At 48.6% G+C, this 71,177-nt stretch overlaps 1 protein-coding gene across 2 annotated transcripts; it reads left to right on the top strand.

Moving 5' to 3' along the window:
- Positions 1 to 16,285: 16,285 nt before the first annotated feature.
- Positions 16,286 to 45,886, top strand: PLEKHF2 (pleckstrin homology and FYVE domain containing 2). Of its 2 annotated transcripts, none has more exons than XM_055303389.1 (2): positions 16,286 to 16,608; positions 43,249 to 45,886. In XM_055303389.1, exon 2 carries the CDS (start codon positions 43,263 to 43,265, stop codon positions 44,010 to 44,012), a length of 750 nt encoding a protein of 249 aa, XP_055159364.1. In that variant the 5' UTR covers positions 16,286 to 16,608; positions 43,249 to 43,262; the 3' UTR covers positions 44,013 to 45,886. The 2 variants fall into 2 exon arrangements, with proteins under 2 accessions (XP_055159364.1, XP_055159365.1); XM_055303390.1 differs by lacking the exon at positions 16,286 to 16,608 and adding an exon at positions 20,020 to 20,838.
- The last annotated feature ends 25,291 nt before the right edge of the window (positions 45,887 to 71,177 follow it).

Raw genomic sequence — 71,177 nt, 5'->3', positions numbered from 1 at the left:
AAGATTACCCTGGAATATCGGAGGGGGCTCGATGTCATCATACGCATCCTTATAAAAGTGAAGCAGAAGGGCCAGGGTCAGAGGAGGAAGATGTGAACCAAGGTGGCCCCTAGAAGCTGGAAAAATTCAAAGGAGCCAGAGGAGAATGGTGCAAAGGAACGTTTCCGAGTAAGCGCCCACGTTCCCACATTATCCTCTCTGATGGCGTAGAACCACAGGCTTCTGGAAATCATCAAGCACAATGTAGACACGAATCAGCCACAGTATTTATTAAGTACCCTCTGTGTGCCAAGGCCTCTACTTTATATATATATATATATATATATATATATATATATATATATATATATATATTTTAGCGAGAGAGAGAGAGGAGAGAGAGGAGGGGCAAAGGGAGAGAAACTCTAAGCCAGCTCTGCGCTGAGCACGTGGAGCCCACGTGGGGCTCAACCTCACAGCCCTTAAGATCCCCACCTGAACCAAACCCGAGCGGGATGCCTTGCCAACCACGCCCCCAGGCACCTCTACCCGCAGGTGTGATCCAAGTAGGTTGACTAGCGGTGCCCCCCAAATATGTTCAGACTGAGTCCCCCCCAACCTGTGACTATGACCTTATTTTGAAAAAAAAAAAAGGTTCCTTGCAGACATGATTACACCTAGGACCTCATGATAAGATGGTCCCGGACTCGGGTTGCCCTACCTCCTACCAGAGGCAGCCATCTAAGAGAAAGGCGGGAGGTCCTCCGGGGCCAGGGACACGGGGGCAGGCCCGGGAAGACGGGGCAGAGCCTGGAGCTGCATCGCCCCCGCCGCGCCGGCCGGGGCTGCTGGAAGCTGGAGGGGCCAAGGAAGGACCGTCTCCCCGAGTCTCCAGGCGGAGCCCAGACCCCTGGCCTGCGGGACCGGGGAGAGGGCATGTCTGCTGTCTTGAAGCCCCGTTGGTGGCCAGTGCTCAGGGCAGCCTGGCTCCAGGGGACTCCTTGCCGGCTGCCCCCCGAGGGGACTCGGAGCACCCTGTCTGCGGGGACCTGGCTGTCCATCCATACCCGCAGGGCGCCCAACGCGAGGATGGACAATGCTCGGCAGCCAGGTCCCCGCAGTCGGGGCAGGGAGCAAGGCCCAGAGGCCCCTGCCGGGCCAGGCGCCCCCTGGGGCCGGTCACGGTGCCAGGTGCGGGCCAGGGTCCCTGTGGGAGCTGTCACTGGGCCCCGGGAGCGAGGCTCCTTGAAGCCCCACCAAACTCGATGGCCGAAGGGATGGGGGCTAGAGAGAGCTCAGCGGCCACAGAGGGGCGGGCAGGGGGCCGGGTGGGCCCGAGGCCGGCCGCGGGGCTCGGGGCGCAGGGGCCCGCTCCTTCCTCCCTGGAGAAGGCGATGCTTGGAAAGGGGGGGTGTCACCTGGCCTGGGGCCCTGGGACACACCACGTGTTCACTGCAGGAGAGCAGCATCCCGGGCATCCTGGTAGCACATTGTCCATCCCAGACAGAGCCACAGGCCCAGGGTGATGGAGGCGGGCCCCACGCTCGTGATACAGTCCGGGCAGGGAGCTCAGCGCCCACGGACGGGGCCAGGGCCCCAGGATGAGACCTGTAAGACCTCCTGAGGCCTGAGGCTTCCCCACGCTTGCTTTTCCTCCCCCGCCCCCCTTCCCTGAGCTGCTTCTGTGAAACCCCAGGGTAGAGACTTCCCACGGACTCGTGTGATTAACGGGTTGGGCCCCGGGAAGGCAAGCCAACCTGTACGTCCTGCCTCCAAGTTGGGAAGCGAACCCACAGATAACAAGGGTGCCATTGCCTTGAGAGAGGGAAGGGCCCTCAGCAGCCTGGGGCCTGCAGGAGAGAAAAAGGAGCACCAGGGGGGCCTACCTCAGCCTGGGCCACAGGCAGCCTCTGGGGTTTGACCACAGACAGGTGCAGGGAAAGTGAGGGGGCCCTGCTTCAAGCCAGGGCATCTGGTACCATGGAATTTGCCGGAGCGTGACCTCCTTGCCCGCGCTCCCCGGCCCCACGTGTGCTAATAGCTTTGGCGGGTGGAAGTCGGTGGCCTCTTCTAGAACCACATCTGTAGGTGTGCTTCACAGGAACCTTTAAACAAATCTTAGTCCCAAGTGATTCATTATTCTGTGACATGGGTTGGCTGTTGGCAGGTCTGTGACACCATATACAAAAGCTGAGCTATTTCGGGGCTTGCACTTCTGAGTCATCTTGCCAACCTGCTGTATGTATTTTCTACCGCCGTTCTGTAATCACATTCTTTCATTCAGTGAAAACAGGTGATAATTATGTTTTTACCTTCTCTGCCCTTCTTTTTTTTTTTTCATTTCCAAGATCAAAAGAACAACAACCGAAAAGGCAGGCACGGCTTGCTTTAATATCCCGTGGAGACTTCTAAAACCAACCTTGACGCTAGCGTCCCACCTTAGTTTGGAAATTGCAAATAAGCTACTATAAATGTTCTTCTGAGATGTGCGATAAGCAGAAGTGTCTATCCAGAGAGCCTGGCAGCTGTAGGGCGCATCTACTCATGTGCTCATCTTACCGGATGACCAAGTCTTCAAAAATCCTTTTCTATGTTCCACAGATGTGCTTTGCCGACACATCATTGCTACTGAAGTCTAGAAAGTTCGTCTTAAGCACCTCGGTATGGGTCAACACCAAGCGGGCTGAAGGAGAGAGGGGAAACTACATAGGGACTCAAGAAAAGATGGATTTATATGGCGGAGAAGAGCACAAAACGTGCGTTTCACTTACTACGCTATTTCGGGAAGGTATCTCTTGACAACTTTTAAGTGTTCCATCATCATTTCTCGGGGGTGGGGGGTGGGGGGGCGTGGGCTTCTTAGCTGTTTGAATGCGGTGACAAGATGAGAGAATTAGGATATGAAGGGTAAGAGATAGTCTGACTCCTCTGATTGAAAAATGTTTCTCCATTTCCCCCTTTTATGCCACCTTGAAACCCTCTCTACTTGACTGCGTCGCACTGGCTGGAGCTGCATTGCACACACTCCCAGGGATGCACGCTTCCCCATTCATGTGACCACATCAGGAAGTTAGAAGCATAACTTTGACTCAACAGGAATTTTTCTGTCCACGTGTTTTCCGTATACGAGCCTTCGGGCCTCGGATGAGGGTCTGTAATCGGTGCCAAGTTTATTCTCAGGGGCATCTAACCCAACTGTTGTTTTTGGTTTTGTTGTTACTGTTTGCTGTTTTTAAAAGTGAACTCTAAAAAAAAAAAAAATTAAATAAAAAAATAAATAAACTCTATACCCAATGGGGGGCTCAAACTCACCACCCGGAGATCAAGAGTTGCACGCTCTTACCAACTGAACCAGCCAGGTGCCCCCCAACAGAGAGTTTTGCAAGAAACTTGGACCTCAGAGATCTTTCCATGGTCATTTATTTATCTAAGCAAATGCCTTAAGATTACTGAGGGCTGCAAGTCAACACTTAAAGAACGGCACACCCCAACAGCTGAAAGTCTGGAATGTTCTCAATTTTTAAAATGTTTCCTAGATGCTGCACATGGTAATTTCGTTCTTCAGCTGTGACGACAGGGGTCCAGACCATGCTTTTTGTGGAGATATTTTCTCAATACATTTTAGGCTCAAGTTAACTCTATACTGAAGTGAAAATATATGTATTTTAGGGAACTGAAAGCAACTTAAGATGGCTGGACCACAGTGTTGGTATTAATTAATAACAATTAGTCTTTTTTTTTTTGTTGAAATCAACAGAGAATCCAATTTACACTGATTTAATGAAAGAATTTAATTGTCTCACCTAAAACGTATGCGGTTGTTCAAGCCAGGGCTCATTCAGGCTATGGGTAAGGCTTGATGGGCTAAGGCTCTCATTTCTTTTCCTCTCTCTGTTCTGGCTTCCACTTCGAGGGCTGTATCCTCAAGCAGACTTCCTTCACGGTCCCAAGGTGAAGGCCAACAGTCCTGGGGTCGTAGGATTCCTTGTTCACGTCAGGAGCAGAGAGCTCATCCTTTTCTTCAGCTGTTGACTACACTTCCTGGGTTTCATTCCAGGAATGGGACAAACTCCTGGGTCCGGGAGTCTGGGGCAGCGGTCTGGGCAAAAGCCAGCTCACCCTTGGCTCCGAGGATGCCAAGGGTGAGTTGATCCCACCTAAACCATTTTGCTAAGAATGGGGTATAAAAATGTTTACGCAAAAGAAAACTGGAATAATGTTTTACCAAAAGAAGAGTACGTGGATACAAGAAGGGAAAAGTAGCCAACATCCCCTATTAAGTGTGTTGGGGGGGAACCTTGACCTATGCAGAAAGGGAGGCTGAGGAGTCGTAGTGAAGGCCGTTGTTAAGGAGTCTGAGCTTGCCATCCTCTAATGGGTCGTAATCCGCAGTTACCACCCAACATCCACAGAGAGCTCTCCCGAGGCATTTAGTACCCAGCGCAGAAGTAACGTACAGGCGTAGGAAGCATCACCGGAGCTTACCAACACACCAGCTTTTTTTTTCTCCTTCTCACATACCCAAGAAAAGGCCTATGCAAATATTCACTTCTGCCCCCTCTTGAGGGTGACAGTGATGGCCAGATGTTGAGGTGGTTGGGCCCCAAGAGCAAAGAGGCCTGCATCCCTCAGTAGTCCCTGCAAGGATGTCAGCTGCCTTGGAAAGTGGCCGCGTATTCTGGTTATTGATTTCCGTGTGTCAGGTCACTCCAGAGCTTGTTGGCTTTAAAGCGATAATTGTCTCTGATCTCTCGTGGTTCCGGGTGCGCTGAGTGGGCCTAGACAGTTCTCACTAAGGGTGTCTCATACCGTTGCACAGCTGTTGACTGGAGCTGCAGTCCTCTGACCGCTCGCCTGAGCTCGATGTCCAAAACAGCCAGAATTGGTGCAATGGACTGAGTGCTCTAGAGCTCTCAGCCACCGAACCTATGTGTCTTGGGCTTCTTACCGCCCGGGTCCTGGGTTCTGAGAAGAACGCATCCCGAGCTCAATGTTTCAAGAGACCCAGGAGGAAAGAGAAGGCCTCTTCGGCCTTATCCTTGGGTATCCCATACCTTCACTGCTGCCATATTCTGTTGGTCAAGGCAAGCCCCCAAGGCCAGTCCAGGCCCAAAGTGAGGGAAATCAGACTCCTACACTTCGTCCAGGGAGGAAGATATGGTACAGGAGGGGAAAGCATCGACAGTGGCCATCTTTTATTATCTACTATATCCGATCTACAGTGGCCTTTGGATGAGCAAGGAATGATTTTATGTGCTAAGCCATTGACATTTGGGGGTTGGTTTGTTCCCTTAGAATAAGCCTCCCTTAAGCTATCAAACAGAATGGAATTCTGAAAATATGAAATTGCAGAAAATATGAAAAAGTCCAAAGAGAAAGAATGACTATGATTAACCTTTCGCATGTTTCCTTATCTTTTATGCACAGTTTTATATAGTTATCACGCCATATAGATGAGTTTAGTGTTTTCCTCCCACTTGGAATTTTAATATGAATATATCCCTTTCCTACCCAGAAGTCGTAGTAAAGAAATTACTGAACAATATTTCATTGACAAAGTGCTCAACTGCTTCCAAATAGACATTGAGTGTTTCCCCCCTTCGTTTAGCGCCATGTATGATACCGCCATAAATATCTTTGTGCATCAAGTGTTCCTTCTTTTAGATAAATTACACTCATTCATCTTTAGATCTCTGATTTTGAAAGGTTTTATCCTGATAAATTTCTTGAGATCAGCCCTAACTGTAACCTCGATGGACAACACAACACCCCAATTTATAGTTCCAGTCCAGACCTCTCTGCTTACTCTAGACTTGACATCACTCACTCCTCAAACCAGCTCCTTTCCCAGGCGTCTTAATCTCAGTAAAGGAGCCACAATCTGCTCAACTGCTCAAGCCTGAAAGTGGGAGTCGCTCTTCATTCCTCCCATCCTCTTGCCTTCTTGCAGTCACTTAGCAAGTCCTACCTGTTTTATCTCCAAAACACACTTCATTTCTCCATTTCTTTCTTCCCAAAGCTGCCTGCCTGGCCCAATCTAGCATTGTCTTCCCCTGAGCTACTGCAATGTTTTGCTAAGAGGTCTTCCTGTTTCCATTTTTGTCTTCAATTCTGAGTAAAATACGTTAAAACTATAAATAATATAGTGTCACTCTCCTGCTCATAACCCTTTAGTTCAACGCCCTTCCGGTTCGGGCCAGAACCCTTCTGGCCTCTACCCACCTCACTTAGCTCTTAACACCTGATCCTCCCTGGCCATCCTGAGCTTTCTAGTCAGAGTCCCCTATAAACTCTTTCTGTCTCAGGCCCTTTGCCTATGTTCCTTATTGTCCCAGAACACTTTCCCCTAGCTCTTCCAGGAGTTGCCTCTTTCTCATCTTTCAATTGTCATCTTCTTAGAGAAGTCGTATGGACTATTCTAATTAAAATGTCCATTCACTTTCCATTAAATACCCTGTGAAGGCTCCGGAACTTTTTTTTTCTTTTTCTTTTTTTCTTTTTTCTTTTCTTTTTCCTAATGCTGATGGGGGCTCCAGAACTTTTATAGAAGAATTAGTTTAGGGGCAATAATCTGGTTGAGAGTGTGTGATGGATGGTGGGAGGGGCCGGTGGCAACGTTCAGCTAGGATACTTGTCTTGAAGATGCATTTGCAGAACAACTTATGTGAGACCGAGAGACTATCAACTGTCTCCTCAAAGACCGGTTAATAGTGGTGGTGGGGTTGATGGATATTATGGGGATAAAACACCTCCCACCCTCAACAGTCCTGGGTGATGTCACAGTGCTTGCCAAGTCTGTTCCCTTCACTGCACTCATCATTGTCTCTAATTACCTCATTATCTGTGTTTCCTCCCCTTGCTAGGAGGTAGGGTCCTTAGAAACATGGCCTGGTCTGTCTTCCTTACATGCCCCACACCACCCCCTACTTTAAGAACAATACCTACTCATAGCAGTCAACTGCTATGTCAATGGATTTAAAAAATCCATAGCAGGATTTTTTAAATTAATTAATGAATTACTTTATAAATAAATAGGACTGATTTACTCTATCTTGTATTTCCAATCCTGACTCTATCCCCAAGTAGATTTCCATGGATTATTTTGGTCCTCAAATCCATGGTGTATATATATATATATATATATATATATATATATATATATATATCACCCTATATTGGGGAAATGTTCTCCTGCCTCAAGCAGGAAGGCAGAGGCTAAGAGAAAATAAAGTGAAGATATGATGGAGATAATATGAAAGAAAAATGATGGGAAAAGGGTTCTGTTCTTGGAGAACATGAGAAGAAAGTGCTTGTGTAGCAGAAGAGGCCATTCATACCTTTGCTCTATCATTAAAAAGCTATTCAGTGTTTTCCAGATCAAAATGTTCTTTCCGGCCTTTAGGAGTTTTGACCCCTGCTTCGGGAATAGTCCTCTGCACCGCCTCCCACAGGCTCTGGCTGTGAGCCTGCGTCTCCCGACTGGGCTCCCTGTTTCTTGGCTGGGTTGCCTGCCTTGCCACTCGGTTTCATTTCCAAATTCGGGTTTCCTTATGTGTGAGTCAGCGCAGTGAACAGTGATCGTACGTGCTGGGCCTCAAGTGAGGAGAAGCAGGGCCACTGCTTACTCTATGGAGAGCTCTCCAGAGTGCTCTTCTCGGTTGGCCGCCCCGGCCCTCTTCTGGAACCAGAGGCCCTTTGTCCTCTGGGACAAAGCTGGGTGTTGGGGGCTGCTCCCAGAGCCAGAGGGAGCCTAGGTGAGGAGTGCGACTGCGTGGCTACAGGCTTGTTTTCATGGGTTTTGTTCCATTTGTGAGCACTCCTTGTTTGTTGTCAATCTAGAGTGTGGAAGGAGTCGCTAGTAGAGAGACACAACTATGGAGGAAGGACCTTTGCAAGAACTGGCCAGAGACCTATAAATCAGGCATGTCGAGGTTTAATATGACATTTCCTGCCTTTTCACCTAAGTGATGAAATTTATACTTTATTGATGATTTCAACGGCAACAACATTTACTCCTACAACGCGACCACCACATCCACTGTCTCCTGAGTGCCTACTGTTTTCCAGGCGCCTAGTGTTTGCTATGTGCTTGGCTTATATTATCCTCGATCTTTATGATCCTCGGGCAGAAGGGACTATTTTTCCATTTTTATGGATTTTACTGACAAGAAAATTGAGCAGATCAGAAGAGTTAACCCATTTATACAAAGTCATACAGTGGGCAGTCCCGGTGGCGCAGCGGTTTAGCACTGCCTGAGCCCGGGGTGTGATCCTGGAGACCCGGGATCAAGTCCCACATCAGGTTCCCTGCATGGACCCTGCTTCTCCCTCTGCCTGTGTCTCTGCCTCTCTCTCTGTGTGTGTCTCTATGAATAAATAAATAAAAATCTTTTAAAAAAAACACTTGACAGAAAACTTTAAAAAAAAAAAAGTCATACAGCTAATAATTTGCAGAATTGGAATTTGAACCCAGGCTCTAACTGGCTCCAAACTCTGAAAGTCTTTATTTTTATTTGAAATGAATTTTTAAATGAAATCATGCTTAAATCTCTTCTCTTTCCATAACAGTATGAATGACCTATTTATACTAGTACTCCAGGAAAGTATATTGCTTTTTAGAATAGATTCTCTTGATAATATTTGGATTTGAAGTTTTTTCTCAGTTTTATTTAATCTGGCACCAACTTTTAAAAACATGATACAGTATTCCAGCTTTGCAGGTCCTGCACTTATCTTAAGCTAGTCATATAGAAGGTAAACTTTTTCAATAACTGCTTGTTGACATTAATGTTTTGTCATTTATAAGAGTTAATGTAGAGGAAGAAGGCATTTGTTGTATAATTCCACTCTAGCGGCAGGAAAGGTAATGTGCAAATAATTTAGAAGTTTTCTACAGAAGAAAGCAGCCATTGTGCCTTTTTGTGCATGAGTACTTGAATATGACTTTTACTTCATTGAAAACTTATCCGTGATTGTGCCATGTGTTTTTTTAGATCAAATAATACATATTTATTACAGAAGATTGGTAAACACACACACACACACAGAAGGAAATCATGCATAATCCTACCAAAGATAAAAAATTAATATAGTCGTATGTATTACATATCTTTTTTATACAAAAGTTTATATCATTTACAAGTAATTGACTACACTACTGGAATGTATTTCACAACAGGGCATTAAAGCTTGTGTATCGGGATCCCTGGGTGGTGCAGCGGTTTGGCGCCTGCCTTTGGCCCAGGGCGCGATCCTGGAGACCCGGGATCGAATCCCACGTCAGGCTCCCGGTGTATGGAGCCTGCTTCTCCCTCTGCCTGTGTCTCTGCCTCTCTCTCTCATTCTGTGTGACTATCATAAATAAATAAAAATTAAAAAAAAAATTTAAAGCTTGTGTATCTGGTATGACAGAGATGAGCTTGGAACTAGTCCCTTAGTTTCTAAGATGACACGAGGTGTCCCTGTTGGAAATACATAAACTTGGTTTGGAGTGAAGCAAATCCCTCATCAATGTATACCCACTGTTGGGAAAATGCACAGGATTCTTGATGGATACTAGATTCCTCTGTTAAAGCTCCCAAGATCAATATCAAATTTCTGCCAAGATAATTTAATTCTTTAAAATATTAAAATATTAAAATTTCTTCCTTGTTCAAATCTACATGTCAGTTTTTGATGCTAAGGTAAGATAGCTTGACAGATGGCTGAAAGAGCAGTCGCCTGAGAAATTTACAATAAATATCAATTTACAATAAATCTTTCAAGAAATGAATTAAAGTTCCTTCCGAAAAGCTTCTCAGCTCCCCAAGCTTAAATTCCAAATTTTCCAAGAGACATACGTGATATTCTTTTGTTGTTTTTGCAGGGATTTTACTTTTTAGAGCAGTTTTATGTTCAGAGCAAAATTAAATGGAAAGTATAGTTCCAGAGAACGCCTACCCCCACACAAGCACACCTCCCCCACTATCAACATACTGCGCCAAAGCGGCACATTTATTAAAATCAATGAACCTACATCGACATGTCCTTATCACCCCAAGTCCATAGTTTATATCAAGGTTCACTCCTGGTATTAGGCATTCTATGACTTTTGACAAATACACACTGTATAGCATCACACAGTATAATTTCACTGCCCTAACAATCTTGTTTTCCCTCCCTTCCCCCAAACGCCTGGCAACCACTGATCATTTTACTGTCTTAAAATATTTTTTTAAAGATTTTATTTATTTAAGAGAGAGAGAGTGAGCATGAGTAGTGGGGAGGGGGAGAGGGAGCAGCAGACCCCGCTGAGCAGGGAGCTGGATGCGGGACTCGGCCTGAGCCAAAAGCAGCCGCTCAGCCACTGAGCCACCCCGGCGCCCCTGTCTTGCAATATTTTTTAGAGAACTTACTATGTCATTTAATCGGAAAACGTTTCTAAATGATCTTCTAAGTAAGAGCTGACTATCAGGCTCTCTAATAAAACAGCATGGAACTGTATTTCCACGAGTCAGTCACTGGGCCTTCCTGCTTCAAAGAAGAAAGTATGCAATGATGCAATTTGGGGATGTGGTTATAACTCAGATTATTCTCTTCACATAATGAAGTTTCATAAGGAATATAGTATCTGTTCCCACTTTCTGCAGCCCAGGATCTGCAGTAAATGTGACTGGGCCACGCTGGTCATAGGACACAAGTGGCCAGGAGAGCCACAAACATCCCATATTTAAATGTTTAGAAAGACCCTCTGTGTAGGATAGATTATTCCCCCATAGCCAGGGAGCATTTTTTTTCTCCTGCAGGAAGGATAAATTCCCTTTTTGTTCGCTGGGGAATTAGAAAAAAGCATAAAATACATTTATTTTTTAATCATGTGGCTGTCAGTCTGGACCTATTTTGAGACTGGATATTTAAGACATCTATCCTAACTTGCTTTCAATTATTCAGTATAGTTTCTTTAGTGCTTTATTCTATATATGTTTTAACTTTTTTGGGGGGGGGGATAATTTCAAACTTACAGTTTGCACAAATAGAAATTTTACCAAGAACACGCATACACTCGTTATCCAGATTCACTTACTAACATTTTACTCCAGTTGCTTTATCATATACATAGGTGGTTTCTTTCTTTCAGAGGTAATATTTAAATTATATGTTATATATGAAATGTTTTTTGAATGATGATGAATCATTTGATGAGGTATATTCTATGCCTCATGGTCCTCATGGTCCTTTACCCCTAAATACTTTTGTGTATATCCTAAGAAGAGGGACATTCTCTTATATAACCAAGATGATAAATTTAACTCTAATATAATACCTTTATCTACTTTTCAGTCCATATTCCAATTTTTTCAACCAGCCCAATAACATCCTTTGTAGGGTTCTCCCTTTCGACTACAGGACCCAGTCAAGGGTCAGATATTCTATTTAGTTGTCATGTGTCTTTCTTTTGGGAAAGGGAAGAGGGGGCAGAGGGAGACACAGAGAGAGACTCTTAAGTAGGCGCCATGTCCAGCACAGAGCCTGACACGGGGCTTGATCCCATGACCCTGAAACCATGACCTGAGCCGAAATGAGGAGTTGAACACCTAAGCAACTAAGCCACCCAGGTGTCCCTGTCATGCCTCTTTCACCTCTTTTTATCTGGAACATCTCCACTGCCCTTTTTAAAGAATACAGCCCCATCACCCTCTTTAAAAAACAGAATATTATGTTTTCAGGTTTGTCTGATATTTTCCCAGAAGCCTAGGGAAGCAGCCCTTCTCTGATCCGAGCTGCCTCTTGGAGGCTTTCCTGGAGAATACTGATTTCTCCTTTTCTTCTGCCTTTCGAACCTCCCATAGGTGTCTCTACTGGCAGGATTTGACCTGGGACATTCAGGGGAGAGTCTTCTGGAACACTGCATTCTGGGCTTTCTCTCATGGCGAAGAGGAGGATGCAGAGAGGGTCCGCAATAATGCTGGGGGGAAAACAGAGAAGACAAGGAACGATGATAGGAGTCACAGCTACGTGAAGGGCTTCACTGTCTAGGTAGAGACGTGGCTGGAGCACTGGGCCCCCTGGCAGAAAAGACTTTGGCATAGTTTAGAAACAACCGGAGGGCGGCATGACTGGAACTCAGTGGAGCTTGGCATCATTTCACGGTGGATAGGCTGGCAGGGGTGGGATGGTGCTGGGCTTTCTAGGACCTGGTGACGAACCGGGATTTTGTTCTAAGTGAAATAGTAAAGTCCCTACTCCAGGGAGCACCTCTGGGCAAATTAGAAAAAGGCATCCACTCCTCAAGGCATTTCTATCTTGTTGGAAAATGTCGTAGAACACTTCTAGTAGAACAAGGCACTTCTTTGAAATCTGCCCCAGGATACTTGTAATAAATACAAAAATTGCAATGCTCCAATGTGAAAGGCCCTCTTCCAAAGTATAATTCGACCAAGACCTGTACAACTGTACACGGCAGCCTCTGTGGGGAGCCATGGAAAGCTCCTGCGGGGAAGGAGTACAATCCTGTGTTGTCCCTCATGCAGGGGACACAAGGACAGGAGAGGATTTCAGATGAAGGGTTTTGGAGGCAGAGCCTACAACATTTTGGAAGCAAAAGAATTGCACGGAGGAAAGAGGGAAGAGGATGAGATGCTGATGACTCATCAGGTTTTTGGGTGGCCGTGCGAGGTCACTGAGATGGGCACGACTAGCAGACCAAGGTCTTCAGAAGGAAGACGTCCGAGAGTGAATAAAATCCAGGTGTCTGCCAGCTTTCCTTGAATGCTCTGCTTTCAACTCAAAGTTCACCAAACTCTTGTCTTTTCCAAAATAAATACCTCGAAAAACTTACCCACTAGAATCAAGGACAATAATGAGAGCTTCGCCTTTCGGGTTTATCGAAGTGTGTTAAACTCAACTTTTACCAATATTTCCAAGTTCCTCTAGGTTTCAGGCACTCGGCTAGAGACTTTACACACCTTATCTCATTTCCTACGCTCGCTCGGCAGTCCAGGAGGTAGTTCCTATTTTTATCTTCATTTTACAGAGGAGATGTGAAGCTCAGAGAGCGATCTTATCACTCCATGTGAACATGGTGCCGTGGTTACACGGCCCAGTCCTAAGTCGATCCTATTGCCTTAGTCCCTTGCTTATTTTGGGTTGGTCAGGGCTATCCAATAGTACTTTCTGCAGTGTTTACTGCACTGTCCAGTAGTCATGTGGCTATTAAGTACTTGAAGTGTGGTCAGTGTGACTGGGGAACTGAATTTTTATAACTACATGTGGTTAGTGGCTACCATACACGTCAGTACAGCTCTGAATCTGTGGAGTCCAAATTGGGTTGTGCACAGCCCAGGTTGGGGACAAAACACGCAGAAAGACACCCCACACCATGTTTTAAATAATTATTTCTGACTTTTTGTGTGTCTGTTTTATAATGTACCTAATAAATTAGGTGCATACTTAAAGATACGTGTAATATATATATTACATAGATTATTATGTATGAAATGAATATGCATTATACACAATAATTGTTATCTAGCACTTACGTAGCACTTAGCCATGCACCAGGCACTATGTTTTAGCCAGTGAGTTCAATATTAACTCATTGAATCTTCATAATCATACTGTGAGGTTGATACTTTCATTGTGGTCTTTTTGGCTTCTCACTCCCTGCATTTTAGGTTAAGCTAAATGAGTATTTTAGAAGGGGAGAGCAGGTAAACATTATTACTGATGGCCAAGTGACCAAAAATGTTTGGTGATCATTGGTGTAGACTGGACACAGCAACTCCTAATCTCAAAATTTTAAAAAAGAGATTTGGGATGATCGAGCTCACCTTTCCCACCCCCACCCCCACTGCCCCCACTGATAAACTGTTGGTTTGCATGTAGAGGGGGATGAGGCTGCATGAAGGTGGGAGGTAGGGTGATGGCTAAAATGAGTGTCCTGGGGACATTCGAACTCATCTACAGAGACAACTGACTCACATGTGTAAAGATGGGTGGGGGGTGGTGTGACTGGGTGACGGGCACTGAGGGGGGCACTTGACGGGATGAGCACTGGGTGTTATGCTATATGTTAAAGATGTGTATAACAGCAATACTAGAAGGTTCCCCATTTAAAAAAAAGTTCATTCTTGCTAATTTTGTTCAAGTTACAAATTTTATTAAAAAAAAAAAAGATTTGTTTCTGAGACATTGCAATAGGGGAGGGAGGATAGGAGCTGAAGATCTGGAGGGGGTAGAACCTGGGATCCTAAGAAAGTGGATCGGAACCAAGGCCTGCTCACCTTCCCTCGGTGGGTGCTCGCTCATGTGCAGCCTGGGTGCTGGCGGCCCTAATCCAAGACCTGAGTCTTCAACCAAGGTTAAGCAGCCTTGCAATGACCGAGCAGCGGAAAAGGTAAGACTCACCCGGACCCACCTGGCAGCTGCACGCCTCTAGTGCGGGGTTCCCCGGGGTGTGCGGGGTTGCAGGGTGTGCAGGGTGTGCAGGGTTGCGAGGTGTCCAGGGTGTGCAGGGTTGCGCAGGGTATGTGGGGTGTGCAGGGTGTCCGGGGTTGCGGGGTGTCTGGGGTGTCTGGGGTTGCGGGGTGTGCGGGGTGTTCGGGGTGTGGAGGGTGTGCGGGGTGTCCGGGGTGTCTGGGGTTTGCGGGGTGTGCGGGGTGTGCAGGGTGTCTGGGGTGTCTGGGGTGTCTGGGGTTGCGGGGTGTGCGGGGTGTTCGGGGTGTGGAGGGTGTGCGGGGTGTCCGGGGTGTCTGGGGTTTGCGGGGTGTGCGGGGTGTGCGGGGTGTGCAGGGTGTCTGGGGTGTGCGGGGTTGTGGGGTGTGCGGGTGTCCGGGGTGTGCGGGGTGTCCGGGGTGTGCACGGTGTCTGGGGTTGCGGGGTTGAGGGGTGTGCGGGGTGTCTGGGGTGTGCGGGGTGTCCGGGGTGTCTGGGGTTGCGGGGTGTGCGGGGTGTGCGGGGTGTCTGGGGTGTGCAGGGTGTCTGGGGTGTGGGGGGTTGCGGGGTGTGCGGGTGTCCGGGGTGTGCGGGGTGTCTGGGGTTGCGGGGTGTCCGGGGTGTCCGGGGTGTGCGGGGTGTCTGGGGTTGCGAGGTGTGCGGGGTGTGCGGGGTTGCGGGGTGTCCGGGGTGTGTGGGGTTGCGTGGTGTGCGGGTGTCCGGGGTGTGCGGGGTGTCTGGGGTGTCCGGGGTGTGCGGGGTGTCTGGGGTTGCGGGGTGTCCGGGGTGTCCGGGGTGTGCGGGGTGTCTGGGGTTGCGAGGTGTGCGGGGTGTGCGGGGTTGCGGGGTGTCCGGGGTGTGTGGGGTTGCGGGGTGTGCGGGTGTCCGGGGTGTGCGGGGTGTCTGGGGCGTCCGGGGTGTGCGGGGTGTCTGGGGTTGCGGGGTGTGCGGGGTGTGTGCGGTGTCCGGGGTGTCTGGGGTTGCGGGGTGTGCGCGGTGTCCAGGGTGTTCGGGGTGTCTGGGGTGTGCGCGGTGTCCGGGGTGTCTGGGGTTGCGGGGTGTGCGCGGTGTCCGGGGTGTCTGGGGTTGCGGGGTGTGCGCGGTGTCCGGGGTGTCTGGGGTTGCGGGGTGTGCGCGGTGTCCGGGGTGTACGGGGTTGCGGGGTGTCCGGGGTGTCTGGGGTGTGCGGGGTGTCCGGGGTTGCGGGGTGTGCGGCCCGCGGGGAGCCAGGGCCTGTGGCCTCCGGGGCACTAGGACTGCTCGCAGGTACGCGACGTGGGTGGGTGAGGCTGTGGGCGTCGGGGAAGCCCCGCAGGAGCGCAGCGGCGGGCAGGCGGGCGGGCGGCCCTTGAGTGCGGGGGAGGCGCCCTGGGTCCCGGAGGCCCGGCTCCGGGCGAGCGAGCGAGGCCCCGGGCGGCGGACAGCGCGGGCCGCGCGCCTCCGGGCATGTACACCCAGGAGCCTTTCTTTCCCGCCCGCGGGAAGTTCCCGAGTTCCGCGGGGACGCCCGTTCCGTGGCGGGGAGACTCCTCCTAGGAATCCGGTCAGGAGACGCACAGCCCTACCCCGAGGCCGGCCGAGCCCAGGACGCCCACGGGTCCCCGAGCCGCCGGGCCGCCCGGGTGGGCGTGGCCGAGCCCGAGGCCCCGCCCCCTGGAGCTCGCCGCGGGACGGGGCGGCGGGGAGGCGGGGCCCCGGCCTCGGCCACGCCCACCCTGGCGGTGGGGCGGGGCCTCGGCCACGCCCACCCTGGCGGCGGCGGGCGGGGGCGGGGTCTCGGCTGGGCCACGCCCACCCGGGCGGGCGGGGCGGCGGCGCGGGGCGCGGGGGGCGGGGCGCGGGCCCGGCGGAGGCGCTCGTGCCCGGGGCTCGGGGCGTGTGGGCGGCGGCGCCGGTGCACGCGCAGGGGAGAGGCCGGCGGGCGGCCGTTGTGGGGCTCGACCCGAGGGGCGGGGGAGTCACCTGCGAGCGAGCGAGCGAGCGAGCGCCCGCCCGCCCGCAGGGTCCGGATCGCGCCGGCTGCCGGGCCGCCTCCTCGTCCTCCTCCTCCTTCGCCTCCTCCTCCGCCTCCTCCTCCGCCGCCGCCGCCGCCGCCGCACACGCCCCGGGAGGCGGGGGGCAGAGTCCGCGCCCGGAGCCCGGGGCCAGGAGGAGCCGGACCCCCGCCGCCGCCGCCGCCGCCGCCGCCCCCGCCCGGCCGGGCAGGCGAAGCCCGAGGTGCGTGTGCGCGGGACCCGGGCCGGCCCGGGGAGAAGCGAAACTTTCCGGCGCTTCCCCGCGGTCCCGGCCGTCTGCGGCGCGGGGAGGTGTCGTCGTCGCGGGCGGCGGCCGACGCCATGTTGGGGTCTGCGGGACACGGGGCGCTCCCGGCCGCTCCCCGCCGGCCCCGGGACCGACGGACCCCGCCCGCGCCGCCGCCCGCGCCCGAGAGGCCGCGGTCGGTCCGCAGGGGCCGCGCCGGGGGGCCGGGGGGCGGGGGGCGGGGGGGTCGGGACCGGGGGGCTGGAGGGTTAGGGACCGGGGGACCAGGGGCGTAGGGACCGGGGGCCGGGGGGGGTAGGGGCCGGGGGCTGGGGGGGCGTTGTGGGCCAGGGGGTAGGGGCCGGGGGCTGGGGGGCCGGGGCCGGGGCCGGGCGGCGGGCTGCGAGCCGAGCGGCCGCGGTGGCGTCGTGGGCACGGGGTTGGCGGGCGGGACGCGGGCCCCGGTGGTGGAGCCGGAGCGCCCAGGGCCTTGGGGCGGGGAGCGGGTCCGCGGGCCCCGGCGGGACGGAGGCGCCGGCCGTGAGGCGCGGCTGGGAGCCGGAGCCGGAGCCGGAGCCGGAGGCCGCGGGGCTTGCAGGGCCCCCGCGAGTGTGCGTCGGTGCCCCGCGGCCGGGGGCTGGGGGGTGCGAGGCTCGCGGCGGCCCCGGGCCGGTCGTGCCCCGCCGCGGGCGGCCGAGCTGGGGACGGAGTGTGCGGGCTCCCTGCGGGCGGGCCGCCCCGGAGCCCCCCGCGCCCGCCCCCGCCCCGCGCCCGCCCCGCGCCCGCCGGGGGAGCTGCACCTGCGCCGGGGGGGGGGGGGCTCGGGGGCGGCGGGTCAGCCCGGGGCCCGGGAAGCCTCCTCCTGTTTTGACCCCGCGCGGGCGCTGGCAGCCCGGAGGGATTAGGTGTGTCCCGGGGCCCGGGGGAGCCGGCGGCCCTGGGGTCCGGGTGACCGTGCGCCCCGCGCCAGCGCCGCGACAGGGGCCTCGGCTGCGCGCGCCCCGGCTCCCCGCGCTCCCCGAGCCGCCGGACGACCCTAAGACACGTCCTGGACAACTTCCCGTCCTGTCTGGAGGTGGGAGTAGAGGCCACGCTCAGGTTTGGTTCCTAATTGCCTTAGTCCTTTTTTTTAAGGCTTTTATGCATGTGCTCAGGAGAGACCCCGAGGCAGAAGCGGGCTCCCTGCACCCCCTCCCCCGGGCCCGGCCGCCGGGGTCACGCCCCAACCACGGAGCCGCCGGGGCCCCCAATCTCCTTAGTTGTTAAACGAAATCCTTCTGGTTTGGCTTCACTGTCAGGCAAGCACCGTGGTACACATTGGTTTTTCCGGATGAAGAGTCAACCGAGGAACGAGGGGGCTTCACTCAGTCCGTGAGCCGAGCGGCCCGACTGGCACGTGAGCGAGGGTCTGCAGGACTCTGCAGCCGCCGCTCCGACCCGACCCCGGGGCGCTCGCTCTTCGCGGTTGCCCCGCGGCAGCCTACCTGGCCTCCTCCGTCTGGGCTGTTCTCTCTGACCCTAGTTCCTCGGTTTACTTACTTCCTGGAGAGCCGATTTACAGGGAGTCTTGTGGGGAACTTTTCACTTGAGCCTGTGCTTTGTGAAACCTCCTCCGCGCTGCTCTTACCCCAGCCCCTTCCTCTCCCCAAGACTAATCCACCGACCCCGCCGCAGTCCCGCACACCCGCCCTGGGCTGCCCTGGTACCTGCGGAGCCGCAGGCCGCGCGTGCAGTCTGGTCGGCTTCTTCATCCCTAGTGCTGGAGAACGGAGCGAATGCTCGGGAGAGCTTTGAATGGATGAGGACTCCTGTGTTCCTTGTAAATGTACTTTATGAGTGTCTAATTAAACTGCCCTTTCCAGGGGAGCGGCGGGGGGCGGGGGTACCATCGGTTAAGCGTCCAACTCTTGATTTCCGCTCAGGTCATGATCTCAGGGTCGTGAGATCGAGCCCGGAGCGGTTCCGCACTCAGCCAGGAGTCGGCCTGAGCTCCTTTCCCTTCCCTTCTGCGCCTCCCGTTCTGTACTCGCTCACCTGCTCACACACTCTTTCTCTAAAATAAATAAAATCTTGAAAATAAAATAAATTGCCCTTTCCGTGAGCATAGAAGTTAAATCTTTCCTAATACTTTTTTTCTTCTCTTTTTTTCCTTCTTTTGGGGGAGAATTTATTTTGCCCACTCAATGAATTTTGGCCTGGGAATACAGAATTTGAATGTTTATGAAATTTCCAAGTAGATAATAGATTTAAGTATAATCAACAAAGAAGAAGCAATGTGTCAATGAAAGAATAATAATTAGAAAGTGTGGGCAGCTCGGGTGTCTCAGTGGTTTAGCACCGCCTTCAGCCAAGGGCGTGATCCTGGAGTCCCGGGATCGAGTCCCACGTCGGGCTCCCTGCATGGAGCCTGCTTCTCCCTCTGCCTGTGTCTCTGTCTCTCTCTCTCTCTCTCTCTGTGTGTGTGTGTGTCTCTCATGAATAAATAAATAAAATCTTTTTAAAAAATAATAATAATTAGAAAGTGTGAGTGAACCTATTTGTGCTAGATGGAAATAGAGGTAATTCCTGAGTATAAATTTGAAGATCATGTTTATAAGCTCTTTGATAGAACAACTCTCAATTTCTCTGTCAGTTATTTTGTCAGAATTATCTTAGAGTTTGGTTTAGAATGCCTTACTTAATGCAAAGCATATAAAAATTGCTTTTCTATTGATAAGCTTATCTTTGAGAACCTTCTTTGTACGCCAGCTGCATGCTTAATAGCAGTGTTCTTGTTGGCTTAACTGAATAAAGTACGCTTCGTAGATAGACTTTCAGAGTGCCGTGTCAGGTTGCAGACCTCTCTAGGTGAAGGTGTTTACTAACTCTACAATGAGATTACTGTAGAATTTGGGGTTAATTCCCCGCCCCCACCCAAATTAGTTTTCTCTCCAATACACAAACCACAAACTGGTGTCCCAATTTTGAGGTCCTGGGCAGGAAGAGAAGGCATTCAGATGGTTGCTGTGCGTGCTGGAGACAGCAGGTTGCAGGTAGGGTGGACTGGAGCAAACACACCTGTGTCCTAGCTCTGTGCCTTCCTGGCCTGTGACTCTTGAACGAGTTGCTTCGTTTCTCTGAGCTTCACAGTGTATGAGATGGACACAAATACATGCCTCAAAGTGTTGTGAGGACTTACTGAAAGACGTTTGTGGGAGTGCTTGGTGCACGGTAGTTTTATTAGTAAATGAACAAAGTGTTCTTTACCTAGAATCATAGAATTTTAAAAAGGAAGCAACCTTTAGGGGCACTTGGGTGGCACAGTTGGTTGAGCATTTGACTTTTGGTTTAGGCTCTGGTCTGATGTCCAGGTGGTGGGATGAAGCCCTGCGTGGCGCTCCACGCTCAGCAGGGAGTCCGCCTGGGATTCTCTCTCCTTCCCCCTGCTCATTTGTGCACACATGCACTCGCGCACTCTCTCTTCCTCTCAAATCAGTAGATCTTAAAAAAAAAAAAAAAAAAGGAAGCAACCTTTAGAAAGAAGTAATTTAGTTTTTCAACCTTGGCTACACATTAGGATTCCCTGAGGAGCTTCTTAAAAATACTGATGCCTGAACTCCACCCAAGAACCAAGTCAGAATTACTGGGTTTGGGGGTCAAGGCATAGGTAGTTTTGCCTGCTTGTTTGTTTGTTTTAAAGCACTTGTGATTTTAATGTGCATTCAAGTTTGAGAATCATTGATATAACTGACTCTCCCCATCTCCTTACTCTTCATTTTGTGGTTGAATAAAGTGCAGAGAGGTTAAGTGCCACCCAAATTCTATCAGTCAGATGAGAAAGCATGTATCTGAGTCAGAGGAAAATGAAGGATGTAAGAGGTTGACGTAACAGGTACATTCATTTCAGACCAGAAAGGTGGGCCAGCTCCAGTGACTTCCACCTCCGCTCCACGTGAGCGGCCCACATGGATGACCGAGTTTTTTAACCTTTGTCATCGTTTGAACTGTCTCAAGGCCTAAACTCACCGGAGGTGGTGATTCAAGAGCCTGTGTTGCTGTTTTCCATCACACCTGATGAACCAGCTTTTTGTCCTCCTTGTCGCCTCCCAGGCTGTTTTCTGTCTTCTTTCCGGTGCTGAGCCTTGCAGTTCACCTTCTGTGAACTCCCTGGCACCTCGTGGTCCTCTCCTTGACCTTAGCTCTCTAGATCTGGTCAATTCTCAACTTGTAAGTACCACCATTTCCTTTTCTGCCCAGCACCCCTGGAAAAAGCCACAGCTTCGGTGACTGTTGAGGGTTTGTTTTCCAGCGGCCTGTGTACTAGTTGCTCTCTGATCCTTTTCTCATCCCAAAGTTGACTCAAGTTGACTCCTTTTCTCTGTTGTGTTTTCAGTCTAACTCAGATTGCTAACCCTGATCTTGAAACGCTTGACCCGTAGAGATAAACTTGCTTCCTTCTAAAAATGATTAAGATTTTGTGATGTGAATTTTCTGTTTTCTTCTTTGCATCAACTTTTTCATCCTTTCTATTTTTAGGTAGAATTATACTTAGTTCTTTATACTTGTTTCATTTAGACAATAGTTGGGGGGAATTAAAAAGATCTTTGTACTGTTTTTTCATATTTTTATCAATTGTACCTATAACTTTTTTTTTTGTACACCTAAATTTTTCTACCTGTTCTTCTTCGCATTTTGTTACTTCAGCAATGAAGTATTCTCTGTGTATGAGAGAATATGTGTTCATTATAAAATAATAATAATTTAAGAATATTTTATCCGGGGATCCCTGGGTGGCGCAGCGGTTTGGCGCCTGCCTTTGGCCCAGGGCGCGATCCTGGAGACCCAGGATCGAGTCCCACGTCGGGCTCCCGGTGCATGGAGCCTGCTTCTCCCTCTGCCTGTGTCTCTGCCTCTCTCTGTGTGTGTGTGACTATCATAAATAAATAAAAATTTAAGAAATAAAAATAAAAAAATAAAAATAAAATAAAAATATTTTATCCTAGTACTTAGAGACAAGTGGCACTAAATTTTTGGTGTATATATTTCCAGACTTAAAAAAAAAGTTTATATTGCATGTGCTGTTTATTAATATGAGAGAGGCAAATAATACATCATTTCATTTTTATTTCTTTGATTAGCACTGAGAACCAACATAATTCTATTTACTGGTCATTTTTATTTGTTGTTTTAGAAATTGCCGTTTGTATCTTAGCCATTTTTCTTTGGGGTATTTTCCTTTTTTTTCTTACTGGTTTAATTACATGGGTCTCTTATATATTAAAAATATTGACCCGTTGTCATTTTTTTAAAGAATTTGTTTATTTAATCATGAGAGACCCAGAGAGAGAGAGAGAAAGAGAGAGAGGTACAGGCAGAGGGAGAAGAAGCCTCCATGCAGGGAGCCTGATGTGGGACTCGATCCCGGGACCCCGGGATCCTGACCTGGACCGAAGGCAGACGCTCAGCCACTGAGCCCCCCAGGCGTCCCCACCTTTGTCCTGTGTTACAGATATTTTTCTTTAATGCTTTTTCCCTTCAGTGTTGACATTTAAAAATTTTATGTGGTAAAATATCTTCTTTTAAGACATTTGGCTTTTTCATGGTATAGTTAGCCATTCCTCTCTATGGCTAGAAATTTAGATTCTGTTTTTCACTATTAGAAATAGTCCCCTCCCCCTACTCCTCCACAAGACTTTTCTTTCTCAGGATAAGTTTCTGGTTAAAAATTCCAGGGTCAAAGGGCAGTGCTTTCTGAAGCGTTTTATTATTATACATTCATTACTATTAGCCTTCAATTTTTCCACGTGTTTCACTGCTTATTGTGACCTTTTGGCACAATAAGGTTATTTATTTAGTCTCTGAGACTTGTGAGACATGTGAAAAGCATGTTGAAAAGGTGCTTTGTGCTCTCTTTCCCTCCTTCTCTCTCTTCTTGCTGGTCTCTCGCTTTCTGGATGAGGCTTTCCCCCAGAGTTCAGTCCTTTGCCCCCGTAGTCCCTCCGCAGATCCCCCAGCAGGCTCCCTGGTGATGCCAGCATTTGTGTTTGTCTGGCGGATACCCTGAGGGTACTCCACGGTCTCTTGTCCCTCCTGAAGCAAAGCTAGTGTCTGCCAATGGCTTGTGCTTAGACCTTTGAAGTCCCCTTGCACTCACTTTTCCTCCGTCTATTCTAAACCCTGTCCTCTGTACCTCAGTACATCTCTCTTCCCTTTTTTTTTCTGCTGTCAATTATTGTGACTCAAACAAACCCTCTGGGGGTTTGTTTTGTTTTTGTTTGCCTTCACTCTAGCTTCAGTGGTCTCTCCAGCCTGTCCTGTGTCCTGCTTTTGGGCACTGACTAATATTTTCCTATTTGAAAGCCTTAGTCTTCCTGTTGCCCGTATAATAGTGTCTGAGCTGTTTAGTCTCCTGCCTACTTTCTTTGCAGTTGGACTCTCCTGCGTCTTACCAGATTTCTGTTCTCCCACTGTGCTGTCTCCTGGCCCTACTTCCTCCAGCCTGGGTGCGACTGTTCCTTCTCTGAGGCTTAGGTTTGTGCACCATCGTCTGTCTGCCTTGTCTCCCTCTCACCCTCGCCCCTAAACAGTTTGACCTGCTACTTTGACTTTAAGGCCCAGATTGAATTTCTAGTCATTTTACAGTTGTTTCTAGGTGTTCCCCCCGCCACAGTTACCTCCTAACTAAACACTTTGCCCCTGGACTTCACCACTATTTTATTTTATTTTATTTTTTTATGTTTTTGGTTTGTTTCTTCTCTGCTCCTTTAGACTCAGTGCACAGATTTAAGTTAATGATATTCCTTAGCTCATAGCACCTGCGTGGGTATCACACTCTTTTCTTGTCCTATGTTTTGTTTTCTTTATCATTTATTCCCATCATTCTCTTTCCTGTAGACACACTCCCTAATATATCACTCATGAATTACATGTAGTTTTATGCATGTAAACTTGGATTTATAGCTGTCTATAGGCTACTCGACTGACTGCACCTTCACAGAGATTGTTAGAGTACTTGTTGTTTCATTACCGCTTTGTACAGAGTAAATGGTCAACAAATGTTTGCTACGACTTCAAATTTATGGAAAACTAATAGTGGTTTTACCGGCTTCCCCATTGCTTAGACCAGAAACCTGTGGGTTTATTTCAGCTTTCTTCTTCCATTTGTAGTTAGAGCAGTCCTGACCTGATCTCTATTCTTTATTTTCCTGTTGCAAACTTCACTCTTACCAACTCATCAGACCACTCCTTCCAGAAGCTTCACAAAGAACTCTTCAGGAACCAACAAGATCTGGTCTTATTTTTTTCTCCAATTTTTCTACTAAATAACTCCCTCTCGCCTCTGCTGTCTCTGTACATGTAAATTTTCTTAATACACATTTTCTTGCAGAGCTTTGTACCTTTACCGTTGTTTTGCCTTTGAGGTTCCACTTACTCTTCACACTCGTTTCAAATGTTCAAATGCTACATTCTTCAAGCCATACCTTCACTCTTCCTTTTTTGCTTCCTTACCACTTTGCTACTATTTTTATCACAGTGCTTATCTCATTGTACTTTTATTAAAACTTTATGGTGCGTGTCTTAAATCCCAGTGTCTCCTTCATTCTTTTTTCCCTCTGACACAAAGTGTGAAACCTTGCAATGTGGTGAGAAGATTGTAACTGCTTTGTTAGGGATGTGATGGAATAACCAGCTCCACAGTAGTATTTATTTGGACTTTACTAGCTTTACTTTCATTATTATACAGTGGTTTCTTTACAGCAGTCAGCACTGTACAGCTGTCCCTGTGCAGATACTTTTTGAAATGATGCACTTTTTTATCTGAATTTTGTTGGTGGTGAATATATGCATGCATCATCATTTTTTATTTGCTAACTAAACAGCTGTGATTCTTGGCAAGAGAAGAAGTCATTTTTGTATATTATCATGAGATTGAATTCTTTTTTAAATAGGCTCTGCCGTGCTCAATACTTAGAATTCATAATTAGATACTAGTTAAATGCACCCGGACATTTATTTGCTTGTAAATTTAAAATCTGTCAGTCTAGTGAAGCAATTGATGTGTAGGGTGTGGTTCCTGTTTTCTGTGAACACTAGTACAGATGTTGAAAATGAAGCCTTTGATTTTTGTCAAACTCTAGGTTGAGAAGCTGCTGCTGCTTTTAACTGCTGGTCATACTCAGCTCAGTACAGATTGATGGCATATATATGTGCAAGCATTATTGTAGGTGCTTTAAGGAGCACTGAGTTGTTTCTAGGAACCTCCAATCTTTTGGGGAAAAGCAGGTATACAAATCTTTATAAAACCTAGTAGGGCAGCCCGGGTGGCTCAGTGGTTTAGCGCTGCCTTCAGCCCAGGGCCTATCCTGGAGATCTGGGATCGAGTCCCACGTCGGGCTCCCTGCATGGAGCCTGCTTCTCCCTCTGCCTGTGTCTCTGCCTCTCTCTCTCTATCTCTGTGTCTCTCATGAATAAATAAATCTTTAAAAAAAATAAGACCTAGTAGAACATAAGTGCCATAAAGTGGTACAGATAAAATGGTATGAGAATTTAAAGATGAAACAATTATGAGGCTACTTAACTGCATCTTTAAGAATTGATAAAATTTCAGAATAGCGTGGTGGGGGGAGGCGCATATTGGGCTCAGAGGTAGGTGAGGAAACTCAGAGCATACTCTGGGAATAGCTGGTAATCTGGTTTGACTATAACAGAACATATAGAAAGAGGTAAAACTTGAAAAAGTAGACTAGGACAGGCTGGGGCTTGACCGTGAAGGGCTTTGAATGCCAGATTAAGGATTTTAGATTTAATTTGGTTGGCCAGGGAACCTTTGGTTTTTGAATAGGGATTACCTGATGATGGTGTAGTTAAAAAATATTAATCTTGGAGCTTTTGGGTGGACATTCAATTCTTGATTTTGGCTTGTTCATGATCTTGGGGTTGTGAGATTATACCTGCATCCGGCTCTGCACTGGGCATGAAGCCTGCTTAGAGATTCTTTCTGTCTCCCTCTACCCACCCTCTCCCACACCATGTGTGTGTAGGCACTCACTCTTTCTCTCTCTCTCTTTCTCTCTCTCTCTGTGTTGTATGCCTTAAGTGCTAGTTGAAGTCTGAAAGTCTTGCTTAAAACTTGAGGTCAGGGTACCTACCTGGGTGGCTCAGTCAGGGTCCTAGGATCAAGCCCCACCTTGAGCTCCCTGCTCAGCGGGGAATCTGCTTCTCCCTCTGCCACTACCCACATTTATGTGTGCTCTCTCTTGATTTCCCTCTCTTGCTTGCTTTCTCTCTCTCAAATAAATAAATAAAAATCTTTAAAAAAATTTTTTAAAATTTGAAAAGTCAAACTTGAGGTCCATATTCTTCATCTGTCTCCTACCTCTCTAAAGAGGTTTTGTAACTCCCAGGTCTTCTGGTTTTCCAAACTGTCTAAAATCCTCAACTGTGGCTTGGTTCTTACACACCTTGGTAAAATTACTCTATCAAACCTAACCTATTTGAAATTGCCTTTTACTGACACCCTAAATTAGTCACAGCTTTACTTTTCACTTCCTTTTAGCATTTGAATGATCACTTTTAGCATTTTTATACTTAATATGATAATTTCATTTTTTCCTCTTATCAGTGGCTTTCCCCAAATACATAATAAGGTTTAGATAAGTTAAATATTTCTGTAATATTTATTTTGGAAGGTAGCAAAGTATAATAGAAAATCATGCATTTTTATAAAAACTAGCTGTGAGACAGTGGGAAAACTAACTGTATATGACTCAAAAAAAACTGTATATGACTCAATTCACTTTTTTATAAAATGTATGTAATTACCACTTAACAAAATTTAAATCATAAAAATAGTAAAATGTGGAAGTGCCTAGCACGTGTATAGGTGTTGAGTAAATGTTCTTTTTCTTTTTTCCTTTTCTGGCTATGCCTACAGAATAATGCATTTGGGTTTACTCTTCAATAATAGGCAGATTTGTCTAGGAGAGACTTTTTAAAAAATTACTATGGCTACTCTCTAAATGTGGTTCAAAATTTTGTTCAATTCTCTCAGTCCAGCTTATGAGTTTAAAATATAAATGTTCATACCTTTTTTCTTATCTAAGAAATGAACCTTTTTAAAAATCACTACTAATTTCTACAATATATGTTATGGAAGAGGGTGTTCAAGATGATGGTATAGGAACTATACCCCCCGCCCATGGACTCACTGACTTTATAGCTACCTATGGAACAATTTCCTCTGAATAAGATCTGAAAACTAGCCAAACAACCCCTTCATAGCAGGCAGTAATAGAGCCACATTTGAGACAGGTAGGAGAGGCAGATGTGCAGTCTTGCCAGAAACCCCACCCATTGTTGCAACACACATTCAAGATGGATCTCACAAATGGAGCCACTCCTTGAGAAGCTGGGGGTCTCTGCCCTGCAAAAGTAATTGTTACAAAGATGCTCACTGAACTTGAGAGAAGAATGAATATAATGAGAACTTCAACAGAGATAGAAAAATAAGAAAGTACCTAACAAACTCACAGAGCTGAAGAATACAGTAACTGAACTGAAAAATACACTAGAGCTAGCATTCAACAGACTAAATGAAGCAGAAGAAAGGACCAGTAATCTAGAAGTCAGGGCAGTGTAACTCATCCAAACAGAGTAGCCAAAAGAATTGTAGAAAATGAAGATAGTTTAAGGGACCTATGGAACAACATCAAGCAGAATAACATTTGCATTTTATGGGTCCCAGAAGGAGAAGAGAGAAGGAAAGGGGCAAAAAACTTATTTGAAGACATAATGGCTAAAAGCTTTCCTAACCTGGGAAGAAAACAGACATCCATATCCAGGAAGCCCAGAGAGTTCCAAATAAAATGAACCCCAAAAGATCCACACCAAGAAACATTATAATTAAAATGTCAAAAGTTAAAGACCATCTTAAGAGCAGCAAGAGAAAAAACAACTGATAACAAGGTAAGGCATATTTTTCAGCAGAAGCTTTGCAGGCCAGAAGGGAATGTGGTACCATGTATCCCAGGTGCTGAAAGATAATAGCTTTCAACTAAGAATATTTTATCTGGCAAAATGATCATTCAGAATTGAAGGAGAGGTAAAGAGTTTTCCTAGACAAGCAAAAGCTGAAGGAGTTGATCACCAATAAACCAGACTTATAAGAAATGTTAAAGGAACTTCTTTAAGCTGAAGAGAAAGGGCATTAATTAATAACAAGACAACATTGGAAATATAAATCTCACTGGTAAAGGTAAATATATAATAAAGACAGTAGATAAATTATTTATAAAGCTAATCCGAGGATTAAAATAAAAGTACTTTTTTTAAACCTGTAACTGCAATAATCTGATAAAGGATACATAAAATAAGATGACATCAAAAACAAAACATGGGGGACACCTGAGTGGCTCAGTGGTTGAGCATCTGCTTTTGGCTCAGGGCATGATCCCAGAGTCCTGGGATCGGGTCCCACATCAGGCTCCCTGCAGGGAGCCTTCTTCTGCCTCTCCCTGTGTCTCTGCCTGCCTGTCTGCGTCTCTCATGAATAAATAAAATCTTAAAAAAAAAAAACTGGGGGTGGGGTGGTAAAGTGTAGAGTTTTAAGAATACATTTAAACTTAAGTTGCTATCAAATGGAAATAGATTGTTTTTTACATATAGGATGTTATATGTGGGCCTCATTGTAATGACAAAGCAAAACTTATTAGGGATATGTAAAACATAGAAATCTAGGCATAACACTGAAGAAAGTTATTAAAGGGGGAGAGAGCAAGAAAAGAAGAAGGGAACAGAGAAGAACAATAAAACCGCCAGAAAACAATTAACAAAATGTCAATAAGTACCGATCAATAATTACTTTATATGTAAAAGGACTAAATTCTCCAAAAGACAGAGCAGTTGAATAGGTTTAAACAACAACAACAAAGACCCATCTATATGTTTCCTACTAGAGACTCACCTCAGATGTAAAGACATGCACAGAAAGTGAAGAGATGGGAAAAGATATTTCATGCAGATAGAACCCAAAAGAAAGCGGGGTAGCTCTACCTATGTCAGACAAAGTTGACTTTTAAAAAAGACTGTAGTGAAAGAAAAAAGATAGGCATAGGCATTACATAATGATAAGGGGTCAGTCCGACAAGAGGATTATAACATTTGTATGTATTTATGCACCCCAACATAGGAGTACCTAAATATGTAAAGCAACCATTAAAGACCTAGAGGGTGAAATTGGCAGCAATATGATAATAGTAGAGGACTTCAATGCCCCACTTACATCAGTGGATAGATCACTTAGATAAGAAATCAATAAGCATCAGCTTAACTTATTAGATCAGATGGACGTAATAGATACATAAAGAACTTTCCATCCAAAAGCAGCAGAATACACATTCCCTTCAAGCACACATGGAACATTCTCCAAGATGGATCATACGTTATCCCACAAAACAAGTCTCAAAAAATTTAAGAAGATTGAAATCCTATCAAGCATCCTTTCTGACCAAGTAGTAAGTAGTATGAGACTGGAAATCAATTGCAAGAAGAAAACTAGAAAAATGACAAATATTTAGAGATTAAACAACATGCTACTGAACAACCAGTGTGTCAATGAAGATATCAATGAAGAAAAAATACCTTGAGGGGCTCCTGGGTGGTTCACATAGTTAAGTGCCAAACTCTTGATCTTAGTTCAGATCTTGATCTCAGAGTTCAGGCCCCACTGGGCTCCATACCCAGTGTGGAGCCTACTTAAATAATTTTTTAATTAAAAAAAATACTTTGGCACAAATGAAAATGGAAGTACAATTTACCAAAGTCTATTATGGGCAGCAAAAACTGTTTTAGGAGGGAAATTCATAGCATTATAGGCCTACCTTAAGAAATAAGAAAGCTCTCGAATAATCTCACTTTAGACCTAAAAGAAAAAGAACAATGCAAAGTTAGTAGAAGGAAGGACATAAAAGTCTGTGCAGAAGTAAATAAAAAAGAGGCTAAAGAGACAATAGAAAAGATCAGGGAAACTAAAAGCTGACTTTTGAAAAGATAAAATTGACCGAGCTTTAGCTAGACTCACGAGGAAGAAAAGAGAAGACTCAGATGAAAGAGAAGTTACAGCTGATACCACAGAAATACAAAGGATCAAAGAAACTACTATAAACACTTATACATCAACAAATTGGACAGCCTGGATGAAATGGAAAAGTTTCTAGAAATTCACAATTTTCCAAAACTGAATCATGAAGAAATAGAAAATCTGGATAGATTAGGTAAGGAGATCAAAGCAGTAATCAAAAGCCTCCCAAGGACCAGAGGGCTTCACAGATGAATTCTATCAAACATTTAAAGAGTTAATTCCTACCCTTCTCAAACCCTTCCAGAAAATGGAAGAGGAGGGAATGCTTCCAAACTCAGTTTACAAGGCCAGCATTATCTTTAGCAGAACCAGACAGGGGCATCACACAAAAAAATTGTGGGCCAATATTCCTGTTGAACGCAGATGCAAAAATTGTCAACACAATATTAGCAGACCCTATTCAACAATATGTTAAAAGGATAATACACCATAGTTGAGTGGGATTTATTCCAGGGATGCAAGGATGGTTTAACATTTGCAAATCAATGTAATATGCCCCATTAACAAAATAAAGGATAAAAATCATATGGCAATCTCAACAGATGTAGAAAAAGCATTTGCCAAAATTCAGTGTATATTTATGACAAGAACTCTGAATATGTGGGTATAGAGAAAATATCCATCAACATAATAAAGCTATGTATGACAAGCCCAGAACTAAGATTGTACTGAAGAGTAAAAAACTGAAAGCTTGGGGGATCCCTGGATGGCTCAGCGGTTTAGTGCCTGCCTCTGGCCCAGAGCATGATCCTGGAGTCCCGGGATTGAGTCCCACATCAGGCCCCCTGCTTGGAGCCTGCTTCTCCCTCTGCCTGTGTCTCTGCCTCTCTCTCTCTCTCTCTCTCTCTCTCTCTTTCTCTCTGTCTCATGAATAAATAAATAAAATCTTTTTTAAAAAACTGAAAGCTTTCCCTCTAAGATTAGGAAAAAGACAAGGATGCCTGCCCATTCTAATTACTCTTATTAAACATAGTTTTGGAAATCCCTAGTCACAGCAGTTAGGCAAGAAATTAAAGCTGTCCAAATTGGAAAGAAGTAAAACCCATTATTTGCAGATGACATGCTTTTATATAGAGAAAATGCTAAAGACTCTGCCAAATAAACTATTAAAATTAATAATTGCATGCAGTAGAGTTGCAGCATAGAAAATAAAAAATCTGGTGCATTTCTATATGGTAACAATAAACTATCAGAAAGAGGAATTAAAGGGTGCCTGGGTGGCTCAGGTGGTTAAGCATCTGCCTCCAGCTCAGGTCATGAACCCAGAGTCCTGGGATCCAGCCCCACATAAAACTCCCTGCTTAGTGGGGAGTCTGCTTCTGACTCTACCCCTCCCCTCTGCTTGTGTTTTCTCTCTGGGTCTCACTGTCTCTCAAATTAGGAAAATTTTCTTAAAAATTTAAGAAAACAGTCCCATTTACAACTGCATCAAAAAGAATAAAATACCTAGGAATAAATTTAACCAAGGAGGTGAGAGACCTGCACACTGAAAACTATAAGACATTGATGAAAGAAACTGAAGAACATAGAAATAAATAAATGGGAAAATATGCCATCTTATAGTTTGGAAGAATATTCTTAAGATCTCCATATTTCAAAAAGTAATGTACAGATTCAGTACCTTGGTTAGCAATACCTAACCAAAATCCCAATGGTATTTTTCATAGACATAGAACAGTCAGTCAGACCTAAAATTTGTATGGGACCACAAATGATCCTGAACAGCCAGAGCAATCTTGAGAGAGAAGAGTAAAATTGGAGGCATGACACTCCCTGATTTCAAACTATACTAAAAGAGGTGAGAATATGTAATGGGAAAAGGACAGTCTCTTTAAAAAGTGGTATTTGGAAAGCTGGACTGCCCTGTGCAAAAGAATGAAATGACAGGTCTGTCATATACCATACATAAAATTCAACCCAAAATGGGTTAAAGACTCGAATGTAAGACCTAAAACCATACAACTCCTAGAAGAAAACATGGTAAGCCCTTTGACATCCGTTCAACAACAATTTTTTTGGATCTGACTCCAGTATCAAAGGGAACAAAAGTAAAAATAAACCAGTAGGCTTAAACAACAAAAAAGACCCATCTATATGTTGCCTACAAGAGACTTCAAACTAAAAAGCTTCTGCACGGCAAAGGTAACCATCAACAAAATAAAAAGGCAGCCTACTGAATGGGAGAAAATAGTAGTAGCAAATAATATATCTGATAAGAGATTTATACCCCAAATATATAAAGAACTCTTACAACTCAATAGCCAAAAAAACCCAATCAATTTGAATAAAAATGGACAGAGGATCTGAATAGACATTTTTTCAAAGAAGACATACAGATGGCCATCAGGCTTGTGAAAAGATGCTCAGTATCATCATCAGGGAAATGCAAATGAAAACCACAGTGAGCTATCACCTCACACCTGTTAGAATGGCTCTCTCTGTATAAAATGGGATAGTGCTCAGACATAAAAAAGAATGAGATCTTGACATTTGTGACAACATGCATGGACCTTGAGCATGTTATGCTAATGAAGTAAGTCAAGTAGGGACGGTATTACATGATCTCACTTATAATTGGAACTTAAAAAAGCAAAGATGAACAAAAAAACTTATAAAATGGTGGTTGTCAGGAGGATGAGTGAAATGGGTTAAGGGGTCAAGGAGAACAAACTTCAGTCATGGGAAGGTATAGCATGGTGACAGTAGTCAATAATGTGCACATTCTAAAGTCAAGACAGTAAATCTTAAAGTTCTCACCACAAGAAAACAAATTTGTATGGTAACTAGACTTAACTGTGGTGATCATTTTGTGATGTAGACAAATGTCAAAACATTGTGCACCTGAAGCTAATATGTTATATGTTAATCATATCTCAACAAAAGAATACATGTTGTGTACTTGGTTGTCATAGTGGCAGAAATCCTATTGGAAAGGGGAGAACAAAACTTTGTCTCTTCTTGATGATGGGAGAAGTAAAATATACTGGAATTAGAATTTTAAAAATCTTAAAAATTTATTCTTTGCTTTACCATCCTAATACTTTATTGAAAATCTTACCTAGACTTTCCTGATTATTGTTGTTATGCTTACTATACTATAGAACTTTTGGATATGAGAATGGTCCTGTCCTTTGCATACGGTAGGCACACAGAATAGTTGTTGATTTGACTTACCTGTATTAGGAGAAGGGGTAGTTTGCCTTAATACCTTTACATTTTCCCAGGGAGGATGTATCTCTGACAGTTTGTTGCCTTTTTTTTTTTTTTCCTCTTCTTTCCTCACTTTTCTGCTTGTCTCCCTTTTCTGTAGTCTCAATTCAGCAGTTAACCACAGATTTTAAAATCTGGATTGATACGAAGACACAATCAAAATTTTGATTGAAAATTTGTAGCCAAGTCAGGCTTGCAGTAAACTAGAAACATGGCCCAACTACAATCAGAATTTATTATTTTAAAGACAGAAGATGCTTTAGAGATTACTTTATTTAAGGCAGTGACTGCCACTGCTTCTCCTTCTCCCCTCCACCTCCCTAACAGTTAAGGTAAATTTTTTGAGCTGTATTATTGTAGTGCCTAAACTGAGACTAGAATCCAAGTCTTTTGGTTCATAGTTTATTGGTTTTTCCAACTATAATGCATGGTCGAATATTGACATTCACTGATTTCAGATGTCATGGGTACATGTAAGAAATTAATTAGATGACTTGTTTTGTTTTAAACTCAACTGTAAAGATGAGATAAGAAGCTTTGATTTTCAGTAAGAATTGGGCCATAGTATTCTGTGACAGCTGGGCTCTCTTCTCCATTGTAAATGGTACTCTGTCTCTTTTTTAGAAGAGTTTTTTGCCTCTTCTAATGTTACATTTTTAACAGGTGGTAGATGCTCCACTGAAAAACTTTCAGAAACAAGATGTTACCGGAAGCCTGGAGTGGAGCTTGGACAATTCAAATGCAGCTCTTGTCTACTCTAGTTGTGAAGGAGATAACTTGAAACTTTGGATTAATTTTTTAAATGAGTATACACATCTAGCTTTAAAGAAGTTTAAAGGGGTTTTTTTTGTATCCTTTTTCCATGGTTCTTACATTTTTAGCTATGCAATAGCACTGCCAGACACTGTTCACTGGACAAAGGGGAAGTCATTTGGAAAATTGGGAATTTATAGAATTCTGTGAAATGACTGGACATGGGGGAGAAAAGACAGAATTATCAGGAGTTTTCTGATCAATACTAGTAACAAATTAGAAAATATAATGAGGGAAAGATTAGATTCAAAATAGCAACAAAAAATGTGAAATACTTGGGAACCTACTAAAAAGTGTGTAGGGGCCCCCAAGTGGCTTAGTCAGTTATGCATCTGATTCTTGATTTCAGCTCAGGTCATAACCTCAGGGTTGTGAGATCAGGCCCCAAGCCCCAGGTCAGGCTCTGCACCCAGCGTGGAACCTGCTTAGGATTCTCTTTCTTCTGACCCTCTCCTCCACTCCCACCCCCCAAAAGTGAAATGTGTAATTGTCTTGTGAGAAGAAACCTGCAAAATTATTGGGCCACAAAAGAAGAGATGAAACCTTGGGAAGAGATACTATTAACCTGACTAGGAACAATAAAAGATGACCTAGATGTTAGGGTCCTGGTTGGCTCAGTCATTGGAGCATTCAACTCTTGATCTTGGGGTTGTGAATTTGAGTGCCACATTGGGTGTAGAGATTATTTACAAATAAAATCTTAAAAAAAAAAAAAAAAAAGCTTGGGCATCTGGGTGGCTGAGTTGGTTAAGTGTCTGCTTTTGGCCCAGGTCATGATCGCAGGGTCTGAGGATCAAGTCCCACATCACATTGGCTCCCTGCTCAGTGGGAAGTCTGCTTCTCCCTCTCCCTCTGCCCCTGTACCCTGCTTATGCTCTCTCTCTCTCCCAAATAAATAAATAAAATCTTTAAAAAAAAAAAAGGCTTATGAAAATGTTAACTTAGGCTAAATTAATGTATGGGTGTAGTATGAGGTACATAAAAATTTTAGTGGATTTTGTTTGTTCTTTAATTTATATATTGCAAATGAAAAATGGTTCTAAATGTTAGCTGCACATTAGAATTACCTGGGGAGCTTTAAAATATTCCAGCATCCAGCGGCACCTGGATGGCTCAGTCAGTTAAGTGTCCAACTGTTGGTTTTGGCTCAGGTTTTGATCTCAGGGTCCTGAGGAACCCCATGTCAGGCTCTCCGCTCAACAGGGAGCCTTCTCTTCCCCCTACCCCCTGTCCCCTGCTCATGTTCTCTCTCTCTCAAATAAATAAATAAATCTTAAAAAAATTACATAAGATATTCCAGTATCCAGCCATACTTCCTATATTGCAAACCAATAAAATCTGAATATTTTATTTTGAAGGAGGGGCCTAGGGATCAGCATTTCTGTAGCCCTTTATCATCAGAGTCCATTGGCTTCCATTTTGGTTTTTGAGTTTCTATTTTAAGTAGTTCAAATTATTTATAGTAATTGATATTTTGTAACTTATTATTTCTTAGAGATCTGTAAAACAAAAAGGAAAATTACTAAAAAAATAGAATAAAATTCATTCTAGCTCGCAGTCACTATCTGGGGTCATAAGACATGTATAAATCTACAGTACAGAATCTTACCTTACTTTTCTGTATTTTGAAGCCGTTCACTATTTCAATGTCCTAAGAATTATTTAACCAAAAAAAAAAATGGATGACTGAGGTCATTGGCTAGAAGGATGATACAAGGATAAAATAAATTATCAGTATTATATCATCTTTCAGTTTTATTGTGGCATTGCCCAAAGTACTACGTAATCTTTCAAAAAGATACAAAAAAAGTTTGGAGATAGTCATCCTTTTTCTTTTCTTTCTTTGTTTTAGCCCTTCGTTTAACATATTTGAGAATTTAGATTTTTAAATCTTCATTTTCTATCATTAACTGCAAAGAAAAAAATCAGAAAAGTTAGACATTTCAGAACTACCAATCAGAAGATGAGTATAAAGAAACAGCAACACTGAAACTAATAATGTTGGTGAATCATTTTAAGTGAAATCTCAGGCTGAGTGTTCAGGTGATTTTCCTGATGAGCTTTTGCAAACTCAGAATCATTAAACAGTATTCCTAAAGACAGAAGCAAATGTATTACAGATTCATGCATGATAGCTTATGAGCAATTAGTTGCATTCAAAGGGTGATTTTTTTTTTTGGATATATATACATCAATAACGGGGAAATGTGGAATAAGAAATTTTCTATGTTTAAATTTTTATAAACATTGTTCTTAAAGTCATTTTTTCTATTCCTTTATTCTCATTTCTATAAAGTAGTCATAAAATGGTTTAAAATATTAAATATAAGGAGTAAATAAGACTCAGTAAATTGGAATGGCTATTTTTTCTGGTATACTGAGAATTAAAGCTCTGTGGTTGCAGTGTGCAGCTAGGGTTGAGAATCACTGTTCTATGGAGACTTCATCTGGACAAATAAACAGAGGAGATTAGGTAAGACTTTTTTTTTAAGATTTTATTTATTTATTCCTAAGAGACAGAGAGAGAGAGACGCAGAGAACACAGGCAGAGGGAGAAGCAGGCTCCACGCAGGGAGCCCGATGTGGGACTTGATCCCGGGTCTTCAGGGTCACGCCCTGGGCCGAAGGCAGGCACTAAGCTGCTGAGCCACCCAGGGGTCCCCATAGGTAAGACTTTTTTTAAAGGTTAAGTTATGGGAATATAGCCTAGATTAGTCTGACCAGGTGCATGGTACTCACATAATAAGAAAACAGGTTAATGGATTTGACCAAACAGCCAAGAAGCAGATGTTAGAATATATAGGAGTTTAATATAAAGAATGTTGTAAATTCACAGATTAGATTATTAATACCATTAATAAATGCTACCAGTTGTTTACTATGTGCTGATGAACATTTTACACGCATTATCATTTAATCCTCTTCCTAACATAGTTGTCGCTGCTATTATTATTCCCATTTACAAGTGAGGAAACCTGAGGTCACATGGTATTTGGTGATTCTGAAGCAGTTGCTTAGTTCTTTTAGAATGTGAATATTTTTAAAAAAAAATATTTTACTTATTTATTCATAGAGACAGAGACACAGGCAGAGGGAGAAGCAGGCATCATACAGAGAGCCTGACATGGGACTCGATCCAGGGTCTCCAGGATCATGCCTGGGCTGCAGGCGGCACTAAACTGCTGCGCCACCGGGGCTGCCCTAAAATGTAAATATTTTTTAAAAGGGGGGACACTTTTAAAAACTACATCAATAAAGTTCAGATGGATAAAGAATATAAAGCTCATTTCCTAAATATAAATAATAAATACAGGCATACCCCACCTTTTGAACTTTTCATTACACCACTCACTTTTATGAAAGACCTACATTAGTACTTGTTTTTGCCAGCTGAAAGAAGCCCAAAGAAGTGTTTTGTTTTGTTTTTTTTTTTTAACCTTTAAGGAAAAAGGTGAAACAAGCAAAAATAGTGTCTGTTTTGGGGTACCTGGCTGGCTCAGTCACTGAAACGTGCGACTCTTGATCTAGGGGTTGAGATCAAGCCCATTGATCAAGTTCTAGCCCCATGTTGGGCATGGAGATTACTTTAAAAAAACATACTAAAAAGAGAAAATAGTGTTTGTTTTGCAGTGAGCCATTAGAGAGGCAGTGCATACCCTGAGCTGCAGGAGTGGCACCACCAAGCTCCTTTCCTGGAGCTCGGCATCTGCACATCAAGCTGTCGTAGTTTTGACTGCATCTTTGATAAAGCATCTATGTTTTATCTTGATTTATTTTTGTATATCCATTAGCAAGATGTGTCCTAAGGTATCAGAAAAGCCTAAAGTGGGGGGTTTTGGGGGTCTGGGAACACTCAAAAATTTTTCTATGTAAATTAATGGGGATTTAAAAGGCTTTTTTTGCTTTAAGCCTTTCGGCTTACAAAAGGTTTCCTAGGAATGCTCTACTTTCTGATAGCAGAGGCAACCTGTAGCAGGTGCATCTGCTCTCTGGATAAGGAGAGCTTAGGAGTAATGGAAGAAAAATCACAAAAGAATATATTAGTAAGTTTAACTAAAGAAATAAAACTGCTTCTATGTCAAACACCATAAAATTACAGCTTAATATACTAGGAAAAGCAAAGAAATAAATGGGTTTATAGCCTTTCTGTGTAAAACACTCTCATATAAATTAATAAACCCTAAATATACAAGTTTAGAAATACACATGGTCAATAAACACATCCTAATGCTGCCTTCACTAGACAGCTATGAAATAAAAGATTTCATTAAACTAAAAGTACTGTATTGTTCTTTGCTGTCTTAGGACCTTTGTCTGTAGTATTAGTTCCTCTGTATGGCCGACTCCCCATCCTTTAGGACTCCGTGTATAGCACCATCTCAGTGAGGCCTTTGAGAATCACTCTGTTTTTCCTAGTTTGGTGACACCTTGCTGACTTCCTTCTTGGCACTTCACCTTTCAGAGTCACCTGTTGTTCGCTTCCTTGTTGGCTTCCTCCAGTAGATTCTGTGCTCTGAGAGGAAAGGAATATGGATGCCATCTAAAAAGTATTCAATAAATGTTGGAGACATTAAAAAGAAGTAAATGAATAAAATGAGATGCCATTTTTGAAATTTATCTTGTTTACTTATATTTTTAAAGAAAAATATGTGAGACGAGATGGGATGGGTACAGTCCTTGTGCTGCCTGGTACATTGGTGTTACGCTTCAGAATGGAAATCTTGTAAAAGGTAGCAAGAGCCTTAAACATTCATGCCTTTTGACCTAGTAATTTTACTTCTTGGAAACTGTCCTAAAGAAGTCATCTCTGCCAGAGAATGCAGAAGCTTTCATCTTACCTCTTCCTATGGCCACTGGTATTCCTTCCTAAGAAAAGTAGGCAGAAATCTAATTGGGCCTTGTCTTCTCGTTGTCTTCTGCTTCCTCTCTGTGCTGCTCAGTGAGTAAGTTATGCAAAGGGCACACTGCGTGGCTAGGCTGAGTGATCTTGTAATATTGTCACAAAAGCCTTTAAAAGAGGTCAGGGTGCTGGTGGTAAATTTGGGTGTGGGGGAAAGCAGAGGCCCTGAGCCAAAGGGTAGTACCCTCATCCAGTTTACCAGAGAAGCTTGCTTCGGGGTACCCAGCAGTAACCCAGCTAAAAGTGGTACTTTGAGTTCCCTTTTGGTAACTTCTCTTCTCCCATCCCTCTCTATGCCGTCCCTGCTGGACACACAGCTATCTCTTTCCTATGCGTGCGTTGGGGGGGGGGAGGGGGACGCATTTTTGTATTCCTGAGGTGGGTTTTTTATTTGTTTGTTTTTGTTGTTGTTGTTGTTGGGTTTTTTTTTAAGCTCAGTGCTTCCCTTCTTCACATCAGACACATACAGAAAATATTTTAGGACCAACAGGGATAACGGAAAGTTCTGAAATTCTTCATGCTCATTGTTTTTCCAGTGTAGGTCACAATCCATTAGTGAAAATCAATCAAGTGGACCGTGACTATGATTAAAAGAAATGGAGATAATAGAATACATTATTTATAGTTGAAAGAATTATATGAGTATGTATTTGTAACCTTGCGGTATGAAATGTACTCTTATGTGGGTCACTGTCAAACTTTGAAAGCTATTTGTTCTAGCCAAATACCACTTAATGATGCACAAGCTTTTCTTTTGTTGCGTCATTCTTAAATGGGGCAAGATTTATGAGCAGAAATTCAGGCTTAATACATTGCAAAATTTGAAGAACAAAACATTCAAGAGACTGACTAAATAAATCATGATGACCTATCATTTCAGATTATTTGCTGAAGTTAGTATTCTCTTCTTTCTTCTTTGTAGGGTTTGCTGAAAAGGTCCAAGGGTCAGCAGTAGCTTTCTTAGTTCTTATAGAGTCAGTGGGGCTGTAAGGAGTGACTGGTGTACCCTAATACACTGGTAATGGCACCAAGGGATCAGATTGGAGCCTTAGTTCTGTGACAGCCTTGGGCAGAGTAGTTAACTTCTTTTTATTTGTTTACTCATCTATAAAATGGAGCTAATAAAATGCATACCTATTGTAAAGTTGCCATGAGTAGGACATACTGTACTGCATTCAAAGTGCTCAGCTAGGGATCCCTGGGTGGCACAGCGGTTTGGCGCCTGCCTTTGGCCCGGGCGTGATCCCGGAGACCCGGGGTCGAATCCCACGTCGGGCTCCCGGTGCATGGAGCCTGCTTCTCCCTCTGCCTGTGTCTCTGCCTCTGTGTGTGTGTGTGTGACTATCATAAAAAAAAAAAAAAAAGTGCTCAGCTGGTTACTGGACTCCCAGTGAGTAGAACTACTTCGGGGCTGTTCTGCATTGAACGTTATTGAATCTCTGTCCGTGTGCCTTAGTTTCTCCTTCAGCTCACATTTCAGCTAATACTGGCTTCTTTGGGAGATATAAAAACTTCTGTAATTACTTCATCGGAAATTGAGACCATTAAAATCAGAAGATAATAAATGTGAAAAGTACTGTCCAATTTAGATGGTCCTAATTCCAGTAGCGGCAACAATAGGGAACTGATTGCAGTGCACACGAGCTGATTAATAACTCTGTGTCCAAAGGAGTAGATTCTGCAGTTGATTTTGATGGGAATAAATAAGTACTTTCCGTTCTCTAAAAGTGTGAAGCTCTTTCTACCCTAGGACCTTCACAGTCACTCCTTTTGCTTGAAGTACCCTTCTCTGTCCCCACACTTGTCCGTATGTGTAGTCCCCACTTACCCGCTGAACAATTCCGCTCTAGAAAAGCCTCCCCTGACCATCCAGTCTGAATAGCTTCCCAGCTAGTTTTTGTAAATCATTTTTAAAAATCATAACATTGATTTACTATTTGGTTCTCAATTTTGTTTTCTGTTTCACTCCTGACCAACTAGGGTGTAAAACTTGAGGAACAGGGGCCTTGCTCATGTTGTATATTTTTTCCCTGCACTTAGATCAGTGCCTAACAGAGTGAATACTTGTTGAATGTTTAAAGATAGCGTAAAGTGTGAGAAATTATCCATAATTGTACTTCTCAAAGGTACATAACAGTTGTTGACACCATGGTATATACTTTTCTAATTTTATTTTCTGTGTGTATGCTTACATGTTCACAAGTGTCTGTGATTACGCATTTATACTGTATTTCATTGAATCTAAAGATGAACATGGTTTAGTATATTTTATGTCTCTGAAATTGAGATGTCATATAATCAGAGGTATGCCGTGATGTAATTAGCAGCCTTTCTCATTTCCAGTGGCACATAAAATGAAGATGTGTCTTAAAGTCTGTAGCATCTTAGATTTGATGAAATGCGATATATATTTGAAACAAATGAGATTATGATGTTCCACTCTTTCCACGCCTAAATATCTTGACCATTTTCCCATATCACTATATTTAGATCTATCTCATTATTCACAGGTATCTAGCATATTATGGGTTATCATAAATTGTCCCACCAGTTCCTCATGGTAGACATTTGGAGCTTTTCCAGTTTTGTGTGTGTGTGTGTTGTAAACCGTGCTGTGTTGGACATCCTTGTGCACGTCTTCATACACTCAACTGGAATTTCCTTTGATAAAACACCTAGATCAGTGAGTACCCGTATCTTCCGTACTGTATAAGGGCGCCATTTCCCTATATCCTCAGTAGTACTGCGCCTGAGGAAAGTTTTAAAACTTTTATTAATCTGATAAGTGAAAAAATATCCTAATGTCGTATTATCATTTCTTGGGTTATGAGTGGGATTGAGCCTCTTTTTGTGTTTATGGACTGTTTTTATTTCTTCTTCCATGATGCACGGTGTGTAGGACAGTAAACCTTTAATTGGCTGGCATGTTTGGTGTAATTAGGAAAAGAGTCATCATAGTTTGGAACCCTGTATTATCATATAATTTCTTGGGAACAGCTTTCAGGGTAGAACCTACCCTTGTGGGGAGCAAAGGGGCTTTATAAGGACCCATGATTAGAGGAGACAAATTCAGGAATAATCAGAATCTTTATAGTGGAGGCCAGAAAAGGGTACAGTATCATCAGTTTGTGAGTTGAATACTGGAATTTAGACTATGCTGTTAGACTTTAAATGTTCCTCTTCTCTTTAATATGACTTAGTGGTGGTAGTATTAGGTTAGTAGGTCTGAAATAGGACACAACTCAAGGACTTGAATGAAGTCACTGTTGAATCTAATGATTAAATCTGTGACCATTTAAGAGTAGATTCATAGGAGTTTTTTACACAATGCCAAAACGTTGTCAACAATTTTTAACACCCTTGCTGTGGCGGGGGGTGGGGGGGTCAGTTTCAAAGGTAGATTGCAGATGGTCTTTTAGGTTCCACTGTAGCCTTTAAAGGAGACAGATTTCAATCCTTTGGTAAGAATGAAGCCAGAAGGTATATGGAATGTGAAGAGCACAGAGGAAGGTGTTTAGTCTAAAAGAATTTAAAAGAGGGTCACCTGGGGGGCTCAGTGGTTGAGCATCTGCCTTCGGCTCAGGGCGTGACCCCAGGGTCCTGGGATCAAGTCCCACATTGGGCTCCGCGCAGGGAGCCTGCTTCTCCCTCTGCCTGTGTCTCTGCCTCTCTCTGTGTCTCTCATGAATAAACAAAATCTTTAATAAGTAAATAAATACGTTTAAAGGAGACTCCTGGCTTTGATACACTCAACTGGAAGTGAGTTAGTCGATAACCTAAACTGAGTCCTAAAGGATCAAGAAGAGTTAACTGTTGAGTAGCAAGTAGTAAAGGATACGACAGCATGAGAGAAGGCATGTGTAGATGAAGTGGACTGTGAGGAGTAGAGTTTTCTTAGAACATAAAGTTTGAGCTGAAGAGTGACTTGATGAGTCTGGGAAGGTAAGCAAGAACCAGATAACGAACAGCCTAGTGTGCCATGCTTGAAAATCTGCATTTTGTAGGTCAAGGAGAGTTCTTTTGAATAATGACATGGTGAGATTTGCATTTGAGAAATCACTGCCTGAAGACTGATTTAGGGGGCAAGACCAAAGACATATTGGCATCAGTTCTGGTAATCCAGGTGAGAGGATTAAGGCTTTAGCTCATTGGGAATAGTTTACCAGAAAAAAAATCTTAATTTCTCTTAGTTTTTACAGAATTTTACCCTCTTCTTCAGAATCCCTCTGAGATTAAATTTCATGGAACTGAGATGATTATTTTGTAGAAATGACTTATATATTCATTGTCCAGTTGTTTATTCCTTTATGTCTGTAAGAAGTTTATGCTTTTATTAATATCTACTTAACTAGTATAGTCTGTATGGATTTTTGGACTAGTAAGATTTTTGATGATTATAAAAGCAGGACATGTTAACCCTTTTGGTATGCTCGGTGATTATCTTGGTAACCATTTGGGAGCATTTGCCTTTGAGTAAAAGTAAAGATTTGTTAGATTAAATTTAGGTTATATAATTTTTAACTTACATGAATTCATAACTTTTATGTGCTAATTTCTTTCTTTTTTTTTTTTAAAGGCTATCAGCAAAAGATGGTGGATCGCTTGGCAAACAGTGAAGCAAATACTAGACGTATAAATATAGTGGAAAACTGTTTTGGAGCAGCTGGTCAACCCTTGACTATACCTGGAAGGGTTCTTATTGGAGAAGGAGTATTGACTAAGTTGTGCAGAAAGAAGCCCAAAGCAAGGCAATTTTTCTTATTTAATGATATTCTTGTATATGGCAATATTGTCATCCAGAAGAAAAAATACAACAAACAACATATTATTCCCCTGGAAAATGTCACTATTGATTCCATCAAAGATGAGGGGGACTTGAGGAACGGATGGCTTATCAAGACACCAACTAAATCATTTGCAGTTTATGCTGCCACTGCCACTGAGAAATCCGAGTGGATGAATCACATAAATAAATGTGTTACTGATTTACTCTCCAAAAGTGGGAAGACACCCAGTAACGAACATGCTGCTGTCTGGGTTCCTGACTCTGAAGCAACCGTATGTATGCGTTGTCAGAAAGCAAAATTCACGCCCGTTAATCGTCGTCACCATTGCCGCAAATGTGGTTTTGTCGTCTGCGGGCCCTGCTCTGAAAAGAGGTTTCTTCTTCCAAGCCAGTCCTCTAAGCCTGTGCGGATTTGTGACTTCTGCTATGACCTGCTTTCTACGGGGGACATGGCCACGTGCCAGCCCGCCAGATCGGACTCTTACAGTCAGTCACTGAAGTCTCCTTTAAACGACGTATCTGATGATGATGATGATGATGATAGCAGTGACTAAGGACATATTTGGAAATATTTAATTGGGTGTGACTACCTGAGAAATCCGCTCTGGGGGGGAATGTAGAATTCTGAGCTTTCTCTCAGTTTTGCTCTAGCCATGAATTTGCCTGAGAAACTTTTAACCTATGTGCCTCAATATATTCTATAGAAAATAGGTCCTGTCATTGTGTCCTCACCCTCATCTCCACCCAGCTCCCCACTCTTCTCCAGGGATAGATTATTGCAAAGTATATCGGATAAATTTTTGGTTTCTTATTGTTTAATTTTAGAGTATTTTGTTGGAAGGTTGGGAAGAGATGTTTATTTAACAGATCATGTACTACATTGTTGTTTATTATATGTTCTGTTATATGGAAAAACTAAAAGCAAAAAATGATGGGAAAAGGAGGATAATGCAGTTAGCGAACATTATTAGCTTTTTTCCTAACCATCCTATCTAATGGTTAAGACACCAGTAACAAAAAAAAAAAAAAAGTGATTTGAAAATGCTTTGTTTGGCTTTTTCACATACCATGTGGTGCCTTATCATAATAGCACTGTTACATGAAATAAGCCCTTACCTTCTCACTTTTAGTTTTTGAAAATAACACTGGTGCTCTTTGAAGTGATAAAATGAGCATTTATGAATGGGTGTAATTAGAAAATACTTCTCATCTGCCAGCTACAAATAACTAAATTTAGAGCTTCTTCATTCTATATGAATAATTATTTTTCCATAAAATAGTTGCAATTATATTTTTATGTTTTATAGATTCCAAATTATAATTGTCAAATATATATTTTAAATCAATAGGTAGCTTTTCATTCTTAAGAATTTGGTTTGGAACTTATCAAATACAGAATTGTCACATGGCGTTAATTTCTACTTTTAGTAAAACATTTGTAAGTGTAAATTCATCTGCTTTAACGTTATTTCTAGAATGAAAAATCTTATAAAACCTTTGAAATTCAACAATCTCTTTAAGAAAATCCCATGATAGAGCACAGACCACTTAGGCTGAAGACTTGGAAGAAATAATGTGTAAGAATGATCAAGACAGACCAGTTAAGTTTGATGAGACTATATGTCAGTGGAAGAATTGCCTATTTCAGTGTCAAACTATCTTAAATTTGCAAATATAGTGTTATATTTTATAAAGTTTTGTAAAGTCCCAAACGATATTTCTATTTTTGTAAAACAATTGTATGTTTAATCTGTTTCTGATATCCTTTTGCAATCTGTAGAAATAGAGTAGAAATTGATCTTTCTAAATTGTAAACTTTATTGAGTCAGTCTAGATTGCTTTTGAGGATTGATAATTTTTCACTCTTTGCTTTTGAGGCAGCCATTTAGGTTGAAAGTATATTTATCATATAAAACTTGATGCATTTTGCACTATTCTCTCCGTTTGTATGCTGCAAATAATTACAGTCTTTCAAATATGAAAAAAAAAATCAGCCTAAGGTTTGTTTTAAATTCCAGACTTTTTGTTTTTAAACTTTTAAATCTGGGTGTATTGCAGATGTCACGAGTTTGAGTCAATCAATAATGGAGAATTTTGGGATTTGGTAAAGGCACTAACTTTATTATTAAATTGTGAAGGTATCTGAGATACATAGATTTCCCTGAAGGAAATGTGAAACAAAGACACAACAGTTTGTTTATTTGTTTTAATATCAGATGGACATTTGTTTCCAAGCAATATATACACATAAGTAATCAACATATCTCAAAACGACTACGAAACCCGAGAAGTGCTAATGGAGACTTGCTCGGTACATAGGAACCCAGCAAGCAAATTTAAGAACCAAGGGGAAATGTTCTGGGATGACATTTGCATTGTCAACCTCTGTTGACACTGTTTTTACAATAAAAAATATTTTACAACATAATTCTCTGTTCTGTGCATATTGTGACTTGAAGATTTGTTTCCCCTTTTTAAAGTAATGCGGATACTTTGCATATTTTGCCTCTTTCAATAGCTGTGAGGTGCCTTCCATGTGCCAGGCATTGTTCTGAGCACCAGGGGCAGGGCAGTAAACAAAATTTCCTTCCTCTTCATGGAATTTACATGCCGATAGAATCCAAGATATGTCATCTTCCAGAATGTGTTCTGTAATTTTTAAAGCTTTTCTAAATCTCAGTTACATTTAAACCTGAGATTATTTTGGTGCCTATTTTTCATGCCATTTCTCTTGAATGAAATATATTTGGTCTATATTGGACCTACTGTAGCACATTAACCAAAATTGGTGACTATTGATGTAGAGGAAGCAAGATTCTGTAGATAAGAAGGAAAAATACTAATACAGGAATTCCTGCCTTTGGGTCAAGTGCGTAAAATGTCCATAGTTAATATAAAGTCATTTATGTCTTTATTACCTTCATGCTGAAATTCTCACAAATAGGTAGTATTTGGTTGTATGCCCAGTGATTCTCCAGTACTTTAGCCACACACTCCGCTCTCAGAAACACTGATTTTGTTCTCAAATAAATAGAGCTCGTAGCTTTAAAGAGCATAGTAGCCACCGTTCCCGTGTCCACACGGATTAGACGTCGCACAGGCGGAATTTCACTGTGAAGTCTAGGATTAAAATACATGAAATTGTACTTTGACAGTAAATCCAAGGCTTTCTTTTAAAACTAAGATCAGTCAACACTTAGTTTATGTCCGGCTCTACAGATTTGGTGCTGGGCGTGCTAGACTCTGAAGGCACATTTCCCTAGAGGTCACCACCAATCGCACCCTCTTAAATAGCAAGTCAAAACCAATCTCAAGAGAACTGTGCCCCCGGCTCCCGGGTGACCCCCGGTGAGGGACTCGGCCTCTGCTCACCCGGCCTCGGGGATGGAGCCCGCGGAGAGGACAGCCGGTGGGGGGGACAGCTCGGGGGAACAGCTGTGGGGGGACATCCGGGGGGAGACAGCTCGGGGGGGGACAGCCGTGGGGGGACAGCTGTGGGGGAACAGCTCGGGGGGACAGCTGTGGGGGGACAGCCATGGGGGAACAGCTGTGGGGAGACAGCCGTGGGGGGACAGCTATGGGGGAACAGCTCGGGGAGACAGCTCGGGGGGGACAGCCATGGGGGGACAGCTGTGGGGGGACAGCTGGAGGGGACAGCCATGGGGGGACAGCTGTGGCGGGGACAGCCAGGGGAGACAGCTCGGGAGGGACAGCTCTGGGGGGACAGCTGGAGGGGACAGCCATGGGGGGACAGCTGTGGGGGGACAGCTCTGGGAGATAGCCGTGGGGGACAGCCGGAGGGGGACAGCTCGGGGGGGACAGCTGGGGGGACAGCCGCGGGGGCTGTGCCCTAGGTCATCGCAAAGGGACAGCACAGGGAGTCGGCCTCCAGCCCTGCTGACACCGTCCCGTGTCCGCGCTACTGGCACTGGCTCAGGTGAGGGCGGGCAGCCTGGCCAGCCGTCCCCAGGCGCGGCGGCAGGTCGTGTCCCCAGCCCTCAGGGCCCGTGCAGGCCCCGCCCGCCTCATTTCCCGCAGCTGCGATCCGCGCCCCCACGGGCCAAGGTGCGAGCGCGCTGGTCCCGGCGTGTCCGCGGCCCCCGAGCAGCCCCAGCAGGGAGGGCCATGGCCCCGCGGCCGGATGCTCGGATGCTCGGGCCACGCGGTGGCCCACTTCCCGCCACGAGAGCCTGCGTTGTGTGGACCCTGGCGACCGGTGTCTGTCCTCCGTGTGCTTCAAGCTTCGCCCGTGTCCCATCAGCAGGGGACTCCCGCCCGCTGCGGGGCCACCCCAGGAGGGGACGTGCTGCGCTGCACTGTCCACCCGTGGGCATCTGAGCCCTTTCCACTTCGGGGCCGTTAGGACCAAGGTTGCCGCGAACATTCGCATCCAAGCTTCGTGTAGACACGTTTTCCTTTGGGACGTGTGCCTTGAGGGGCTGCTGGGCCACGTCATCCTCTGCGTTTGACCTTTGGAGGAAAGGCTGAGCTTTTGCAGAAAGTGGCTGCACGGTCCGGAGGCCCTGGTACTCCCCACCCTCCCCACGCTGCCTCTGATGTGGCTCGTGGGCGCCCCCCGCTCCCCCCCCCGGGCCCTCCGAGCAGCTCAGGATGCTGAGGACGTCCTCGGGGGATGCCGGCCACCTGCATGTGGCCTCGGGAGAGGCGGCTGTCACGGTCCCTTGCTCACGGTTTCCGTCCTGAGCCAGGAGGCCACCCGGACGCTCCGCACACAGACCCCCACCGTGGCACGATCCGCAGGCCTTGGCTCCCGTCAACAGCCGGGGGACAGACAAGGGTGGTGCTTTGCGCGTCACTCCCTAAGTCCTAAGTCGAGGTCAGGAAGCTTTAGTCCAACGCTGAGCCCCGTGAGGCCTCGTGGTCTGGAGACGCAGCACGGATCCCGGGTGTCGCCTCCGGACGAGCCGAGGGGACCGTTCGCTGGTGACTCGGGTCACTCGGTAGCGACCCTGCGGGCAAGCGGGCAGCGGCGAGCGCAGCGGCCTCCTCTCCCAGGTCGGCAGCGCGGAACTGAGTTGCGGGGCGACTCCGGAAACACACATTGTCCCGAACACTGGGGACGCAGTTTGTCCTCACCCGGAGCTGCCGTAGCACACTCGGGCTTCACGGCTCCTTCACGGCTCCCGACCGCCACAAAGAGCGCGTCAAGGTCAACGAGGCCGGCTGAAGAGAGCAAATGCAAAGTTTAGATTTTTATGTATATTTTATAGGAATGTTTTAGTGACTTGAAGAAACGAAAATTCCAGAGCTGCCTAAGGCAAGCAAACTTCGTAGACATTTACTGAGCGCTTTTGAGGTGTCTGCCGCCGTGGAAGGGACGAGCTGCTCTTCTGCCTGGCAATTCGCATGATTTTCAGGACCTTGGGGTTTTTTTGTTTGTTTGTTTGTTTGTTTTTAAGATTTTACTTATTTTTTCATGAGAGATCCAGAGAGAAAGAGGCAGAGACCCAGGCAGAGGGAGAAGCAGGCTCCACGCAGGGACCCGATGCAGGACTCGATCCCGGGACCCGGGGTCACGCTCTGGGCCGGAGGCGGGCGCTGAACCGCCGGGCCCCCTGGGCCGCCCGACCTGGGTGTCTCCAGACCTAATGCGCCCGCGATTCTGTAGACTGAGCCTCAGAAGGAGCTTGTCGGACTTGGCCTCGTTATCAACTACGCGTCTGCTGTCTCCTCGCGTCTGCTCAGCCTCATTTGTCCCGCCACCTCCCGCGGCACTTGTGTCACTTCACCGGGTGGCGCGGTCCAGCCCTTTCCATCGTAAAGTGGCGGGGAGGGGACACAGTGACCGTTCTGTGCGAGGTACCCTGGACGCTGCGCACAGATTCTGTCCCTCAGCAAACTTTCATTCTCTCCGTTTCTCCAGTGGACTCGTGGTTCCCGGTTCAGTGGTTCTCAGACCCGAGCGCGTGGGAACACCGTGGACGGCTCGTCCAGCCCAGACGCTGGGGCCGGAGTCCGTGCTGCCACGAAGTCCCCGGGGGCTGTTGCTGCCACCCCGGGCCACGTGTAGTTACCCTTTAGCATCATCTATTTTGATGCTCCTGGTGCCCCTAATTTGGCTGCAGGCCGCCTGGTTTCTGTGGCTACAATCGGACGCTCTAGACTCATCCTGAAGTTTCCCCGGCCCAACCCAGGAATTGGCCTTGGGTCTCCAGGAGCCCTGGGTCTGCCGGTGGCCAACACTCAAAGGCCAAGGTGTGGGCACTGGGTGTGCCCGCTGCTCCGGGGAGACCCCCGCTCCTCCACTTCCTTTGGAGCCCGAGCCAGGGACCGTGCGTGTACGTGCACTATCTACACACACGTTCATACGCGGATTTCTGTGTGCGTCTGTGTGGGCATCCGCGACCTCATGCTCAGGTCTCCGACTCCAGCAACACTACAGGGTTTCTCTCTTCTCCGACAGTGGAACACCGGGTCTCATTCGCTTTAGTGTATTTATTTTTATTTTCAAGACTGTGTTTATTTCTTCATGAGAGACACAGAGCGACAGAGAGAGGCAGAGACACAGGCAGAGGGAGATGCAGGCTCCATGCAGGGAGCCCGACGCGGGACTCGATCCCAGGACCCCGGGGTCACGCCCTGGGCCGAAGGCAGACCCTCAACCACCGAGCCCCCCCCAGGCGCCCCAGCTTTAGTATATTCAAGTTATTTGTTGAGTCTCTGTGTCCGTGATCTGCCTCTCATCACCACCGCGTCCTCTGTCTCACGCCGGTGCCTCTAACCCTCCTGGGCTCTGATGCTTCACACAGGCTGTTCCCGCCATGGGCCCCCCCCCACCCACTTAGGCCCCAACACCCCAGGCTGGGCCCCCCCACTCCTGCGCTGGTGAACACGTTCCCCCTGTTGCTTCTCCAGCCACTCGTCCCGGGCTGCCCTCACACAGGGATCCCCCACGCCAGGGTTCCAGTCCCCACCGATGGGCCCCCTGCCTGTGGGGCCCTCTCCTGCCCCCCCAGCTCTGACCTCCCACTCTGCGCCACTGCCCTGCATGGTCTCCGACTCCCCTCGTGCTCATGCCTGAGCCCCCTCTTCCTCCTGTGGGATCTTTGACTCCAGCCCTCCAGCCTCCCCCCCTTTCCGCCGTGCTTGGGGCGTAGATCTACATGCCAAGCCGCCCCACGGAGAGCCGGGTACCCTCCCTCCTCACTCTGCTCAGCTCTAACCACCTCCCCCACGTGGACACCCGGCCCCAGGCTCTCTCCCCTCCGCTCCCCCCACACCCCCTCTGCGCCTCTGACGCCCTGCGCCGGCCGCCCCTCTGCGTGGCCCCTGCCTTGCTCCAGCCCACCTAACGTGTTAGGGCAGAGCTGCACATTGTACCCGAGAGGAAGCAGGGCAGCAGGGGGCACAGAGGAAAAAAGCAAGCACAGCAAACTCCACGGTGGCGGCGTCTACACTTGGGACCGATGACGCTAGAGGTGTGAGCTCCTCCGGCTGAAGGGACGGTGGAGAGCCAGCAACCAGGCCAGCCCTCACTCGCCCGGCTCCACCCGACGACCCCAGGGCATTTGAAAGCCACTGTGTTACACGAGGTCGGTGGACATTCGCCCCGGAACCCAAGCCTCAGGCTTCCCAAGACGAGCCCAGTGGTTCCCAGTTGTTCTTCTTTCAGGATGATTAAAAAGTACAGTGACTTTCCGAGCTTTAGTTTACCTTCCTAAGGGGATCAGAGATCAACTTATCGGGGGTTTGGCCCTGACGGAGAAGACCTGGGGCCTCCGTCTGGGTGAGGAACTCATGACGGGGATGCATCCAGCCTTGAGAGAGAGGCCCCGTGAGAAGCCTTCGGGGGGGTCCGAACCTCACGGTGCCCCGGGAGCTCCCTGCAGCCGCTCCCGAGACGCTTCTGGCCCGGGCTCGAGCCGCGAGGAAGCGGGATGGTGTCTCCGAAGGGTAAGACGGGCCAACACGGGTGCTCGCGGGTAGGGGAGGGAGGGCTGCTGATTGCGTGAAAATAATCACAGAGTCACGTGTCCAGAAATAGAAAAAGCAGAGCCAGCTGCCGGAGCAAGGACGGGGTTAAAAGAGATTGTGTTTTTGAACACGTGGGCTCTTTTGGAAACCAGCTTATTTTTAATTCTGTATAATAAGCATATTCAGGGGCGTGATGACTCCAATTTTATAGGCTTCCATCTTCTAAAAGCGTTTCTCAGGCCACCTTATGGCATGCGGCAGGACGGAGGCTAACTGCCAACGGTCAGGGTCCCCCCCCTCCACCGGTCGCTTGCTTCTCCTGAAAAAAAGGGTGAAAAGCACGTCCAATGTATAAACATGAGCGACGTGAAATCGTGATCGATTTCCTATAATTCATATCCTGTAATAGGGAAGCATCACCCGTGGTCAGAGCAGCAGGTTTACAGCGACAGCGTGACGTCTTTACCTCGGGGGGTTGAGAGAGAGACTTTGGGACCGAGACTATGCCGGGTAGCTTTTAAGGCCACGAGAGTGGAAAGAATCCAGGACAAAACAGCCGAAGCGGCCTTCGCTTGGCCCGTTGCTGAGATGCCAAATTACCCTGATTGCCACCCGAGCGGGTCTTGGAGTGTAGACCAGAAGGTGTAAATCAGTAGCCATCTGCGCCCCGCACGACGCCGAGGATGGGGTGCCGGCCGGGTGTCCACGCGCAGCCCTTGCTGCCCTGCACCTCCCTGGCCGGCGGGTGACAGGTGCCGGCAAGTGACAGGTGCCCCGTGGCCGCCGTGGGCCGTGTCCTCGCAGCAGCAGGCCGGCCAGCGGGAGGGGACAAGCAGCGGGAGACAGCACGGGAGCCCCTGTCACCTGCGGCTGGTGAGTCACCGTCGAGCAGCTGTGGCCACACCACCCCCGGTCAGGCCACAGGCGCCGCTGTGAGCTCCTCCCGCTAGATTTCACGAGTGAGCAGATGACATGAAGAAGCAGATTCTTATTTATGGATGTAAGGACTCGGGGCTCAGCGGTGGAGCGTCGGCCCTTGGCCCAGGGCATGACCCCGGGTCCTGGGATCGGGGCTGTGTCAAGTCCTTGTTTGTCCCTCGCCTGTGTCCCGCCCCCCCGCCATGGGTCTTGAATGAGTAAGTGAATAACGTCTTACAAGACGACCGAACGGAACAAGCCGGGCAGCAGCGGCCACCTGCCATGACCCAGGGGCGCAGTCGTGCCATCGACGTCACTGTGTGCCCACAGGCCGCCGCCCGTGAGGTCAGGCTGGAGCCTGCAGACAAGGTCGGGTCACAGTGGCTCACACGTCAGGGACCTCAGGGCGCCAGGGGCTCGGCTGACGCGTGGCCTCTGGCTGCGGGTCCCGGCGGGGACCTGGGGCCGTGGGGCTGAGCCACGAGCCGGGCTTCCCACGGCCGGCAGCCCCTTGAGCTCCCTGTCCCCCCCCACCGTCACCCCCACTCGAGTGCACACTCACTCACTCTCTCTCCAAAAATAAGAAAAAAGAAACCGGAAGTCACTCAGTCTGCGCCTTCAAGGACAGGCCACGGAGGCTCGCGCGTGGTGGCCTCCGCGGCTGCACCCGGGTCCACGGGGTTCCTGCAGCGCAGCGGCTGTGCGGGGAGAGGCGAGCGGCCGGGGAGGTGGCCCTGGTGTGTCGCAGGTCGGGGAGGCCCCGGGTCAGGGCGGCGAGGACGGGCAGGCGGCTCGCTTAGTGGAACTGCGTGGGAGTCACAGCGTGACCCGCCCGACTGCCTGCTCCTTCTTTCCCGAGAGACAATTCCACGGGGGCCGCCCGGGTCGCCCCGGCTGCCATGGGCCCGTCCGAGGAGGCTCCGGCGCCCCAAGCCTGACCCTTCGGCCAGTTGCCTCCTGTCAATCTCTTTCCTTTTTTTTTTTTTCGCCCAACACTGATAAACATTTTTAAGGAATATGTGTACATATCTGATTATTTCCTCATCATTCCTTTTTGGGCCTTTTCAGAATCTGAATTCAAGCCGCCACCGTCCAGCTCACACCTGGCTTCAGGTGCAGCAGCATTCAGAGGTCCCCAGCCACGACCCACACCCAGCCCGGGCCCCCGTCATGCTGCGGCCCGGTAACCCCGTTCCCCCTCCCCCAGCGCCCTCGGTGGCCTTCCCGGAGTTAAGCGTCGCCCCTCCCGGGGACTCCCGTCCGGCTCTCCCTCCCGTCCCCTACGGTCTCCTGCGCGGTTCCGTGCATCCCACACCTGAGCAAGGCTGGACGCAAGTGTCTCCCTCCGATGGCTCCTTTCACCCCACATGATGCCCCCCGCTCCAGCCATGTCCACATAGTGGGGGACACTGGTCCTTTCTGGCGGTCGGGGGACCCTCCACCTACGCGGGCGCACCCTCCACCACCTGTCCAGCATCTGGCTCCCTCCACGTTCGGGCCCCTGGGCCACGGCTGCTCGGAACACGAACACCGGCAGCTCCGTCCCCGCTCCCGGCACTGGCTTGGAGTCACCTGGCTCCACCGGGCCACCTCCTGTTCCTTCCTCTGGCGCGTCTCTTCGCTCTTGACCTTCTCCAGGATCCGCATGTGGACCCTGGGCCGCCCGCCCCACGCCTCTGGTTGCAGCCCCGTCCCCGGGGCCCCCTTGATGGCTCCGTTGTGAGTCCCGGGGTCACCACACCTAGACATGGTTTTCTCCAGCAGGAACTCGTTGCTTCGGGCTGGGGGCTTCGACGCTTTTTCCATAACAACGACACCTGCGATGGGGTGACCCTTCCACCTTCGCGCTTCTGCATCTAGTGGGGTGGACGGTGAGGAAGGGGCTCCAGAGGTCCCTGGGACCCCCTGATCTAGACGCTGACCTAGAAACGACGTATTTGGGGGCAAGTGGATCATTTTGACACCTTCACTTTGAGCTCACGGGTCCTGCGTGGCCAGGGGCATTTGTCCCAAGCAAAGAACTTGGGAAGGCAGCCCCCCCCGGCAAGGCCTGCTGGCCTCAGGGACAAAGCCAAAGGGGCCACTCCAGACAAGGGCTTCTCGCCGCCCGGCCCTCGTGCTGCACCCCGAGAGCCTGACGCTGCGGTCGGCCCGTCTCCGGCTCGGCCGGCAACTTCACCGGGAGGGGCGGTGTGGACGCTACCCGCCTGCACCGGCCCGAACCCCTGAAGCTGGCGCATCCCGTCCCGCCGAGCCCCGACACCCCCGCCCCTTCTGCACGAACAGGTGCCCCTGGGGCCTTCCTTTTTTTCCCCCAAAATAGGACACTTACACCTTCACGTGAACAGGCCCCAGTAGGGCGCGGGGCTGCCACGGCGCTGCTGGCCTGGGGCGTGAGGCGGCGCCCGGCGGGCTGCAGACTCACTGGAGCAAAGGAAGGAGAAGAATGAGGAAGAGGAGGAGGAAGGAAGGAGGAAAATAATTTTTTTCAGGTTAATATCCTTTCTCCTCAATGATTTTCTTTTCCTTTTTTAACTGAACTACAGCTGACACACGATGTCACATGGGTTTCAGGGCACGACCTTGCAATCCGACACCCCCACGCTTCTCGCTGCCGTGGGTCACCGCACCCCGCGACCCCCTACGGTCAGCACCTTTCGGCCCCGTGGCCTGTTCACTGTGGGAAGCCTGCACCTCGCACCCTCACCCGTCCTGTGCACCCTCACCCCTCCCAGCCCTCCCGCGGGCAGCCACCACTTTGTCCTCTGTATTGACGGGTCTGTTCCAGCTTTTTTAAAACATTTGTTGGGGGCAGCCTGGGGGGCTCAGCGGTTTAGCACCACCTTCGGCCCAGGGCCTGACCCCGGGGTCCTGGGGTCGAGGCCCACGTCGGGCTCCCTGCATGGAGCCTGCTTCTCCCTCTGCCTGGGTCTCTGCCATTCTCTCTCTCTCTCTCTCTCTCTCTCTCTCTCTCTCTCTCGTAAATAAATAAATAAAATCTTTAAAAAAGCAAAGTTTGTTGGTTTGGTTTTTAGTTGCCCCATAGGAATGAAATCATAGGGTATTTGTCCCCTGTCGTATAATGACTTCATTTTTTTTTCTCAAGTCGCATTCGAGCCCGTAGGTCCGCCTCTCTCGGAGCAGTCCTGCCCCCACGCAAAAGCTGCACCTTCAATATGAGCTAAAAAGGTATTTTGCAAGGAGTGCAAGCTTTTTGCAACCTGCTGGCGTAGCCCCAGTGTAGCTTCACGAATTTTCTTGTCTTTTTCTTTTTTCTTTTTCTTATTTTTTATTTATGATGATCCTAACCCTGGATTCATTTATCTCGAGATGGTGGGCAACTGCAGGTGCAGACTTCAGGCTGTGGACATGGCGAGCCTGTCGCTCTCTCTCACAATGTCGCAATTTCTCTCTGCCTCTGGGGAGCACTTGAGGCATCACTCGTGGTACTTCGCGCGGTGCCGTGAGGTTATTCAGGCTACGGGACGGTACTGAACACGACGGAAAGTACGTGGGGACAGTGGGGTCAGTTCTTACAAGGATACACAATCCTGGAGACACAAACTCTTCAGGGACATAGTTAGCATCATGCGACATTTTAAGTAGATCCCCGTGACACTTGAGCTCCACGCGGCAGCAACAGGGGGCGGCTAGGAGATGGTCACAGAACTCCAGGAATGTATGGCTCCGATTTAATACCACGTCTCTACATCGCTGACACTTTCCTCCACGCGAATACCCCCACGTGCAGCCTCTAAGTGTTTGTGCGCATAGATTTTGATAAATTTTAACATTTTATAGTGGAGCCATATACATTTTCTGGTAGTGAGTGATAAAATAGACTAGAATCTACATGTATGTCAAATATGCACAACATAATGTTTTTATGTAGTTTGCAACTTTTTCAAATTATCACAAATCAAAAAAAACCTTTTTCAAATTATCACAAATCAAAAAAACTTTTTCAAATTATCGCAAATCAGGGGGGAAAAAAAGGCAGCCTGGGTGGCTCAGTGGTTAAGCATCTGCCTTCAGCCCAGGGTGTGACCCCGGGGTCCCGGGATCAAGTCCCACGTCGGGCTCCCTGCATGGAGCCTGCTTCTCCCTCGGCCTGTGTCTCTGCCTCTCTCTCTCTCTCTCTCTCTCTCTCTCTCTCTCTCTCTCTGTCTCTCATGAATAAATAAATAAAATCTTTTTTAAAAAGTTATTGCAAATCTCCAAAAAATTTTCCAACATATTTGTTGAAAAAAAAATCTGCATCTAAGTAGAGCTGTGCTGTTCACACCTGTATGGCTGAAGGGTCAGGTGTATCTTGGATACTATTTCCACAGGTAAGGGCGGCTATGAGAGTCTGTTTACTGTGAAAGGCTTGGTGAGCCTAATAAAAGGTGCTGACCAAGTTCGGGGGCCGAGCCTGGAGATGATTAGTATGGAATCAGATTACGTCCATGGAGAACTTGAGGTTAACCATATGCCCACCTCCCAGCAAATTATTGGAACGAACATGAGAAATTTTCAGATTTGAAGAGCCAGATGGGAGCCTTCAAGCCCAGTGGAGAAGAAGAGAGATTACAGTTTTAGGAACCTGGGACCCAAGAGGAAAAGACTAAAGGAATTAGGCCTGGAACACCCGGTGAAGACAAGGTGTTCTTATTCACGGAGAAGAGAAAGCTAAGGTCCAGGGAATCTGGAAGGTGGCTCTGCTGCTCCCACCTCTGGGAATTGTATTTGGGCTCTGGGAATAAACCCAAGGCCCTCTTAAAATAAAAAATAAAATATCCATTTAAATAATTCCATTTAGAGACAGTGGAGGACACACAGGTGTGATTCAAAACTCTTGAGTGCTATGCAACGTCGGGAACACCGGTGTAGATGTGAGAAAGGGTCAATGTGAAAGATGAACACCGCCCGTTGTTTACAGTCAGGCAAATTGCCCAAGAGTGTGACAAAATTAGGAGGTGGGCAGAGCTGGGTTTCCATGAAATGCACAGAAAAGGAAGGGGAAGAGGAACAAGTGAGCTATTTTCATTTGCCTGAAAGAAAAGAAGAGTTAAGGGGGGAGGGGATATGTAAGAGGATGGGAGTATTTCCGGAAAAGCATCCAGGAGAAAATAAAGACGATGGATCTCAGCTTGGGGTGGGTGTGGGGAGAATGGGACAGATGAGTTTCCTGACAGTGAGCAAAAAACAAAAGCAGGGGAAGGGGGGCCCATTTGGCAGACGCAGGTGTGATCTGAAACATATAACAAGGACAGCGGCCCAGGCGGGAGGTGACACCTGCTGAGACACAAGCACAGGACACAGGAGGAGGGGAGGCTATCCCAGGGGAGGCTGGGGGGAGCCCCAGGCAGGGGGCCCCCCAGGGTGGGAGATACCTACACAGCCAGTAGGAAAGGACAGTAAAGCTGCCCAGTAGTGAGCCGGGTGGGGGGCCGGCGTCCCAACACAAGGCAACCCCACTGCTGTGAGGTTTATCAAGAGTAAGAGTCTTCAAAGTATCTTCACAGAAAAGCCCGCATGTAACAGAGAAGCTTATTGTGAGCCCCACGGGCCGGGGTGACCTGGACCTGCACAAATGGTCCCCGGCGGGGAGCTAGCCAAGCTCGCCCACCCCCGCGTAGGGCCTGTGGCCAGGCTGGAAGCGGGTGCCAGGCACCGAGGGTGGCGCGTCCCAAGGCCCCTCTGCAGGGTGTCGGGGCTGTGAGGCCTGAGCTGCGGCCGCCGTCATGCCTGCGGGGGACCCCTTCCACCCCCACTAAATGCATTGCAGCCCTGCTTCAAGACGGGCTTGGAGATCGCAGATGGGGGCTGGCCCGGGTGGCTCTGCGGTCAGCCTGGGCCCAGGGCGAGACCTGCAGGGCTCCTGCCTGCCCGTCTGCCCAGGTCTCTGCTTCTCTCTCTCTCTCTCTCTGTCTCATGAATAAACAGCATCTTGCAAAAAAGCTTGCAGGGGAAGCCTTCTGTTACGAAATGTGAGAAGTCCCAGTATGCAGCAGCCCCCTTCCGTAGGCCCTAAGCAGCCTGTCCTGGGCCGCCGTCTGCAGGCAGTGCCCAGGTGGGGGTGGCTCGGACCCCGCAGGGACGGCCTGGGGTGACCTGGACTGGATCTGAGGCCCAAGCCGGCCTGTGGGACAGCAGCGGGAGGCGGGACAGCGGCCTGCACGCCGGCTCTGCCACACGGGAGGTGCCGGGCGACTGCTGACCCCTGCACAACCCGGGCCGCGACCACTATGCCGCTGCCACTTCCAGTTCTGGAGGGTTCTAGGAGGCCCCAGGGTGGGGATGCGCCTGGCCCTCTGCGGGGCTGCGGGGTCCAGCATGGGGGGGAGGGGGAGGAGGGGAAGGGGGGAGGGGGTCCAGCACGGGGAGGGGGGATGAGGGGGGAGGGAGGAAGGGGAGGAGGGGGAAGGGAGGAGGGGGTCCAGCAAGGGGGGGGTGAGGGAGGAGGGGGGACGAGGGGAGAGGGAGGAAGGGCAGGAGGGGTAAAGGGGGAGGGAGGAGGGGGGAGGAGGGGAGGGGGTCCAGCGGGGGGGGGGGGGGAGGAAGGAGGGGGGAGGAGGGAAGAAGCTCCAACACGGGGGAAGGGATGGGGGGAGAGGGTCCAGCACAGGGGAGGAGGGATGAGAGGGGAGGGAGGAAGAGGAGGAGGGGGAAGAGGGGAAGGGGTCCAGCACGGGGGGGGGGGGGGGTGAGGGAGGAGGGGGGGACGAGGGGGGAGGGAGGAAGGAGAGGAGGGGGAAAGGGGGAGGGAGGAGGGGGGAGGAGAGGAGAGGCTCCAACACGGGGGAGGGGGGAGGAGGGGAGGGGGATGGGGAGGAGGGGAGAGGCTCCAGCACCGGGGCCGAGGGGGAGGGGGAGGGGGTCCAGCACGGAGTGGGGGGTGTCCGGGGTCCAGCCCGGTTGGGGGGGGCACGTGCGCCCCTGGAGGCCCCGGCCCCGCCCCTCGCGCCGGGCGGGGCTGTTGAGACTCGGGGTCTGTCGCAACCGGGCGTGCGCCCCTCCCGGGCCGCCGTCGCGCAAGCCAGCCGGTGGTTGTGCAATGCACGTGGGGCGTGCCACCTCGCTGCGGGCCTGCGGCCAGAGGGGACACGGGCCTCTCCTACCGAGGCTGAGCGCCTCCGGGTGCAAAGAAATGCAAAGTGAAGCCCAAGGCCAGGGAAGGCCGGGTGGGTGGCTCTCTTTGGGAGGAAGCACGGAGGGGTGAGACAGGGTCTTTAAATGTTTTAAAATAAAACACTCTAGGGGCCACCCGGGGGCTCAGCGATTGAGCACCTGCCCTCAGCCCAGGGCGTGACCCCGGGGTCCTGGGGGGAGGACGTGGGGCTCCCCGCAAGGAGCCTGCTTCTCCCTCCGCCTGGGTCTCTGCCTCTCTCTGTCTCTGTGTCTCTCATGAATAAATAAATAAAAACCTAAGAAAACAAAAACACTCCAGGAAAGGAGAAAGCCACAGAAAGGTCTTAAGCAGCAAGCAGATACCGGGCTGCCTGGAAGTTTAGAAGCAACCGCATCCGTGAAGGAGACAGAGGCAGAGAACTGCCGCAGCGGCCAGAAAAATGCAGGGAACAGCTGTCACGGCCAAATACCAGAAGGAGGAAAAGGCCCAGGGCACTTTAGGGGAACCGTGGAAGGGCGCAGAGTGTCTTGCTCCAAGAGAGAAAAATAGCACTGAGCACAAATACGGGGATGAAGGATCCGGATGGCAGAAATGTGGATCCTACAAATGTGTGAGAAGCACCGAGAAACAGAAGAAAAACACAAACAACCATTACATAAAGGAGAAAGGGGCAGCAGGTGTAAGCATGAGACGTTTTCTCCGGCCCTAACTCCCCTCCTGGGCCACCTGCGCATCCAGAGGAGCCGCACCCCTACCCCCCCGCCGCCCCGGGCTGCACCCACAGCCACCGCTTGGCTGGACCGAGGATGGACTGACCCGATCGGGGTGAGCGAGGGCACCGCCGCAGGCCCGGAGAGAGGAGGGAAGCGTCTAATCCAGGGTTCGGAGGAGGGTGGTGGGAAGGGGCCGGTTCCCCCAGGATTGCTGCTTCTCAGGCAGCTTAGGCGAAGCAGGGACCCAGGAAGACTTGAGGCTGTTTGACGCTGAGCAAGGGGCTGTGCCCGGAGAGGAAGGTAAAGGGCAAGGCCGGCCTGGGGCATCATTCACGGAGTCACACATCACTCAGAAGGAGGGGGTTAGGGCATTGTACAGTCTTGAGAGAAAAAGTATTTTCTGTTAATTTTGCAGCTGGCCTTGCTGTCTGTCCCCCCCCCCCCCCCAAGGATGGTTAAAGGTAGCACTGCTTTTTTTTCTTTCACAGTTTGAGCTGGTTTTTACTCTTCAGTCTCAGTCAGGTTTTTCTCTTTCAGTCCCATTTTGGCCGAGAGCAGATGATGTCAGCCCCCAGGACATCACTCTGCGATCTTCACCACAGTCTGGGCTGATCTAAAGGCGGGTCAGAGAACATAACCTTTAGTCAGATGAAAGGAAGCTTCTCATTCCTGCTGGGGGCAGATAAGCCACAGCTTATCTGATAGGACAGTGGCTACGCATCAGCATCTGGACTCCAGAGGTCCCGAGCGAATGGGGCAACAGGGGCAAACACTAGCAGAACAGATCGCCGTCAGGGTGTGTCGCCCGCCTCTAGACCGGGAGCCGATTTACTCAAAATTATACCAGGAGAACAGGTTCCATCCCCGATCGGTAGAGCCTGTAGAACCAGACGCAGGGGTCATAGCTAAATTACCTCATCTTCTGATTTCCACGTCTGTTTCTCAGCTCTTTTTAATAATGTCTAAGATTCTGAAGGGCTCTATAGGAATGCAGTTGCAACATCCTTCTAAGATGACCTGTGTTCCACCCTGGGAGGCAGGCCTCTATGGTATCTGGAGGGCTCTATTCTCTAGCACTGCCTGTCTGACGTTATGAACCTCCTGGAGGAGCTTTTCCATCACCTTAGTGAGTGTCTAGCTCTCTCTGAGCCGAAGGTCATAGGATTTTTCTCATTCTTCAGGCCTTTTGTATGAAATGGAAAGAAAAGGCATGGGAAAAGAGAGCCCCAGATTCCTTTTGAGCGGTGACAGTTTTTGAACGCAGATCAAAACCCAATTCTTCTCATTCTTAGAATCACATAACCTAAAGGAATTTGATGGCTCCAGCGGACCCTGGATGATCCTGAAGGCCGGCATTAGTTCACCAAGGTAGTGGATCTCTGTCCGAGTTACAGGTGACAACCAATAGGCTCTTGTGCTACAAATCCGATCCCAGTCATTAGGGGCCATCAGAAATCTGTCTTTGACCAAAACACCATGAAGGAGCTAGGTGTCAGATGGTATTGTGATGTCACTGCACATTTATCAAGTGTGGTTCAAGACCAAGCAATGGAGTTTTCATAGAGAGATATCTAGTAGATCTAAGCCAAAACCACAGGAACTTGAGCCTACATACTAAATAAGATCTATAAAATTAAGGCCGCCTCTAAACATATGCCCTCTGTTCCCCAGTATCTTCGCAAGTTCTATTTCTATGGAAGTTCAGCTATAAAAGCCCACTCCCATGACAGGCACCCAAATGTTGTTTGGGTGCAGGAGGGAACGTCCTTTTCTGGGTCGGATGTGAGAGGGGGCTTTAGATTTTTGAAGATCTCACCTACTGTGGAATTTGCCGTCCAAAGTCTCTTGGTGTTTGAGCACAATTGCCTAGAAAGCCCGCTGAATCGGTATCAAGCCTAAGAAGTTGAACGGCACCTCCTGGGATGTGAGTACGAGTCGACTAGTTTGAGTAGGTTTTAGCCAAATCACAACCCAACCGTAGCCAGGTGTTGGACTCCAGTCAAGGAGACACTAAAGACGTCAAGAACAATATGAAGGTTCATATGAAGGTTAATATTGGGATTTCTCTGTTTCCTAATTTATACAAACTATCACTTTTTTAAAAAAAAATTATCAGAGAGTCAGAAAGTTTTAAACACAGCCTGGATGTTAAGAAATTATTTTTTTAAAGATGTAGTAGTGGTATTTTTTTTAAGTATCTTTATCTTTTAGAGGTATGTGCTAAATACTTACTGATGAAATGACGGGATGTCTGAAATTTGATTCAGAGTCATCTATTCCACATGATACTATAATGGTAAATGCGGACACGGACAAACCCCGGCTGCCATCCGCTTGTCAAAACCTGTAGAGCTTTTCAGCATGAACAGCGAACCTTGATGTATGCACACTTTTAACACATCATTTTGGAGGGTGGGGGATACCCCAGGATGGAATGTAGAACATGAGCAAAGTGCACTAAAATGTGTGCAACAACCTACTGCAGGGGGTGGGAGAAAAGGCCTGCTGACCTAATTAATTTTGGAGATGATTAGATTGTGTGAAGCTAAAGGCAAAAGTAACTGCACATAAGCATGTGCTCGAGTTGACGTAGCGGTTTCTCACAGGCGTGCAGCTCGGAAGCCACCATACATACGTCCCGGAATTCAGTGATTAAATCAACGAGGGTGGGTAGGGGGAGCCAGATTCCCTCAGTCCCAGTGGGCGGTTAAGACACATTAGGCTTAGATTGGGAGACGTAGTATGAACTCATGTTTAGCTTAAAAATTCACTTTTTTTTAGAGATTTTATTTATTGGGATCCCTGGGTGGTGCAGCAGTTTAGCGCCTGCCTTTGGCCCGGGCACGATCCTGGAGACCCGGGATTGAATCCCACGTCGGGCTCCCGGTGCAGGAGCCTGCTTCTCCCTCTGCCTGTGTCTCTGCCTCTCTCTCTCTCTCTCTCTCTCTCTCTCTCCTCTGTGTGTCTGTGACTATCATAAATAAATAAAAATTTAAAAAAAAAGATTTTATTTATTTATTCATGAGAGACACAGAGAGAGAGGCAGAGACCCAGGCAGAGGGAGAAGCAGGCTCCATGCAGGGAGCCCGACGTGGGACTCGATCCTGGGATTCCAGAATCACGCCCTGAGCTGAAGGCGGCGCTAAACCACTGAGCCACCCAGGGATTCCCAAAATTCACGTTTTTTAAATAAAGATACAGAAGGTGACCTGTAGAATTATTTACTCATACATATGTAACATAAACACACGGCTTCAGACACACACTTTTCCTCGCTCTGTCAGCGGAGGGGATCTAGAACCAACACGGCGGTGGCCGTGAGCACGCGGAGTGCCCCGATCTGGCTCTCTAGCGCGGTTCTCCAGTATTGAAACCTGGGTTCTTTGGCAAAATGGCTAATTCCAGGACTGGATCCAAAGATTGCGAGCCTGGAGCGTCCTGCAGTTCCAGAATGCAAGGATGTGTTCCAGAAAGAACCAAAAGGGAGGAAGGAGGGAGGGAGGGAGAGGCCTCGTGCACACACCTGCACACACAAGGGAGGCCCAGGGAGCAGCCCCAAGATGCCCCGGGGCCAAAGCCAGAGCGATTTGAACAAATCAACCAAGTAAAGAAAGGGCTGTTGAACGACAGCTTGTGTATCCAGTAAATATCTGGGCGTCTGTGCCCTCCGTGCGACATAAAGACTGAATAAATAAGAAGAGCAGAGAGTGTGGGTAGACCAAACGCCTGTGCAGGAGGATTCCAGATCATTCGTGGAGATGCACAGGGTCCCACTGTGTCTGTGCAGCGAGGTCCGTGGGACCCTGTGGGGTTGGGACGGTGGCTGCACCGTGGGGACCCGACACACGGCCTCGGCGAGGCGGCCCAGGCCAGCCCCAACGGTGCTGGATGCTCGGTGCTCGGTGCTGCCCACGAGCCCTCGGCCGTCTCCCTCCCGCAGCCTGTGACCCCAATCCAATCACGGGGACACGGACAAATCTCGGCGCCCCGACGACGTGCCGACCAGTACTTCCCAAGGCTGACGAGGTCACCAAAACCCAGGGTTAGAGGTGCTTTTGGAGGGGGTTTGAACCCGTGTCCTCCGAGGGCAGGGAGGCAGACGCCCACAGCCGGCTGCTTCCCACGTTCCCCCCACTTGTCCCCCGACTGGCTTCGACCTAGAGCATCCTCGTGGTCAAACTGCTGGGCCCCACGGCGCCAGGTGCTCCCTCTGGGCAGGGCCAGCGTGGGGGGCAGGGGGCGGCCGGGGTCAAGGCCCTTGTGCGCCCGTGTGCTTGCCCCAGTGCAGGGCCCGCAGCTTGCCCCTCACGGTGTTTGGTGGACGTGGGACTTTGAGCAGCCCGCCTGGTTCCCGTCCATGCTCCACCCCTCCCTGTCCTGCAGGCGGGGCGGGTGCTCAGCACCCTGGGGGCCCGGCTCTGTGCGGTGTCCTGGAGGGACGAGTCCAGGAGTGGACTTGTCCCCCGCCCCCGCCCCCTTCCAGGGCTTACCATCTGCAATTGACTATTGACTCAAAATTAATCAAATTATCCAATAAATGAAAACAAAATAGTCACCGTTGGGACACAAAGGGACAAAGGAAGACCTAGGAAGATTGCCGGGGAGAAGCGGTGCTCCGGGGAGATGCAGAGGGCTGCGGGGGGGCGAGGGAGGGCAGCACCCACCCGGCTGGGCCACCTCCCCACTGCCGAGCCGGCTCCCCAAGGGGCTGCATCTGCAAGGACGCGACAACCGCCGTGTGGCTCAGACGGACAAGCCGCATGGACCCGCAGCCGCGTCCGCCCCGTCCTGCCCGGGGTGCGGAGCCGGTGGGTGACAGCGGCAGCAGAGCCAGCCTCGGGGCTCCCGGCCCCTCGCAGGCCGCCCTCCCCTTCCTCCGACTGGCCGGGGCTGGAGGGGCTCTTTGCCCTGGAAGCTGGGGGCCCCCACCCCTGCGGGCGCCCTGCTGGGTCGCTGGCCACTCTGCAGAGCTCATCCCCGTCGGGGTGCACCTGCCACCGCCCTGGCCCCCTGGGCACCTGCGCCCCAAGCGGGAAGGTGAACATGCAGCCAGAAGGCGGCCCTGGGCCCCTTCCAAGGGGCAGGCCCTTGACCTCAGACCCCCAGGAGCTTCGCGCCCAGAGTAACTCCCCTGGGAGCCGGCCGGGCAGCCTCCCTCCCCTCCCCCAGCTGGGTGCGCCCCCCACCCCCTGCCACAGTGCTTGCAACTCTCTGCTCCCCGATGGCCTCTGCAGCCTGGAGGCATCGGGGCTGGTGTGCCAGGGCCCCGGGCCCCAGCAGCCCCCCAAGGCCCGTGGAGGCCACGCCAGGCTGAGCGGCGCCGAACGGAGCTGCGAGTCCAGCCGGCTCTGGAAGTCCCGGGCGCCTGCGGAGGCGCTGGCAGATGACCCTGCAGGTGACACAGCTGCCCAGGCATCAGGAGCCGGCGAGGAACTTGGGGGATGTGGCGCTGGAGCGGCAGTGGGAAACCCAGCTTTGGAGAACTTCTGCCGAGATACGCAGTTTTTATTAAGAATTCGAGAAAATGGGATCCCTGGGTGGCGCAGCGGTTTGGCGCCTGCCTTTGGCCCAGGGCGCGATCCTGGAGACCCAGGATCGAATCCCATATCGGGCTCCCGGTGCATGGAGCCTGCTTCTCCCTCTGCCTATGTCTCTGCGCCTCTCTCTCTCTCTCTCTCTGTGACTATCATAAATGAATAAAAATTTAAAAAAAAAAGCTTTAAAAAAAAAAAAGAATTCGAGAAAATTGTGAATTGGGTTGGGGGGGTGGGGGGCGGGAACCTACCTCTGTTCAATTTTTCTCTTGATGTGACATTAGGTAGGAAGTTCGTTATTGGGGCCTCATTTTATTTTATTTTTTATTTTTTTGGGGGGGAGGGTCCTCATTTTAAAATCGACTCCTTTTGTGACAGAAGCAGGTCATTTTCTAGGAGGCGTGAGTCCCTGTCCCTGGTTGAAGCTTGTGAGGCGTCCGGGTGGTTCCGCTGGCCCCGGGAACGTTTCGATCTCGTCCGCCCGCCTGGCCCCGCTCTCGCCGCTGCTCATCTGTGTTTGTCAAAGATCCTCTCTGGTCACTGATAACCCCTCGGGCTAGTTGGGCTAAAGGCTGTCCCAGGCCATGGGGGGTGGGGGGGCAGCGGGCCTCGGTCATGCCCGGCACCAAATCTCCCTTTTGTTGGCTTCCTTCGTTCAGGTCAGGCTGGGGGGCTACGCAAGACTCACACCCAGAATGTGGACACCCTTGATTTCCCCCAAAGAGGAAAGAGGACCCTTTCTCACCAGAACCAACTAGAAAACTCTAGGGAAACACCGGGATTGGCTTACCCACCCTTGCCCTAAGAGATGACCTGGGAAGGAGAAAACCCCTCCTCATAAAAGGGGGTGTTGATCTAGGCTAATGAAATCATAAATACATGTCTGGGGGAGGGGGAGCCTCAAAGAAGTCATTTTTATTCACAAGCATTTTGAGGCTGTCTGTTCCTGGTGACCTCATAGTCCAAATTTTCCTGAATGGTTCTGAGGTCATTTAATGTAATTTTTCCTCAATAAAAATGATTTTTTTACAAGATTTGTGTACTCATGGGAGACACAGAAAGAGGCAGAGATACAGGCAGAGGGAGAAGCAGGCTCCATGCCGGGAGCCCCACGTGGGGCTCGATCCCGGGACCCTGGGGTCCCACCCTGGGCCAAAGGCGGATGCTCAACTGCTGAGCCCCCCAGGGATGCCTCAATAAAGATGATTTCTAAGTGTACACCTAAGTATGACTTTTTGGACACTTCTGTACAAACTTCCTATGAGTGAATGAACAAATCTGAAAGGGATTTGTCACATCTTCTGTCCTTGGTTCAGAAAATCTGATGTGTCCCTGCTCTGCGCAGAGCACCTTAGAGACGTTAGCAGGCATCTCCGGCGCGTCCCGCCTCTGTCGGCTGGGCTTCCCTGTGCCCTTGGGTTCTGCTCGTTGGTCACCCAGGTCCGGGGTGGTGGGGACCCACCGACAGGTGAGGGATGTACGGAGAAATAATGTTCTACGGGTTAGACTGGATTTGGGGTGCAGAGCCCTATTTGTGGGCTGCCTGAAAAATATCACCGCAAGTTCCATTGACTGAGACTCCTTTGAGATTTTCGGGGTCGGTATTGGGGGTTTGCAACGCCTACGTCATGATTCCCCCTTTTTTGGCTTCAGGCTGGGTCTGAGGCTCTTGATCTAGCGGCACTCTCTGGTGCCCAGGGCGGGTGGTGGCTGGGAGGATGGCGGTAAGGGCGGGGGACTCGTGGGGAAGCAAGTGCACGCAGGGCGCAGGACGGGATCCACAGCTGGGCCTGGACGGAGGATGGCGTGAGGTGGAGAGGAAGAGGTGAGTCTGAGCCACCGTGAGAGAGAAGTCCATAGGCCACCTGGGGGGGCTCAGCGGTGGAGCACCTGCCGTGGGCCCAGGCCGTGACCCCGGGGTCCTGGGATCGAGCCCTGCATCGGGCTCCCCACAGGGAGCCTGCTTCTCCCTCTTCCTGGGTCTCTGCCTCTCTCTGTGTGTCTCTCATGAATAAATAAATAAAGTCTTGAAATATATATATATATATATATATATATATATATATAAATAAAAAACCAGAAGCACAATACCATTATTATGCCTTAAAACCTGAGTGCTATACTATTCGTATGGAATCAGGTTCATATTTGCATTTTTAAAAAAGAAAAAAAAAGAATTTGAGCCAAAATTCAAATTAGAGCGCAGAGAGGATGGGTGATAGGCCGCTGAGCGTCTCCTGCTCCCGGGATGCTCCGTCTCCCCGACCTCGGGGCCTCGCGGGGCACACAGGGCCCCCCCATCGTCCTCCAGCTGTGCACGGCCTCTTGGCGCCTGTGGGGGGACTGGGGGTCCCCCCGGGCCTGGCCTTCCCCAAGGGACTCCGTCCTGCCCTCGGGCCTGAGCGGTGGGTGCGCCCGGGGCAGATGCGCAGCCCGGCTGGGCGCCCCAAGCCCGCGTGGTCACCTGCAGAGACAGGAGCAGCACGTCCTTCTTTGCCCTGGAAAGTTCTGGAAAGAGGCCGGGCCCATCATCGAGGCCTCCCTCCCCAAGGAAATGTGGGGCAGGGCCACAGAGCCCTAACAGGTGCCCTGTGGGCTGGGGCACCGGCAGGTCACAGGTCAGCGCCCCCACCCCCGCGGCCTGGTATGAGGTGCAGCCGCAGCGGGGGCCCGGGCGGCAGCGAGGCTCGCAGGGCACAGAGGGGTCGGGGCTGCCAGCCAGGGGAGCAGGGGGCGGGGGGAGGAGAGGGGAGAGGAGGGGCGGGGTGGGTGGGCCCCGGGGGCTGACGCGGCCACAAGGCCCATTGCAGGGCTGAGCCCAAAGCCGGACTGTGTGGGCTTGGCTGCGTCCCTAGGAGGGGAGCTCCTCCCAGCCCCCCCTCTGTCCCCCCTTACCCCCCATTGCCCTGCGCTGCCACCGGGGCCGTGGGGACACGTCTATACCACCATCCAGCTCATTTCTACAGCAGTTCGGCGGGGGCTGCTTGGCCGCCGGGAGCCGGGCCACCCTGTGCCCCTGAATGGGATGCAGGACCTCGGCCCTGCCTGGAGGTCCCCAGAGAACCCGCAAGGCCGGGAGGCCCCTGCCAGCCTCTCAGGTCCCCCAGGGACAACCCTGCGGGGGAGGCTGGGGGCCCTGCAGGTGTGGAGGCTGGTGCCCTGCAAGGGAGGCTGGGGGCCTGCGGGTGTAGAGGCTGGTGCCCTTCAAGGGAGGCTGGAGGCCTGCTGGTGTGGAGGCTGGTGCCCTGCGAGGGAAGCTGGGGGCCTGCGGGGGTGGAGGCTGGGGGCCTGCGGGTGTGGAGGCTGGGTGCTGGCGTATAATGGGGCGCTGTGCTGCTGAAGTCTGCCTTTGACGTTCAAATAAGCCCAGGGGTCAACAATGCAGAGCGAGTTGGTTTTCCTGGGCACAGAAATTCCTCTGCTAAGTGATCTGGATTATCACCAATCCTGTTTCCCTGTAATAGAAATTCTTTTTTTTTTTTTTTTTACTGCTTTATTGTTTCTAAAATTATTCTCTTCCTCTGACTTAGACAACATAGGGAAAGTGATTGGAGGGGGAAGAAATCACGGGAGATGTGCTTCCAAATCACAAACCTGAGAAAAGGAGAAGCGTGCGAGGGGCTTTTTCTGTTTTTCACTGTGGGTGAATCACACAGCAAAGTGCTTTGGAAGCGAACTGCGACGCCAGAAGTTCTCTGCCCAGCTTCTGGTTGTTGATACATTTTCGTCTTTATGTGTGACATGAACAGTTTGAGTGCAGATTAATTACCTGCCATCTGGCCCATTTATTTTAAATATAGCTTCTGAATCCATGGATTTTTATGTGCTTTTTCTTTTGTTTATATATATGTGTGTGTGTGTGTATAGACATATATCTTTTTTTTTCCCCATAATCTAAAGTGAGAAGAAACTCAACACTTATTTTTAGAAGCTCATTCACTGAAGCTGAAAGAGATAAAAATATATTTCCTCTCTTAAAGTTATTCCTTTGGTAACCTGAAATCATTAAAGCATCCGAGATGTCAAACTCCAAGGTTCAAGCCTTAATGTCAGTAAGATTCCAACAGATGAAACACCGTGACCCAGGTTTTCTCTGGACGGGAGGTAGGCACGCACGTGGCTAGGAGGGAGCAAAGCCACACGCAGCACTTACCAGGTGCAGGTACTCTGGGCACTTGCAGGGACTGACTCGCTCCACCTTCCCGACAGCTCTGGGCAGCAGGCACTACCATCCCCCCATGCTGTGGATGCAAAAGTAGAGGCACCAAGAGGCTCAGTAAACTGCTAAGGGTCAAACACTAGGAAGTGAAGGAGCTGGCTCGGAAATCCAAGCTGCCTCTTCCCAGAGCCATAGTCTTGCTCTATATGCAGCGTTTCTTAAAATAATAATAATAATAATAATAATAATAATAATAATAATAATAAAAGGGTCCTTCTCAGGGCACCTGGGTGGCTCAGGGGTTGAGCATCTGCCTTTGGCTCAGGCTGTGACCCCAGGGTCCCAGGATCGAGTCCCACATCAGGCTCCTCACAGGGAGCCTGCTTCTCCCTCTGCCTGTGTCTCTGCCTCTCTCTCTGTGTCTCTCATGAATAAATAAATAATTTTTTTTAAAACAAGCGAGCCATGATACAAATAACTATAAGGTGCTAGCATTAGTCTTACAGAAACACGGTCCTTATCCTCAGTAAGTTTAGAATCTGATACCCCACTGAGCTCATGCACACGACAGTTTGCAAGTTGATGAGTGTTGTCGACGTGTCACATGGCTCCGTGGCTAAGTGACTTGTGGCTGTTGCTCTGTGTGTCCTCTGCCCAGAAGTCCCAGGAGAGCAGCCCCCTGGTCTGCCCTGTTGCCAGCTCAGGTCCAGTGCCTGGTCCAGCACCTGGTACGCAGCAGGGGCCCGAACATGGCACGAACGAATGGGCGGATGAGTGTTGCCAGCCTGGTGAGGCCGTGGACTTGGAGGAGCGATATGAGGATGCCACTGCCATTCAAAGGATGGGACCGAAGGAGGGGCCGATGGCAGGCCACAGGATGGGGACCGCGGAAGCCAAGACTGGGGGTGCAGTCTGGGAACAGCATTAGGGTGAGGGCCAGGAAGATGCTGTTGCGCTTGGTCTTGAGGCTGAAAGGAGGGCAGCTGCAGGAGGGAAGGGCGGTGGGGCCTGTGTGCCCGGGCGGCCGGAGTAACGGGACGCGGGGCTGGAAGTTTGGGGGTGAATGGAAGGAAGGATGACAGCGTGGGACGTCTACTTGCAGGGGCAAGGCCACTGTTGATTCAGTGAAGTGTCCGTTGTCACTTTGTTGCTGTCTCAAGTGGAGGCCCCTCTCACTTGTCCTTTGTCCTAAGGGAACAAAAGGGGCCTTGAGTTTCACAAGTGGCCCCGTGATGCTTCGGAGAGCCCGGGCTTTGGGAGCAGAAAGCCCTCATTCAGGTCCCCGTTCCTCCCATTCCTCGCCGCGGTGCTGGCCGAGAGGCCTTAATTCCCTGTTTTCTCATCGG

Source organism: Nyctereutes procyonoides, unplaced genomic scaffold, assembly GCF_905146905.1.
Source record: "Nyctereutes procyonoides isolate TBG_1078 unplaced genomic scaffold, NYPRO_anot_genome, whole genome shotgun sequence".
NCBI classification, from domain to species: domain Eukaryota; kingdom Metazoa; phylum Chordata; class Mammalia; order Carnivora; family Canidae; genus Nyctereutes; species Nyctereutes procyonoides.
Note: the sequence above shows the minus strand (reverse complement) of the source record. Positions and strands in the feature narration are given on the sequence as shown.

What these genes read in the sequence shown, in the direction of transcription:
- PLEKHF2 (XM_055303389.1), top strand. Translation starts at nt 43,263, where the DNA reads ATGGTGGATCGCTTGGCAAACAGTGAAGCAAATACTAGACGTATAAAT.